The 67,042-nt window shown below is 41.1% G+C and overlaps 2 protein-coding genes, 1 long non-coding RNA gene and 12 other non-coding genes across 15 annotated transcripts; 13 read left to right on the top strand and 2 right to left on the bottom strand.

Moving 5' to 3' along the window:
* Positions 1–701: 701 nt before the first annotated feature.
* On the bottom strand, positions 702–15,672 carry LOC124256555 (zinc finger protein 704-like). The gene is made up of 8 exons (XM_046690539.1): positions 15,001–15,672; positions 13,658–13,818; positions 13,169–13,404; positions 9,631–9,728; positions 8,216–8,414; positions 7,511–7,663; positions 5,357–6,621; positions 702–2,381 (listed from the first exon to the last, which is right to left on the bottom strand). The coding sequence occupies exons 1-7, from the start codon at positions 15,504–15,506 to the stop codon at positions 6,391–6,393; spliced, it is 1,584 nt and encodes a 527-aa protein (XP_046546495.1). The 5' UTR covers positions 15,507–15,672; the 3' UTR covers positions 702–2,381; positions 5,357–6,390.
* LOC124256557 lies at positions 702–22,479 on the bottom strand. Its single transcript, XR_006892956.1, has 2 exons — positions 22,439–22,479; positions 702–1,755 (listed from the first exon to the last, which is right to left on the bottom strand). It is a non-coding gene; the product is annotated as an uncharacterized LOC124256557 (long non-coding RNA).
* LOC124256556 lies at positions 16,279–28,331 on the top strand. The gene is made up of 6 exons (XM_046690540.1): positions 16,279–16,410; positions 24,118–24,264; positions 26,167–26,222; positions 26,968–27,047; positions 27,482–27,570; positions 27,947–28,331. Exons 1-6 carry the CDS (start codon positions 16,287–16,289, stop codon positions 27,988–27,990), a joined length of 540 nt encoding a protein of 179 aa, XP_046546496.1. The 5' UTR covers positions 16,279–16,286; the 3' UTR covers positions 27,991–28,331.
* A 14,328-nt stretch (positions 28,332–42,659) lies between these two features.
* Trnar-ccu lies at positions 42,660–42,750 on the top strand. Its single transcript is given in 2 exon segments — positions 42,660–42,696; positions 42,715–42,750. It is a non-coding gene; the product is annotated as a tRNA-Arg (tRNA).
* Positions 42,751–57,163: 14,413 nt separating this feature from the next.
* Positions 57,164–57,254, top strand: Trnar-ccu. Its single transcript is given in 2 exon segments — positions 57,164–57,200; positions 57,219–57,254. It is a non-coding gene; the product is annotated as a tRNA-Arg (tRNA).
* Positions 57,255–57,471: 217 nt separating this feature from the next.
* Trnar-ccu lies at positions 57,472–57,562 on the top strand. The gene is given in 2 exon segments: positions 57,472–57,508; positions 57,527–57,562. It is a non-coding gene; the product is annotated as a tRNA-Arg (tRNA).
* A 215-nt stretch (positions 57,563–57,777) lies between these two features.
* Positions 57,778–57,868, top strand: Trnar-ccu. The gene is given in 2 exon segments: positions 57,778–57,814; positions 57,833–57,868. It is a non-coding gene; the product is annotated as a tRNA-Arg (tRNA).
* Positions 57,869–58,085: 217 nt separating this feature from the next.
* On the top strand, positions 58,086–58,176 carry Trnar-ccu. The gene is given in 2 exon segments: positions 58,086–58,122; positions 58,141–58,176. It is a non-coding gene; the product is annotated as a tRNA-Arg (tRNA).
* A 1,697-nt stretch (positions 58,177–59,873) lies between these two features.
* Trnar-ccu lies at positions 59,874–59,964 on the top strand. Its single transcript is given in 2 exon segments — positions 59,874–59,910; positions 59,929–59,964. It is a non-coding gene; the product is annotated as a tRNA-Arg (tRNA).
* Positions 59,965–61,129: 1,165 nt separating this feature from the next.
* Trnar-ccu lies at positions 61,130–61,220 on the top strand. Its single transcript is given in 2 exon segments — positions 61,130–61,166; positions 61,185–61,220. It is a non-coding gene; the product is annotated as a tRNA-Arg (tRNA).
* Positions 61,221–62,504: 1,284 nt separating this feature from the next.
* Positions 62,505–62,595, top strand: Trnar-ccu. The gene is given in 2 exon segments: positions 62,505–62,541; positions 62,560–62,595. It is a non-coding gene; the product is annotated as a tRNA-Arg (tRNA).
* Positions 62,596–63,932: 1,337 nt separating this feature from the next.
* Trnar-ccu lies at positions 63,933–64,023 on the top strand. The gene is given in 2 exon segments: positions 63,933–63,969; positions 63,988–64,023. It is a non-coding gene; the product is annotated as a tRNA-Arg (tRNA).
* A 223-nt stretch (positions 64,024–64,246) lies between these two features.
* On the top strand, positions 64,247–64,337 carry Trnar-ccu. Its single transcript is given in 2 exon segments — positions 64,247–64,283; positions 64,302–64,337. It is a non-coding gene; the product is annotated as a tRNA-Arg (tRNA).
* A 504-nt stretch (positions 64,338–64,841) lies between these two features.
* Positions 64,842–64,933, top strand: Trnar-ccu. Its single transcript is given in 2 exon segments — positions 64,842–64,878; positions 64,898–64,933. It is a non-coding gene; the product is annotated as a tRNA-Arg (tRNA).
* Positions 64,934–65,151: 218 nt separating this feature from the next.
* Trnar-ccu lies at positions 65,152–65,242 on the top strand. Its single transcript is given in 2 exon segments — positions 65,152–65,188; positions 65,207–65,242. It is a non-coding gene; the product is annotated as a tRNA-Arg (tRNA).
* The last annotated feature ends 1,800 nt before the right edge of the window (positions 65,243–67,042 follow it).

A 67,042-nucleotide genomic window follows, 5' to 3' on the forward strand; every position in this document is an offset into this window, starting at 1 on the left:
ATCAACATGCATTTGCGTTCATATCAAAACAAGCTTATCAAGTAGCTTCTCTCAATATATTGAACTTTACACATCAAAGTTTACTTCTGTACATTCTAATTATCATTGTCACATTAAAGGTTATTTTGGTTATTAAAGTTACCAATTCTAAAATATACTAATATCCCAAACGAGTACCAAAATCGCCTTTTCGAATACATCATGTTCAGCATCTCATGTGCCCCACTTTGTTGTGGGTCGAACCTATCCTTGAACTTACAAAGTAAGGAAAATACTTCAGTGATATCATCTGCAGACGATTGTCACGTGAGTGGAGTCGAACCACGACCTTCAACATCGCCCCTTAATTACCCAAGAAACATCTTTCACCGTAAACGTCGACATGGGTGAGTGAGTGAGTTTAGTTTTACGCCCGTTGTAGAAATAATACAGCAATATCACGGCGGGGGACACCAGAAATGGGCTTCACACATCGTCCCATTGTGGGGAATCGAACCCAGGTCTTACGCGTGACGAGGGAACGCCTTAGCAACTAGGCTACCCCACCGCCCCTTCTTTCGACATGGAACTAATGATGCTGAAATACTGTTCAAAGATTCCTTGAACAATACGTACAGTCTATAACTTAACCTCAGCGTTCACGTTTCGCATGACAACAAAGCGCGTCACTGCAGACCCCAAAACAATTAATAAACACAATATGGTTGAAAATATTTATTCCAAATCTGTTTCACACAGTTAGATGTAGAGGCTGGTAATGTTCTACTATGTACATACATCATACAGACACGAGAAGGACAGGTGTACTCACAACTGACCCAAACAAGGACGCGGACTCGCAATACAACGGAACACGTTAACGTACGAAGTGTACGTATCAAAACAACAAAACAAAACTACATCATCTTAAATGTTCAACATGAATTTACAATATGAGAAAAGTAGATAATAAATTCAAAACGGATCTTTCTTTCGAACCATTCGTGAGTTCATGCTAACATGAAATCAGAATATATCAGTAAACGGGCTAATAGGTAAATTTGGTGCATTTCCTCCGAAATAAAATTAACGCTTATTTGTTAAGGCCAACCTTTTTGATAACTTACTTATATCACAGATTTGCACTTCTTTCTTTAAAAATGTATAAAAACACTGTTTTTTAATATTAGGAATTTTTCCGCAAACAAAGCAGTTGATAATGCTGAAGTGAAGAACGAACGACTCACTGTAAATACATAAAACATGTAAATATTACAAAGTAAAGGTTGGATAAAATGCTCTGTGTCCGAAAGACTATTTATTCATTCGTTCGTTCGTTCGTTCGTTTATTTATTTATAAATTTATAAATTTTGATATAATTTTATCCCCCTTCAAATCATAGACTCCAGACCATCACAGCTCCGTGATGAAAGAAATAACAGAAAGGTTGGCCTCATTATACTGACTAAACTGCAGACATAGCTAAAAGACTCAAACAGACGAGTTATCTGACATATTGAGTGGGGTAGACGTACATAAGCACATTTTAACAGCACGAAATGGCCAGTTTCAAAGGCGGTCAGGTAATTAGAGGCCATCAAAACACTGTCAGTGTTAACTATTTATAGCCATCTGAGAATCAAAACACAATAACATGCAAGGACAGGGGCGTAGCGACTCTGAAGAAATGCCCGGGCTTACAAGTGATTTTTGCTAAAGATCACCATGAAAGTTGAGCAAGCCATCAATGCTATCTGAATATATAGCATTGTAACCTCTCGGGCTTACACGAAGATGTTGTTTGGTGTATCTGATTCTGATTATGCAGCAGAACAGTGAAGTCCTAACACGACACTGAAGGCAACGTTTCTAGGTGTGATGGCAGATGCAGCTCTGCACCATTTTGTAAACTAGAAAGTTTTTGTATTTTAAAAATAATTTCAGAAACACACACATAAAATAATAAGTATGACTCCCTGGATTAGCTTCTTATGTAGATGCCCTGAAATAGTCATCATGAAATATTATTATTATCAATATATTTCCCCTGAATTTCAACTAATTTTTCTTCATGAAAATACTCGTAAACACAGTCAGCTAATCAACTCTTTGACAAACAATTTTAGCTTAAGTATGTGTAAAAGTGATTACGATCACGTAGAATTATTTCCGAACAGCATATTTTACGTTCGAAACAAGTAATGTCCAAGTTCGGTCTTACTTAAAGCACAGCCAAATACCATCTGTTGCATGAAACCAACATGCCGCACAGTCCTGTGAAATATACGGTTAGCCCCTATAACGGTTATTGAGCCCCACGTGATCAAATGACGATTACTCATTGGTCAAAACATTCAACTATGTTCAAAAGCAAGATATGGAGAAAATTAATGCGTGCCACCTGAACGGAAGTACTCACGCAAACAATAGTAAAATATCTTTAACATGTCACAGCCATACAGACATGAGGCAAGAGACCCCCATGATAAGCACAAAAGTCTATATACAATATATACAACCTAAAGCCAATCTATAACTGCAATTAAATATATAGTGCTCTTGTGATTGGTGGACTTTGAATTGTTAACCTATTAAGCTAAATGCTAAAATTATGGGTTGTTATCACATGGAAATATCACGTCAGTAACACACGTGTCACAGCCAGGTTACAGAGGTTTATCTCATCAACGAGGAACAGTCAGTTGTAATGAGTTATCTCCCTTAGTCCGTACTAGAAATGTCAAAGTCATGGCGCACAGTCGTTCCCACTGAAATCAGGTATATGGTAAAATGTCTGACATTGCAACATTAATTCGTTCCTAACACAAATGTATTTCATTATTCCTTACCTGTCTCTAAATTATATTCTCTAAGACACATTTCTCAAGAAATGTGTTTAGGTTAACAGAAGCCCCAAAATGTATAATATTTTGTGAATTCTTGAAATTTTAGCATAAAATAGCAATAAGTTATTGTAAAAAACTCACGACTTGCTTCAAAACATATCATAAAGTTTCTAACAAATGTCATATAAACAAGCAGGATATTAAGAGCAGGGAACACTTTGAGCATTACATAATTATTAATAAGATACACACACATACATACTGCTAGTTAAGCAACAAACGACAAAAAATTACCTACATGGTTTGGATACTAGAAGAGGACAAAATACATTTACCAGTCCAGGAAAACAGACTGCCTAAATTTTAGTATAATTCTCATGAAGTGTACAGCATTTTCTTTGAGATTTGATTTAAGTTGTTAACTTATGCATGATTGACTGACTCAGCATCTTGTCCTTACACTTGTTTTATTTCTCCTAAATAACAATTTTTCAGTTTGAAACATAACTGATTTGATTATATCTTTCCCCATATTTTGCTACAGACCGTTTAGAAATACAAACATGTTTAATCAATCACATACAATATACATAATGATATTGATATTCAACATATTGGAAGACAAGAAATCAAATAACACAACATTCAATAATAACTTGTCTCATGCACAAGAACAGGGTACAACACAATCAAAATACTCGTCATACAATCTCATTAATATCGGGGTGCCACTGTACCCAGCAATCTTAGTGCTGAGGTGATCGTAAATCCAATACCTTACCACAGACTTAAGAATGTCATGGCTCTAAGATTGTTTTGTAAAGTGGCATCGCGATCTTATCATTCTAATCGAAAACCTTCACGATATCTGATTTTCATGAGACTAACATCACACAGCAATAAAATCCTACTTGAAGAAGCCGATATGGACCACGAGGAATTGATACCCACATATAAATATATATATCAGACATGGAATAATAGATGTTACAGCTCTTAGTACAAATATGTCTGAAATGATTCATGCATATTCATAAAATGAGACTCCCTGGGCTATAGCAGATTATAAAGGTCAAAGGTCACTGTAAGGTCACTTTCAGATATGTGATGTGATAGATGGTAGAAAATATTTTATGGGTATTGTTCTCAACCATGACAAGAGATGTATTTTTTTTGCACCTGTCAAACGTCACCTGAAGGTTTGGTTGCATATGGTATTGATGGTCAAACATATCTCAAGATCCCTACATTTACACTACCAACTACCACTAGCTAGATTAAATGCTATTTCGTGTTTGATATTGTCCATATGTACATACAAACTCATATTTACATATATACAGGAAGAGTCATACAGCTGATTTTGTGTTTATTTTCAACAAGGCAGCACATACTCTCTGAGAAAGTTGATTCATTTCGCAAGTAAACTTCTCTTCATATCACTGACATGTACATATGTTTCATATACATGTATTTTAGAATAATATCCTAATTTTATAATATTTAATCATAGAGTTACTGGTAGCTGTTTGTTTTCTTCATTTGGTTGCTGTACATCCCACTCTGTAACTGCTGGTTTTATGGACTTTCAATGTGCAAAGAAAACCTTAATTAATCAAAGTAAAACTATTCATATTAGTTATTGATGCCGTTTTGAACATTAATGCCAATCTGAAATTATTCACCAGCACAGTGTAACTTACCACTTAAGAGGTATACTTCCCATCAAAAGTTTTGACTCACTTAAAACTCTCACTACATGTTATGTATATATATGGTTACATCGAAGATTGATTTCTCCACTAACTTGGGGGAACCAACTGCAAACCTTATGCAGATGAATTGAATGAGGATCATGCATCAAATTGCTGAAAAGCATGTGCAAATATCATGCATGTGAACAGCTGCGTTTTGGTGTAAAGTTTTGTTAAGAATTCACCAATTTTCACTGAGTTTCATCATTTACTGAACTCATGACAATAATCTTTTCAATGTTACAAATTTGTTTTAAAATACATCAGTTCATGTGTAAACAGTACCTATAAACAGTATGGAATATTATACAAAATCTAGTTTAGAACAGTTGACTGAAGTAAGTGGCTATATTTACACTAGTGAGTCTAAACTTTGGATGAGAGGTATACTAGTGTTCTGGGTATCCAAGTTTAACTGAGGAGACAAATGGTGAGGTTGACTTTTCAGATTCATATGCTACTGTCCCTTACTTTCAAATATATCTTTGATAAAAAGTCATGTACAAAAATATCTTATCTACAAAGTGACACTATGCTTGAAAAGATGTATCAATCAGAACCACAACACCGATTTAACAGGCCTTGACCTGTACAGTATAGCACCTTCCAGCCAGGTAGAAACAATTAAGAATATTTACCAAGACATGTAAATCAATCACCTAGGAATACAAATGTGAAGTATCTGAATATTGATGTCTGAAGAGAGTCATGCATTCCGTTTCAGGATGTCATGTAGATACCTGATGCTTAAACCCAGGACATGGACAAAGTTCCACCTGAATGGAAGTATAATCATACAAATTTAGTTGAAGTAAAACAAGATCAGAATGATGTTTAAAAATACAGTCCTAAATCAAGATGGTTTCAATTTAATCATACATGTAAACATTTTAAGAATGTACAGAATAAAATGCTGAAAATTCAATTCAACAATCAACTGATGATCACCTATTTCTGCCCAAATATGGCTCCAGATATTGACATTGCAACTAGACGTCATGTCAAGGATTTATTTGTATGATTTGTCACAACAGGATTACTTACTCCCTCGTTCATCTAAATCAGATCCTAAATAAAATTTGTTTACTTAAAAATGTAAAATAAGAAATCTTGATAAAAAAACTAAAAAACCCTGTCAGTCTGGTACATGACAACTTGATGCTTACAATTTTATTACACATTTTACCAAATTTTCATTCTCAAAATATAATGTGGTTTAAACAGCTCCTCTCATATGCAAACTCAGTAGTTGTGTAAACCTGACACTCTGATTCAGAAGTTAACAGTTAACCTGAATCCATTCTTGACAACATTACAGCGAAAGAGAGTGAAATACTTTAGGACTCAAGAGAAGTCACCTTTGCGTTTGCTAAACAAACTTTCATATACACATTTTAGGATGTGGTGTAGTGAAAGGTTGATTGCACCTTCAACTAACAAGGATTAACAATATATACAAACTCTTGACAAGGTCACCAGTGCTTTTGCTACACAAACTTTTTGATAAACAGATTTAGGTGTGTGGGCGATATTGACAAGAGCATACCATCAGCTACCAAGGATATATACAGACTTTGGAAGGGAAAGCAGTTGTGCTTTTGTTAAGTAAAGTTTATGGTCTCTTAAGTAATATTGACAGGAAGAGTATATGATCAACTACCAAGGATATATACAGACTTCAGCAAGGATTGTGGCTTAGCAAGAGATCAGTTATCCAACAAACCTAACAATATTCAGGCATTCATCGCTTGTAAGAATCTCCAGTTCCGTGTATGGACGTGCCACCATGGACTGATGGATGATGAAAATCTTAGTCCAGGAAACGAGTGCATGCTTTCTTCCATTTACACTGAGTGCACCAAGAATCCCTGTTTTCCATTCCGTAGACTTTCCGACATTTCCGGACCTCACTTCGTGGCTTCCGATGCATTCCACCGGCTTTTGGAGGCGATGCGAACATGTGAGACTTGGGAGACTGAGCTTGGTGCTGCTGGAGACGTACCTGGACGCTTGGCCGGGAAAACCTCACTGGTGAGGATGCCTGCAAGGACACACAGTTCATCAGGATAATCGAAAACACACATTTGAAGTTTCAGATCTGTCACATCGATCCTTTTTAATGATAATGATTTTTTCACTGTGTATCAAATTCCTGTCCTGGAAGAGCCGCATGTTTTAGCAATATTTTAAGGCTGACATGTGTCAGTTTCAGAGCTAGACTAACACTTAGTCTCTGAATATACATGATGTTGATACAGTAGTTGACCATTAGTGAGTCATCATTAGCGAAATTCCCATAGACTTGCATGTTAATTAACTCTTGCAAAAATAATGTTCATAAATTTAGTTTCGGTTGAATTGCTTTCAATACTTATCTACAAGTTGGGAAATCATCTCAGCTACATACACATAATTTCCATTCAATTTTCCGATGATTATTAAGAAAACTGCAACTATTTAAACAACATGTTAGACGTACCATTCAGGTTTAAAAAGGCTGTCTATAGGATAGATTAAAAGTTGTACTTATATATCATGCTTAATCAGGTGTCATTCGATAACAAATCAACGGAAAGATGAAAGAAAATTAATTACACATAGTTGAAGATGATTTCCAAGATGTTTGCAAAATATCAAAATAAAATGACATACTCAATTTATGAAGATTATTCTTGCAACAGTTAATTACATGTAAGTCTATGGACATTTCGCTAATGATGACACACTTATGGCCAACTACTGTAGAAACAAATAATCCCATTTAAATTGAAAAGAGTCCCAGTGAGATGGGAGATTCAGAAATCTAGACTGCTTCATTTAGTATTGCAGAAAGGGCAGGCAGAAGGGAAATAATGCAGTTCAGGGACTGTGAGACAGACTATTTTAGAGCCACTCTCCAAGCAGGGTTGATAGTATGCACATTCTCTTACCACATTGCCAGGTGACGAAGACTGTATTTGCCATGATAACGACCTCTTGATCTGACCTTCTGGGATGACAATTGGGAGTGATGGCCCCTGACTGGTTATATCGACACCAGATGGCACCGACGAGGCCAGGATGTGAGAGGGGGTCTTATGTTCCTGTGTAAGAAACAATGAAGGTGACAGAGACTGACAGCTTCTGATGGATCATCCAGACATTCGGTGATGAGGTCAGCCTGATCCATTGCTTGTTCATTATTTAGTGAAAACATTGTGTTCATATTTTCTTATATTAATGATTGCTAACACTGCATTCAATATAATAATGTAAACCTAAGCATGCATGTAATTTAATTAGTAACTGCTTTCAGCAGTATAGGCAGATGAATCATCTAACATGCAGTAGCACGGTGAGCAGAGTTGTCTCCCTTTGGTAGATGATCACTGGTTTGAATTCTAGTTCACCACCTTTCTAGATTTGTGTACACTGAGCCCATGCATTTAGCTTGAGGGTTTCACCAGGAGGTTTACATCTGTACCTGTCACATGTCAGTGTTTCCTCTTATGATCAAGTAGGCAAGATATGAAATAACAGAAATACTGTTCCATGGAGCATTTAAACCGGACTCACTCCTGGTATTAGTATCCAAGAAGATTTTCTTGCTCTGATGAGGGTCTTAGTTTTCTTTGATAATATGATCAGGATCTTACCTTTCTCTGATAATCGTGGTCAAATATCCCAACATTGGCAACAGGTATAACATGTGTGGAAGAATCCACGTTGCTGATAGGGGGGGGTGAGGATGTATGCATCTCTGCAAACTGTCGCGTGACATTGTCCATCTCAACTTGGACCTCATTGTAATAGAAGTCTTCCTCTTGGTCCGACAACTCTTCATCGCTGTCGCGGCTGAAAGACATCAACAACATGACATGACAACGTCTGTAAACGCCATTTCTTAATCAAATATTATTCCTTAACCTCACTTATCCTATTGACTCACAACTTAAACAGAATAGAAAAGAAAAAGTGGTTCACAGTGCTGTTTATACCTAACCTACCTATTGAAAAATGACATGGCAGCAAGGACTCCTGAAGACCAGTTCTAACCCGGATCTTCAGTGTGCATAACAGGAAATCCCGTTTTGGATGATAACATAGTTTGTTGGTTAGTATGGGTCCAGGACAAATGAAGCTGAACTATTCTTGCAGTCAGGATATTGTTCAGGAAATCGAGCTCTCAACAGGTTTACATGAATACATACAGCCATCTTCACTATTTCATCATCTTAGCGAGCGGGTATGGCTTGACGCTAGTTTTAGCAATATTCCAGCAATATCACGGTGGGGGACGCAGGAAATAGGCTTGACACATTGTGCCCATGTGGGGATTTGAACCCGTGCCTTCGGCATGACGAGCTGACGCTTTAACCACTAGGCTACCCTGCCGCCCTGTCATCACCTTATAAAACCTTGATATTTCATGTACTGTCTGTTGAACCCCCAAGTCATTAGAGTCAATGTAAAAGCCTACATAATAATGAAAACTGTTTCTTAAGTTCAAAATGTTCACAATTTCAGTAAATATTTCATTGTCATTAACATCATAATGTGCAGCAAGATGACAATAGTATCAGAAACAATACCCACAGTCTAGGCGAATTTCAACTTTCAATCATAATTTTAGTCAACTCATACAACAAACATTAGATACTTGGGACATATTCAGCTAATATGAGAGGAGAAGAAAAATATCCATTATAAGGCCAGAGCAATTTTATTTCTTGTTTTACGGATCTGCCGGTCGTATTTTTCAAGAATAAGAAACAAAAATAATTAATTTTCCCCGCTCAAAAAATAAAATCCTAATGTTTTTATTGGCCAAAAATGTAAACTTACAAGAAAATGATTTTTTGGATTGTTTTTTGCCCCATATACACTTCATAAATTCCCAAAAGTAAAGTACTTTTAATACTTAGAAGGAATATTTCATTGACTGGTGATTTTATTTTATTTTTTTTCCCTCCTGCCTTTAGGTTTTCTGAGGACAAAAATCCGTAAAACAAGAAATATAATTGGTCTGGCCTAAGAGACTCACATAAAAATGGTAGGCTAGCTGACTTACTTGAAATGTGTCTTCCGTACATGTTTTGTGATATCTTTCAGTGTGTTGCACATTTCACCACATCGGCGCCATGTACACTGGAACACGGTCCGCAAGCCCTGGAAAAACAAACACTGTCAATCAGAGGAGGGTCACAAACTTCACAAAGAGAATGATTTCATTTTCAACTAAATGGACCCACAAGTCGCCCAGGGAAAATGTGTATCTCTCCTGCCAAAAACACAAAGACTTCACACCTATTTCTTCAAATCATTCAGTTGAAGTGCTAAAACAGAAACTAAAGATTAAAATGATATTATGCTCCAAAGTTAGTTTAAAGAAGCCATAGCTTCTTCAACAAAATACCAGCAAACTATTTGACAAATCTGTTGGAGAATTGCAATTTCTTGCTTCAACAACTAATTTCAGGAAATGATACAAATGGATATACTATCAAATGATATACACCATTTAAAAAAAATATACCGATAAAAATCTTGCATTGAATTTATGGTTTATGCTCCTGTCAACCCTAAACATAGTGTCAGAATCCGAAAATTCATCAAGAAAGTACATTAAAGCTATTCGTAATCATATTAAATACTAAATAAGGATTTTTGACAAACTATTTTATTATTCACCACTGCAACAAAATTTGAAACTTAGGAGTCAAACTTGAAATTTGGTAAGTCATACGAATAACTTTCAAGTTTCAATGTCAGTTAATTATACATGGTATATATTCCATATATTCCATTCATGTGTATATTTACACATAGTGAAAGTGATAACTGATAGATATGCTGGGACAAACAACATAGTTACAAAATTATGAACTTTACGTTAACCTCTCAGCTCTGCACCACGTGACTTTGCCCCTGGTTAATGCATGTAGATGTCTATCAGTTAACGTGTCAGTCATCACATTTACCTATTATTGTATCTGTCCACAACACTGCAGCTTGACATAATGTACCACCATCACATTATGCTCATCTAGTGTTATAAGGAGTCACAGCATGTCCTTCAGACCCTAAACAAATATACCCAATACTGCCCATGCAAGTCTGTTAGGGACCGTTCATAACTTATGGCTAGGGGAGTGATGATGATTTTTATGGAGAAGCATGTACAATGTGAATTTTCTTTCTCCCTCCCCAATTTATGTACAAAGTAAGTGACCCCCCTGCATGTCATGTACAAAGTCATGACCCCCCTCCCCCTTTCCATATTTTTAAAGCATAATTTTAAAATATTTTTATGTACAAAATTGCTACCCCCCCTAGAAACGTGTACAATATTGATGACCCCTTACCTCCTCAGAAAAAAATGGGTGACCCCCCAAAAAAATAATCATATCACACACACACACACACACACACTCTCTCTCTCTAAATAGCCATAAATTATGAAGGTCCCTCATGTCTGGCAAGTTTAGATATCTGCAACTCCTAAAAATGAAGGAAGTCCCTTGGCTTCATTTCATAATACTTCATTAAGATAATTTATATAATTCTGTAAAATAAATGTTCATTTCAAAGTCGAAGAGTCAGTATTTTTGAAACTGTCGAAGTATTCTATTTTTCACCACTCTGAAGCATAATTATTTCCTTCAATATATTTGGGACAAAATATTATTTTTGATTAAAATTCAGAACCCTCCTTCCCTCCAACCATCTAAAAGTCAGTCCCTAACCAGTTTACATATATTAGTAATATCAATAGTGTTTACACTATTAATCTAGCTCACTTGAGTGCACAGACTTAAAACCAGATAATTATAGTACTAGGTAAAAATGAACGTTGTAACTTTGTCAAATGGCCAACATCCTAAGACTACTATAGTATCACACAAAAACATTTCAAATTAGCATTTGTCTCGCTTGAATAACCTACAAACATTTATAGGGCATACTGCCCTAGTTTTACATCTTCTCTGGTTCTGGATTGCCAAAACTGGCTAAACTGACCTACTTTCCGGTGACCTACTTTTGGAATGAAGAAAGACTGTGTGCATGTTTGGAAATTATGGTATGTTCCCTTGACCTCTCATGGGATCATGGTGTCTCACTGTAGAATATGGTCTCATGTCATTTCATATGGTGGCAACCTGTGATCATTTCATAAAGCAGTTCTTCATCAAATACATTATAACTTTTGCTCTAAATTCATGTGTATGTATGTATGTATGTATGTATGTATGTATTATGTATGTATGTATGTATGTATGTATGTATGTATGTATGTATGTATGTATGTATGTATGTATGTATGTATGTATGTATGTATGTATGTATGTGTGTGTGTGTGTGTATGTATGTATGTATGTATGTAATACACAGTCAAATTGTAATATTTTAATCGGATACGATTTTTATTGCACAATTTAATGTCATTATTTCATGTTTTCTTAGAGAAAAATCACAACTAAGATCGGTGATTATTTTCCACATTATCAAGAACACTATCGTCACACACCGAACCTACTTGTAAACATCGATTTACAATTTTCCTTAATATTTATTATGTAACAAAGTAATAAAATTCCCTTGGCATTTTAAAATGTAAAGCTATATTCATTGTTTACGGAAATGGGTCTTTCTAACTATTTTGACTATTTATATTAATAGTCATAAAGTATTTTTAACTCCAACATCGCCCAAGGCAGAGAAATTCTTCGACCTGCGCAGCTACGGGTACTATTTATAGCGCTTAAATCATAGATCACGTGATAGCCGAAACGTCACGACCACGTGACATAAACAAATCATGCTCCTTGCACGTGCCGGTTTTGCCCAGCTGTCAAAACAACCTCAATCTGTGCATGTACAGCTGCAACTTATTTTATCTTCATATTTGATATATATACATGCTCATATTGTCCAAAAGCAATACATTGAGTCTAGCTCTGTTGTGTGAAACAGGATATCTAACAGCCCGAGCTACGCGCATTCATTCAGCTGTGCAGAGCGATCGATACAGGCAACCGACATGACAACGCAACTTGGGCGGTGTGTGCTGTGGCTAAAAATAGCACGCCGGCAAGGCAATCAGCTGTTTGCTATCCAGGTCAGGCTAAACTGTCGGCATCTCAGCAGTCGGCAACTCGGAAATGCTGACATAAAACAAACAAAATGTCCCAACGTATAACCTCAGTTAATCCACGCTTTATTACAATTCACAACATGTCTACTTGGGGTACATTTGCTCCCCAAACCGCCAAACTGTGCCTCAGCAGCGACCGACTTGCCAACGGATCTATTTTGGGACCTGACGATCTAAATACATTTTTTCAAGGTGTTGATGACGCGTCTCAAAACATGTACACATGCATCGAAGCTTTATTTGGAACACAAAAAAGGTGCTTGGATCAAGGCAAAATCACATGATGAAACATTGTGCAACCGCACAAGAAGGATGCACTGGGATTCGTGGTAGACAATTATACAACACAAACCGTATTCATATGTAATTTCCTTCGAACCCAACATACAGAGTAAACAAAACTCAACCCTACAGATTTTTTCTCTCTGGTTTCTACAATCAGTTAAACCGTTACCTTGTGTTCTTGTGTTTCGTCATCGTAAAACTTTTTAATGTTTTCTTCGAGATCAAGAACGTCATCTTGTGGGGTCGGGCTCCGGATCTGGATGGCTGCAGGTGCGCTCTCACTCAGGTGTGAGGGGAGGGGTGGTGACCGGTCACTTCTCTCAGAGTGACCGCTTTCAAACCCACTGCTGGCCGCACTGCTTGACAAATGATAGTCATGGAAAGATCCCGGACTTCTGAGAAATTCTGAAAGTTTAACACCTAAAAATATGATAATTTGGTACCATCAAAGAATTAACACCCCATATGCATATTTATGAAATTATTTTATTAAGATAAGAAGGATCTGATAATACTGTTACACTGAATTGGAGATTACGTACAGGCTCATATCGCTGAGGACATTAAACGGTATTAATACCTTCACATATGGTATACACTCTTTATTCGGCAGGACGTCGCGATGTCTTTATTGAATACAGTTTATTTATATACTGACCTTTGTCCTTGAACGACTGCGGGAAGGAGGGCGAGGCTGGACTACTGGACAGACTGGTGAGAGCGAAAGCTGCCACATGTTCACGTTCATCTACCATGTCGACATCATCGTTGTCATCGTCGCTTCCATACAATGCCGAGTCTAGGTGACGTCTCTCTCGCCTAGGGTGTGCAAGGAAGCTTAGTTAAAACATTTACGTTTGTTTCTGTAATTGTTGTTTTTATTCACAATCAGCAATATTCCATCCCTATGACGGCGGCCTGCGGGTAATACAGTCTCCACCAGACAATCCGGTGACTGATAATATACCCCTCCTCACCAATCAAGTGTATGTTGTCACTATTACAACCAGCAGAGGTTGAACTTTCAATCACAACGGGAACTATATTCTTTACGAATATACCGTATTACAGGTGTTCTTCAGATATATATAATCGTATCTCTAGAAATTTCATCTGTGTTGTTTGTTTAGTGTTATATGTGATATATTGTGCTACAGGTTGTATCCAGTGCTATATGTCACATCTAGTGCTATAGTTGCATCCCGTGCTCTGTGTGATATGTGATTGCATTCAATACACAGTTTTACTGTTGCTTAATAATATTTGATATTTATGGGGAACACTCATTAATGACCGATAAAATTCGTTTCAGTTGTTGAAAAACTGAACCATATGATAATGATGAAAACAGAGATATGGACCCCTAGAAATGACGTAAGGCTATCCATCATCAGCCAAAAACGAACTCGATCTACAAAATGTACTCCGAAAGATAATTCCAGTCAATGTCCCCATTTGTTTCTAAATATGGCTCTGACATGTTGCTGACGTGACTTGGCTTATCACTGTCGAAGGCATAATGGAGACTAGGGGGGAAAACAATAACTGACACTAAAAACCAACCTGAAAGTTCTTACCATATGTTATTTCAAAATGTACGATTTACTGTTAACAAAATAACAAGCAAAAATAAACATAACACATTTGTTTAAAACAAACACTTACCTCATAATGACAGCCATTCTTTTACATTTCTTTGTCAATATGTATGTTTGTAAATTCGGACTAAGAATGGTCCAGTTTGGCTTATTCAGCAATTTTCTAAGTTCGTTGTGCATAATTATGTGAAGTTTCTGCAGTCAACACAATTCGGAGTGCTGTACAAATTACACAGCGCATTGGGGACATTGACAATACAAGTCTAATTGCCAGTTAAGCTCACAGTACCCAGCGCATTGCAATGCGAGAAGAAATCAGCGTGACGATTTCATAACAAGACCGACTGCCGGTGCAAGCGATCAGCTGTTTTACACAAGTAGGTCGCTAGATATAGAAACTTACCGTGACTTTGCCGGCACGTCGATAACATGTGAAACTGGTCTCTTCTTTGGCTCGGAAAGTTGAATATCTGCAAGTTTGGAGTAGTCTGTGTCCAAATCAGCTAGTCTGGCCGATTTCCGACTTTCTAAGAGTCTCACTTCGTCAACTCTCTTCACCATCTCTCGCCTCTCCCCGTCCATTTGTGTGACTGTTATCAAAACATTATCTTCGTCCTGGGTAATAACAATCGCTGACACTTCTCTGCCATTCAGGGTCACGAACACTTTCTGTCCATTTCTCAAGTTAATGTCTGTCATTTGACGGAATCCCTGCCCGACGATGCCTTCTGAAGTAATCTCCTTGGAATCTCCACTGTCAAATTTGACCTTATACATAGCACTTGTTATAAAACCTTCCTCGGAAGTCTGGGATTCAATAATACCGGGGTAGTATCGGCCATCTTGTTGGAGCGCTGCGATTCTCGTTCCTGTAATGGATCGCTTCGCCAGCTTTCTGTTCCCAAACATATCTGGAATGGTTCATCAACGACACATATGATAAAGTTGAGCACTAATTTCCAGATCCCGTGCGTCGATGTACCCCAATTTTTCTTCAATGTCACCGCTTTCCGATGTAAACATATGCCGGCAAACTGCGCCGGTTTGTTTTGGTGTTAGAGGAGGCGGAGCTTAGTGAAAATATCAACAAAACCCATATGATCGTAGTTCAGCTCTCTGATTGGACGAATGGGGCACACCTCCATCATCTGATTGGTCAGAATGTAGTAGCTGTCAATCATGCTCAAGGTTATATAGTCCGTCACGAGGGCAAAGGTTGTTTATGTATTTTTATCACCTTCTTTGTGTTTCCTAGGTGATTAGGATATGGTTATAAGATACTAAAATTACCCGAGAGCTTATTTGTTGATCAAAATATCCCCTCACGAGACGGCAGTAGTATGTATTTTCGCCTACTGGGAGTCTGGTGGCGCAATTTGCAACGTGTACACAAACTGGGTCAAAATCATGTTTTCGGTGATGCTAACTTCGAATAGTCGCCCAGCAGTTGAAAGAAAATAACTTATAAAACACGCGTATCTGTGATATATATCATTCCGGTTGTAAGTAGATACGATTGCGTAATCATTTATATCAATTCAAGAATCAATGGTTAGTCGCATTTTCATAAGCTCAGCGAATACAGTAGATCCAAATAGAGGTAACCGCTGGAGGCAAAATACAAGACGGAAGAGCCAATATAGGGAAAGGTCACGATATAAACATTATTACCCACAGTGCAATTTTAACATGGCAGCGCCCACAGCATTTCAACTTCGAGGATGTTTAAGGTGCTTCACAGACATTATTATGTTATATTTCCTTGCAAACATCGTGGCATATGTAGCATGTCATTTTGCGGATGGAATTGAAGGTAATATATCGATTATGCAATCATGTCAGTTCTTAACATAGCATAATTACATCGTTATGGCGCACGTCTACACGTATGCCCTCAGTATATTTCAGTGCTGTTTGTTATTTTGCATGAAATCAATCACTCATTATTCCCCATTGCATAAACTAAAGCCATGCCCCATTTCACTTATTCATTCTCTGATCGTTGTTTGGCATGGGCTAGCCTGTCGGCTTACTTTGGTAAATAATTTTGACATTTTTTTTCGTGTTTTGAATATGTTCTCATTTCACTCATCAGAATCCCACGGGTATTCGGCTTAGCGAATGGCATTCATTCCGTTCTGGAACCGAGCATGATCATCGATCAGTGGTTAGCCAAATGTGACACATGGAACTGTTCTTCTCGGCATGTCTGAATGTAAATCATGACTAGACGATCATTACGTTTATGTATTCAATTATATTCATAACATAGCGAGGTCCCAGGTGTGGACAGTCTGATAATAATCCAACACCGTGGAATGAAGGCCTCTATATTATCATGTACAATATACACGGAGTCTGAAGTCACACATTTGACTTGAGGCGGAAGGTGGCCAGGGGATGACAGCTGGCAATAGCTGCAGGGTATGGTCCCGTGTTTGAACATTCTTTGAGAATAACTTTCGACCTACGAGGAATTACGGTTATCCGTTGCAAGTGAAGTAATTTGGCAAGTTCAAAGTCTTGTGAAAAGGCAGATAGTGCGTAATTCCGATTAGTCAGTGGGTTATTAATTCTCTACCTGTTGTATTGTTGAGAATGTTGAAAAAATCGTCCCATTAAGTTGTTATGTGAAACCATGGGCGTTGAATGACGTCAGTTTTATGTTTGCGACAATGCGTTTACGTGACGTTATGTTTTCGCGGGACCCGTGAAGTTTGAATATTGTTTAGTGCGGCGTTAAACAACAGACTGACGAACATGTTTTTAAGGGTGAAGTGTCCTTTTCCCATATAGACCCGTTAGAATTGATTTTCAGCAACCCATACTTGTCGTTAGAGGTGACTAACGGGATCGGGTGGTCAGGCTCTCTGACGTAGATCATCGTATCCCAAATGCGTAGATCGATGCTCATGCTGTTGATCACTGTATTGTCTGGTCTAGACTCGATTATTTACAGACCGCCGCCATATAGCTGAAATAATGCTGAGCTCGGCGTTAAACAACAACCAACCAACCGACCTTTGTCCATGGGTACGTGAGGTATAGAGCACTGTGACTCCAGTGTTTTGCACATTTGATTCAATTAAACCACTCGGCAGGATTGAATAATATCAGGGATAAAAATGCATCTTCTCCAAGCACCAGACAAATCATTTATGTGTGCCTTTGTGAAAATAATCGTGCCCATACCTTTTGATGATCCAACTATACTTAAAATATCACAACAATATTGTCATTAGAGCTGTGACGATATATCGTAGTATCGATAATCGTGATACTTTTTCTGACGATAAATATATCGATACTTTTCTCGTATCGTGATATGTATCGTTGACCTTAAAATTGTTAAGTTTCACTAGAATTTGATGGTAATGTCAACATTTACACTGTTACTTGCTATCAAAATATACTTTTTGAAAGAAAAGAACTAACGATAGCATATCGTGATATGCATCGAATCGAATCGTATCGTTCCAAGATATCGCGATACCTATCGTATCGCGAAATTTCTGTAACGTCACACCTCTAATTGTCATTTCAATTAATTGTTTAGTAGACATTTTGTTAATGTGTAAACGTGAATGCTGCATTTCCTGAACACTATGACTGCAAGGATAGTTCAGCTTTTTTCGTCTTGGGTCATTCGTAGGCCTATGATAAAGTATAGAGTTCCGACAGGTCGTAATGCTATGAACGCTTTGTGTATCGGGACCATAACCCATAACCCATAAACTAACCCACTAACTATATTATTAACCGAAACGGGATTCCTATTATGCGCACAAACTTGGTTGACACATTCTGTTGATCACTGGATTGTCTCGCCCAGACTCGCTTATTTCCGTACCGCCATAGCTTGAATATTGCTGAGTGCGGTGTTAAACAACAATCAAACTTTTAAATGAACATGGGTGTTGACCCTTTCAAGGTTATGCCACAAAATGTTCCACCCTTTAGGGTCATGGACTTTCTTTGTTATATTGTGTAACGCTATTTAATTTGTCAGTCGTTGTTAACTTGAACATACGAAAACTACATACATGTACAATCTATCACTCCTTTGATACATGTATGTGAGGCTGGAGTACATGGACACGTCATCGACTGTTAACAACTATGTTCTAATGCAATCACAAAACATGTCGACTACCCCTGTTTCATCAAATAAAACAAATGAAAACTGTAACAAGTTTATACCTCGTCAATAAAAGTTTGTTAGCCACCACATGCCTATTTATGGTCTATACGTGTACATGTAGTTGTTTTAGGACTTCGGAGATAAATTGACTGTTCACGTAACACATAAACGTAGTTACGAGAATGTAACCACTAATGGACATGCTTAACTGCTTGCCCACCGGTATTGCAGGGTGGGATTGTCCATGTCGAAATGTTGGCGTTCAGTGCAGCCTAATGATTGTCGGGTGGGTGTCATGGCGTTTCAACGTAGAGGATTTCATCAGTGCCGTGGTTAAAGCGTTCGCTCGTCGCGCTGAAGACGCCTATTCCGCACATGGGTACAATGTGTGAAACCCATTTCTGGTGAGGTGAAATTGGGTTTTACGTCGTGCTTGAGAATATTTCGCTCATATGACGACGTGCATGCGTGTGTATGTGTATGTGCGGCTGCTTGTACTACCCCAGACTTTAGCTGGTTTTATAGTGCTAGCCCACTGAGATACCATGCCGCAGTGAAGCATGAATACCCCACTCAGACACATTATACTGACTCCGAGCCGACCAGTCCTTGTTGTACCCATTAATGGCGAGCGCCAGGCAGGGACCAACACGTACCACATTTTAACGTCTTTTGGTATGACGCGGTCGGGATTGAACCCGCGACCTTCCGCTCTCCGGGCGGACGCTCTAACCACTACACCACCGAGGCGGTCCCCATTTCTGGTGTCCCCTGCCGTGATATTGCTGGAATATTGCTAAAAGCGGCGTAAAGCTAAACTCACTCACTTAGCCATTCGTGTTAGTCACTGATTTACAAGGACAATGCGGGGTCCTGTGGTCAGACTCGCTGGCTTGGTTGACACTTGTCATCGTATCCCAACTGCGTTGATCGATGCTCATGATGTCAATCACTGGGTTGTATGGTCCAGACTCGATTATTTTCAAATCGCCGTCATATCGCTGGAATATTGCTGAGTGCGGTGTTAAACAACAAACAAACAAAACATGGGTGCCGTAATATTCAGTTACTGACAAAACTAATTATCACCGGCAAACTGATTATTGTCGTTGAGTATTAAACGAACCTCTCACCAGTGTGTGCGAATATTTTTATTTTTATTTTGATACTATCCCTTACGCGGTTCATTAGCAGTGTTATTTTGGTATCCACTCACTCATGCGAACCCCAACGTCAAGTCACTCGTGGAGAGTTTTACCTTCTAAATATATCAGCACGTCATGGGTATATTGCACAACGCGTTTTGTCTGTGGTGTAAAGCCAACGTCAACTATGGTAGTTTATGTCAGTGACCTTATGAGAAGGTGTAACGTCACTTTTATAACGTTTATAATGTTTATTCTTCTGTAACTAACATGGACAAAAACTCCGTGTGGTTTTTGTTTTTATTTCGACACATCCCCCCGCAAGGTCCGTCAGAATTCACTGAAATTCAGTTTCAAAGCTGTAAACACGAAACTATAGATCTACCACAGACTTCAAACTGTGCTATTATCAGTGTAATAATTGTAGGTTTCAGTCATGATTGTTTGATAATTCATTTTAGTAGTATTCATTATATTTCTTGTTTGTTGTCTTACGCCGCACTCAGCAATATTCCAGCTATATGGCGGCGGTCTGTAAATAATCGAATCCGGACCAGACCATCCAGTGGTCAACAGCATGAGCATCGGTCTACGCAATTGGGATATGATGACATGTGTCAACCAAGTCAGCGAGTCTGACCACCCTATCCCGTTAGTCGCCTCTTATGACAAGCATGAGTTGCTGAAGATCAATTCTGACCCGGATCTTCACGGGTCTTTGTTGTTGAATCATTTCAGCAGTACTCATTCTGTTTCCATGGTCCTTCTATTAATCGATTCACGTCCAGATTATTGACATCATGGGGAAACCTCCTCTAAAAAGTTATCCATTTGTTTAAAACGATATATGAGCTGAAACGTTGAATAATGAATAAGCAGAGTGAGACGACGTGGGTATTTCTGGTAGAGGCGTTGTTCGTTTTCAATCATAAAACAGCGATTAAACATCCACATGTCGGACATGACAAAGAAGAGTATTGTCCTGTGTAGGTAATGGCGGTGTTTTGTTGGGTTTCTTTGAGACTTCAAAAAGATGTTCGCTTGCTGCACGCGGAAACGGGAGGACAGGCACGTGCTGTTCTTCCGTGTGGAGACGTGAAATGATTTTAAGCTATTGAGCTCAAGTGTACGCTGTACACCAAGTCAACGAGGTCAAAATGTTTGATTTTATCAAAGTATATATACTTCTCAAAGAAACAGAAGAACACCTGGATCTGTCACGAGAGATTAACTATAGTATAAAAGGAAAGAATCTGGAGTTCCTTAACATCTCTCGAGTAGCATATGGTGGGTGCAGAGGTGTGCTGATTTCTTTTCGCAAATGACCCGTCTAAAAGCAAATGGTTTATTGCAGTACACGATGTAGACTAACACGAAGTCTTTGAAAATATATAAGTTAGATAGAAACAAGTATTATTATGTTTGAACCGAAAAGGAACTCCAGTGATAATGGCGTTTCAGAATCTGTGGAAAATCTAGACTTGTTTAATGTAGGTCAGTAGCTTACAGCTTGGGACGGGCGGAATAAGAGAATAAGGAATTGTGAGACAGACTAGTCTAAGAACATGCAGTAACACACGCAGTTTGGATAGACGCAGGGTTGGCATGATATATAGGTCGCCAGTTGGAGCAACACTCCAGTATGGCGTGACACTCGCCTTGAAAAGGGTCTATCGGTCTGTCCTTCCTAATCGTTTCCCGACTCTCTCATGTAAACGTCTATGCATATACGTGAGTGAGGGAGTTTAGTTTAACACCCCTCTGATTTGGTTTCCAATTGTATCACGGTGTCAGCATGATGTAGAAGGAAAATCCGGAGTAATGCAGGGCTCAGATGTATACTATGGTTAAACCCACGAGCGCGATCGGGTCGAGCTGGGATTCGACCCACGGAAGTGAGAGCTGCGCAGTAGCCTGTGGCTCCTACCATTGGACCACCGCTATACAGCCTGAATTTTGTTGTGTGTAGCAAGCAAACTAAACATTGCATCGCTGTGGTGTTTGTCCCACACCCGACACGACGTAATGTTTGTCCCACACCCGACACGACGTAATGTAAACACAAATATTGTTTTCCCTTGACATTTGTAATGCATATACCACCTAAACAGCCAGTTTCCATTAGAAATGATCTGCCATGAATCGGACACATGCTTGAGAATTAATTAAAACCAGACAAAACTGAAAGGCACGAACCTGATGTCAACCTATTTCAACAAACAGTTGTCATCTAAATTGTAACCTATGACGCAGCCGGAAAACCGCCAACAGAGACCGGTGAATCCCGAATGGCTGAGCCAGTGGGTCAGTCTGAACTTACAAGGCCCAAAGAGTTGCCTCCCTTATATCTGCCATCGTGAAGCATACTCTATGTCTTCTCAGTTAGGTAGTCAACAAATCTTAAACCGCGTGTTTTTCTAGCAATATATACAGTGACCATGACTTGTTCCCAGGGGCGTAGCTACCATAATAAAAATAAGCCCGGGCTTACACAGGATTGGAGCTAAAAAGGTTAGTGAAACCCTCAATACTATCTAAATATAAAGCTTTGCAACCTATCGGGCTTACACGAAAAAATTGGCTTGCTACGCGCCTGGTTCCCCCACATTCTCGTCTCGTTCTCATGTTGGGGTCATTTTACCCCACAAGGGGGCTATTCAGTTCAATAACAGTGAGTTTAGTTTTACAAGGCCTTTAGCAATTTTCCAGCAATATCACGGCGGGGTCACCAGAAATGGGCTTCACACATTGTGGTCATGTGGGGATACCAACCCAAGTCTTCAGCGACGAGCGAACTCTTAAACCACTAGGCTACCCCATCGCCCTTAATTCTATGACGTGTTACCCGATATACAGAGCATATAGTCGAAACATATTTTACGTGTCGCGGCCCTTCTTAAGAAATTTATTATTTTAACTTTTGATGTGTACTGTTGCCATTGGAAACGTTTGGGCGAGATACAGAGCCTTCAGGTTGTGATATGTACATATCATTCCCCATTGAAGGAAGAGATTTCCACTCAGGGAGATTCTCCAGTAAAATTGCTCGTTATGTTATTGTATTCAAACCCTGCACTTCGCAAAATTCTCATGTGTATATTAATGCTCGAAATAAAACTATTGCAGTTTACTAATTGGGAAGTGTATTTATTATTTTATCAGCAAGATTCGGGAATATCGGTTGACAAACGTGTGTGTTTCGTTTCAGTACGTGAATGTAAGCATTCATTGGGCAATATCCTTATACACAAACGTCTATGTATTTTTTAGCTTTTGTGCATGAATGTACGTATTCATTGGGTATGTCGTTGTGCACAAACGTGTATCTGTCTTGTTTATCTATGTATGCATATATGTGCTTTTAAAAAATTCGTAACACGATTCGGAGAGTCAATAAAGACTTGGCTGTCATCAACCCACGAGCCGCCTGTTATCAACACTATTCGACATAACTGCGCGTAATGAATCATGAATTTCTACTTCTACTTAAAGGTTGCTTGAGCATAAATACACGCAAAATGTTTTACACAAACTGTGTTTGCACCTTCATCGTCATGGGGCGGAGACAGCTTAAAGCATAGTTGACTAAAAAAAAAAAAAAAAACCCAGACAAATTATCATTAAAGACGACGGTGATAGGTCCGAACTCCCGATGAACGATTCTGAGAGGCTGAATAAATTTAACTTTTTTGAGTGGCATTTGGAAGTTGTTGTGATGAAACTACGAGGAGCGTTCTATGGACATACAACTTCTTTAATATTGATATGAGCGACGTTTTGGTGTAGCTACTAACACCGTTATCTAGCAAGTGAAGTGAAGTGTTTAGTAGCTATACTGCTACCGATAAGTCGCTCATATCAATGATATCCATGCCGGTTAAAATTGATCTTCGTTACCCATGCTTGTCGTAAGAGGCGACTAACGGGATCGGGTGGCCAGGCTCACTGACTTGAGTGACATGTATCATCGTATCCCAATAGTGAAGGTCGATGCTCATGATGCTGATCACTGGATTGTCTGATCCAGACTCGATTATTTACAGACCGCCGCCATATAGCTGGAATATTGCTGACTGCGGCGTAAAACTAAACTCACTCACTCACTCTTCTGCAGAGCGAATTACGGTCTTATGTTTTCCTTGGATTTGTGTATTTGCTTGTTTACATGTCATTTCGTATATCCACCATGATACGTACCAAAATGTACAATGCTAACTGTGTTTTGTCTGTGCAGGGTATTTACTGTGTCGCCGATGTGGGAACGAGATAGCCAAGGCAGCTGACCTCCTGGCTATCCCCAGTGACCTGGCTCACAGACAAAGGAACGATACTATTTCAGGACACTCTGGAGTTCTCATACAGCTATTTCGAAACCCACAGGGTAGGATTTGCTTATCAGGGTTTACAGCTAAATACACGACTGTATCTGTGTGGACTTGAAATGTTCATGACCCGTGAAGATCTGGGTTAGAATTGGTCTTCAGCAACCCATGCTTGTCGGAAGAGGCGACTTACGGGATGATCAGGCTCGCTGACTTGTTTGGCACATGTCATCGTATCCCAACGTAGGGCGGTGGGATAGCCTAGTGGTTAAAGCGTTCGCTCGTCATGCTGAAGGCCCGGGTTCGTTTCCCAACATGGATACAATGTGTGAAGCCCATTTCTGGTGTCCCCGTGATATTCCTGGAAAATTGCTAAAAGCTGCGTAAAAATAAACCCACTCACTCACCCAACTGCTTATATCGATGTTTATGATGTCGATCACTGGATTGTCAGTCAGACTCGAGGTTTTACAGGATCGCCGTATAGTTGGAATATTTGTGAGTACGGCGTTAAACAAACAATTATTTAATGTTTAACACTGCAGTGTACGACTGTAGGAGTCTGGTGCTTAGGCTGGCATCACACAGGCAAATTGATTGACCCATTTAAAGCCGTTTTCAGGATATCACCAGAAATGGCTTCACACATTGAACCCATTGGGGAATCGAACCCGACTTCAGCGTGGCGAGTGAACGCTTTAACCACTAGGCTTATGCAGTTTGTTCACTATAGCTAAATACATATTCATGTGTACTTTCTAAGGTACAAGTATACAGATTTAGTGGGCGAATGACGTTTATCGGCATACACCAGCAATGTTCCATTTACATGTATATGCTATGAACTTAATTGAACCTGGCCAGACAAGCCAGTGATGGAGAGAATAGGCAATATCCAGCATGGCCAAGCCATCGGGTCACGGTGACAGTCAGGTTATCTAGCCCAATCACCCGATCCTCTCAAGCGGATTCACACAGGATGCATGGGCTACAGGAGGCACATATCATTATCTCAGGAACCAGGAACATTACATTTGTAACCTTTAGAGTTATAAAGATGATCCCACAAGGCGGATCAATCCTATAAAATTCAAGGTATGCTAAGGCTTATATAATTAGTCTCTTAAATTATAAAATATCGACAGACACAGACAACTACATTTAATTAAATAGGAGCATCTGTGGTATGATAGATCCATTTGAAAAGATATAATTTTGTGTCAGTCAGTAAGTGAGTGAGTGACTATGGTTTTTAGGCCGCTTTTAGCAATATTCCAGCAACATCACGGCGGGGACACAAGAAATGGGCTTCACACATTGTACCCATGTGGGGAATCGAACCCGGGTCTTTGGCGTGACGAGCGAACGCTTTAACCACTAGGCTACCCCACCGCCCCATATTTTGATTAAGACAAGCAACTACATATAAATTGAAAAGGACTTTCGTTTCTGAAATATGTATCTTTTTGATAGAAAAAGCATATACATTTAAATTCAAAACGAGCCATTGTAAAATGGAAGCTTCGTGTCTAAAGCATACAACTTTGATAGAAACGTTCAACTGCATTTCGATTGTAAATGGAAGCTACTTTTCTTAAAATATATAACTTTGATAGAAACCGGCATCTGTATGTAATCTGAAAATGAGACCTTCGTTGAGTGCTTCATCTCTGACAATATAATAATTTTATCATTTTGATACTAACAAGCAGCTATTTTCAAAATGAAAAAGGGACGGGAATACTTTGGAAAATCTAGTCTTACTTTATTATGCCGAGGGGAAAGCAACATGGTTCAGTGATTGTGAGACAGGCTATAATCTCTGTCTCCGTTCACTCAGTGTTTCCATTCCTTGTCCTAGAAATCCCTGCACCAGCAGCAGCAGCAGAAAACCCGCTCCATCTCATTTGACATTTTATGTTCTTGTTGCTATCTCTCATACTTGATGTGTTTTTCTTCAGGTAAATTTTTCGAAATAATAACCTCTGCAGCTGCTGAACTGCAAACATATGACAAGGTAAGAGTGCGTGCGTGCGTGCGTGCGTGCGTGCGTGCGTGCGTGTGTGCATGTGTGCATGTACTACTGGCGCCTGTCTCAGTGACGTCCGTCCATAGGGTGGCTTGGATGTATGTGTGGACGCTCGGCAGGGGAACGCGATGTGTCAATCTTCGTATCACTCTTGAGATGATTCCACATGTCTCTCTTGACAGTTTAGTTGAATGAGTCTGTTTCGGTGATGTTATTAACCTGCACCTGTTCAAATGAAGGGCTTCTCGTTCCCCGGTGATGTAAGGTCTGCCTCCGTGGTGTAGTTATAGAGGGAACGCGAAAGACTCTGTGAGTGAGTGACCAGCAATATCACGCAGCTTATAGCTATATCCCAGCAATATCACGGCGAGGAGAGACTGGAAATGGGCTTTACGCATTGTACCCCTGTGGGGAATCGAACCGGGTCTTCAGCGCGACGGAAGAACGCTTTAACCACGAGGCTACCAAACTGCCCCTGAACGGCTCTGTGGTTCGATCCCTGGGTACTTGTTCTTAGGTATTAATGCGATAAGACAGCTGGATGCCCTTGTCTTGGTGTCACAGTGGCCAATACTGTAAAATCGGCATTAAATTTATTTTTTCAGTCCGGCCTACTACATATATTTATTCTATGGGATCATGCAGACACTAGTACAGTTTGATTTGTTTCTTGAATGGCACGATAAAATAGTTCGATCGAATATTTTAGTCCTAGCGTCTTGTGTGTTTGCAGGCTTACGTGGAAGACAGCTGGTTTCCCGGTTACACGTGGACGATCTCGCTGTGTCCCCGGTGTGGCTACCACATAGGGTGGTACGTTTTGTATGTTGGATCGATAATTATACATACAGGGTTACCTTCACATGTACATACAGCTTACCTTTACATATACATACAGGAGTACCTTCACATGTACATACAGCTTACCTTCACATGTACATACAGGAATACCTTCACATGTACATACAGGAATACCTTCACATGCACATCCAGGAATACCTTCACATGTACATACAGGAATACCTTCACATGCACATACAGGAATACCTTCACATGTACATACAGCTTACCTTCACATGTACATACAGGAATACCTTCACATGTACATACAGCTTACCTTCACGTATTCATACAGGGATAGCTTTACGTGTACATACAATAGGTTTTCAGGGTGTCATGAGGACAAGAATTTGTCCTATGATTTAGTCTTGCTTTACATGCTGCATTACCTTTCTATTTGTCCACAGGACTTTCGACGTATACCCCAGATCCAGTGACGACAGTAAGCAGAGGACGTTTGTTGGAATGATTCTCGATCACATTTTACACGAAAATGGTAAGTTCGATTATGAACATGGTTTCTTTTTAACAAGACTAGTATAGAGGCTGATTATAACCCCTGTCCCTGTTTGTTATGAAGAAGTATTATGCTATCACAAATTTATTCATCCGTCTATTAGTACTGCTGTGTCTGAAGAAAATGTTTGAGACAACAAACGAAGATGTAGTCAAAAGTTATCGCCCTTGAATCTATAGCCTTTCACTGCACACAGGTAAGCTGCCCCAATCGTCACTATTGTAAGCAAAGAAAATCTCCACGTATCTGATGCCTACCATCATTGGTTATAAATGTCCGTTTGAGATATGCATATATTTTTTAAATTTAGAAATTCAAATGCATATAGATTGAATGAATTGGTAATATTTTTCAGAAGCAGATTCCATCATTGCAGTTCCTAAAGCATACACGAGCTGATCGGAGGGAACTAAGTTCAAGATTACCACTGATATTTTCAGTACAAGGTGCCTAGCAGAACTTAATTACCATCAATTTGTAAACATACATTTGGGTTGCCTGCACTTGAGTTCACCAGTTGATGTAATGAAGGCCAGTGATCCCAAGTATGAGGCGTGTGTTCAGATTGCAAGGTGCCCAGAGTGTCCGAGAGTTGTTAAAGAGACTAGGTCAATACTTTCATACCTGATGCTTTTATCATGTTTTGTCAATTTGTTGAAATCCATTTGTTGTTATTCCTCTGTAAAAATGTTGATATCACGTGTATATGTTTTTCTGTGTAAAACTGTCTACATAACGTCTTTCATATATGTGTGGCATTAGCCCAGCAGTTGTAGTGGTCGCTGGCTATAGGGAAGATCCTGTTTGCCTCTAGGTAGTGTGTGAAGTCCATTACTGATAGATCTGTACTAAAGTGGGTGCATCACTCAGTCATCGTATAACGGCATATACTTACAGTTACTCCTTAACAGAATCTCCGTAAGATCTTGATGAGGAGTAAAGTAATGTTAACTTCTCATACTCGGAACCTCTGGCTCAGATCGTATTTAAAGGTCTGTGATTTAATTCCCTGGCCAGGCCAAAACGGTAACCTGTGGTACTTGTTGTGCCCTACCTGGCACTGGGATAAACCATGAACTGCCATGGGATATCCTGTTTAGACGGCCATGGTATCTCCGTGGGTCGGCGCTGTTACCCGGTTGGTTGGTTGTTTAAAGCTGTACTCAGTAATATTCCAGCTATATGGCGGCGGTCTGTAAATAATCGAGTCCAAACTAGTCAATCCGGGCGGTGGGGTAGCCTAGTGGTTAAAGAGTTCGGTCGTCACGCCGAAAACCGGGTTCGATTCCCCACATGGGTACAATGTGTGAAGCCCATTTCTGGTTTCCCCGCCGTGATATTGCTGGAATATTGCTAGAAGCGGCGTAAAACCAAAACTCACTCACCAGACAATCTAGTGATCAACAGCATGAGCATCGATCTACGCAATTGGGATACGATGAGGTGCGACAACCAAGTCAGCGAGCCTGACCACCCGATCCCGTTAGTCGCCTCTCACGACAAGCATGGGTTGCTGAAGACCAATTCTAACCGGTATCATCACGGGTCCTGTTACCGTGACTAATACAAACAGGCAAACATATTGTCATACACCTTACAGAAAAGTGCAATATACTTTGAACGGGAGGTGATTGCACCTGACTTCACATCTTGCTTTGGAGGCCCAGGGCAGGTGCCCGACATTCACTAGCACAATGCAGGTAGTATTTTTTCTCAGTGCATTGTTTGTATAATCGGCGACATGGGTGCCGCAGTATCTCGCAGTCAGCCGTGCAAGAATCGTGGGTTCGAATCTCGTATTTGCACATTCGTTGTACATTCCGTGATCGTATGTTTCTTCAAAGTCGAAGATTTCAATGACATGCGGACTTTGTGATTTCCTTCCACATTTTACGAACACGCTGTCATGAAATTGAAATACTGTAAATAACGGCTTAATAAGTTCATCTCTTATTTTCCCGAGAAGTTAGACACTTCACAGAGGATTACTTAAACAAAAAGAATCTATCCGTCCCCGTTATCCTTATTCATGTATGTGCTTTGATATGAATCTGTGTTAACTGGTATCAGAGCTAAAAGACAAGCACTGGTATTTGTTTTAGTAAACATGATAATGTTTTGATAATGTTTATGTACGTGATAAAATTATCAAAGTAGGTACCCTGGTTTTTGTTTACATTTCTGACATATCTCATCATGGTACATTAATCGCGATATATTGTTTGTCAATATCAATTTTGATGTGTTATTCGTGTATTATGCACTTATCTACGTTGTCACTCCGTCATTCCGGAAATCGTCCTTATTTTGTTTGTTTGTTTCTTGTTTAACACAGCACGTAGTAATATACAAGTCATATGACTGCCGTCTGTAAATGAACGAGTTTGGACCAAACAATCCCTTGATTGACGTCATTTGCATCAGTAGATCGATGCGCATGATGCCAGTCACTGCATTGTCTGGTCCAAACTCGATTATTTATACACCGTGGTCATGTAGTACGGCGTTAAACAGCAAACAAACATGTGTATCGATCAACACAATGGATATACATGACAGGGGCGGTGGGGTAGCCAAGTGGTTAAAGCGTTGGCTCGTCACGCCGAAGACCCGGGTTCGAATCCCCACATGGGTACAATGTGTGAAGCCCATTTCTGGTGTCCCCCGCCGTGATGTTGCTGGAATATTGCTAAAAGCGGCGTAAAACCAAAACTCAGCCAGTCAGTCAGATATCCATGGCATGCATCAACCAAGTCTGCCATTCAGACCATCCGATCATGTTAGTCGCCCCTTATACCACAAACATGAGATCATCTCTAATCCGGATCTTAACTAATAAGGGGATTTGTGTACGGAAAAATGTTCGTTTGTATATGTAATAAAAGAGTATGGTAATCTGCCTGTATTTAGGGTTTTCCGGACTGACGACGTTCCACTGTATCAACGTTAATAGCTATGTCTGTGTCATTCATGTATTAACTGAAATGTTGTGAGTTATTTGGATTCATTTAATGTGATAATGGTCTCCGTTTGGTTATGCTCCTCTTAGTGAGGATACACATTGCTCCTTGTATACAGTTCCGTGATCTGCCCTTCCGTCCGTTTGTGAACAAGTCACTTGTTCCTGAGAATACCATCAAATCACAGAACGCTTTGTCACTCTGAGAGACCAGGAACGTATTTGTAATGTAACGTTTATCATACTTCACCAAACCTTTCTATTACTGTATGGATCGGTGGCCCAGTGGTTAAAGCGTCACGCCAAAGACCCGGATTTAATTCCCCTCAAAGGTACAATGTGTGAAGCCCATTTCTAGTGTTCCCCGCCGTGATATTGCTGAAATATTGCTAAAAGCGGCGTAAAACCATACGCATTCACACTACAATCAGTGTAAAACGATATTTCTGTTAATCATTTTATCGCAATATGATTTCTACTGTACAATACATATCGATGTAAATAAAAGTGTTTTGGAACAATACGTTTTAATTATTTCAACTTCTTGGTAAAATCCAATCCATCATACGAAATGTAAAGCGCAAAGTCCTTCACAATGCCGACATGGCATAGTCAATTTCAACGTGGCTCATCCCTTCATTACACTGGGACGGTGGGGTAGCCTAGTCGTTAAAGCGTTCGCTCGTCACGCTGAAGACACGGGTTCGATTCCCCACATGGGTACTATGTGTGAAGCCTATTTCTTGTGTCCCCCGCTGTGATGTTGCTGGAATATTGCTAAACGCTGCGTAAAACCTCATTTACTCACTCACTCACTTCATTACACTGCCGACCTGGAACTACATATATACTCTTAAAAAAGAAGGTGAAACTGAACTTTCAATTTGGATAGGAAGTATAAGCGTTAACAAACTTTTCAAAGACAGACATCTTATGAACGCACCAACATTTCTCTTTATCACCACCCCTAAATACAACGCATGGGATGCACGTGCAACCGCAGTAGCCCCATCCACGTGCATGGGGTGTCATTCTTGATTTTGACGGTTTTCAAGGTCGATAAATCACTGTAGACCACTAATTTTGACAATCATTTTGCATCACGCAGTTGTTATAATTAGTGTTTGTTTCTAGCCGTTTTATGTTTGTTTGAAAATGAAAATAGTACTAACCAATCATCTTTCAAGAACGATTACTGTACAAACAACTATGGCCATAAGGAAGTGCAAGTGGTGATGCACTCTTCAAAACATTCATAATTATCGTATCGACATTGACTGATACCGATATACATGTATCACTCATTCTTTTCAATCGTAAATTAAAACTGGAGTTCCCAAACTTTTTTAAAGAGTTTATTAAGTGGCATGTGTTGTCCAGACAACAATGTGGATATAAAAAGATTTATAGGTCTTTTTAGGAAAGATAGATATATTTGATATTCGCTTCATGGAAGATAAACTGAGGGGCAAAAGAAACGTCCCCAAAGTAAAATTGTAAAAAACAGTTCTTCTGTTTTCGTTATGACGGAAATTTATTTAGGAACACATCTCCCGAACGCATCCCACGTCTCACAGAAAGGAAATCCACGTGGAGTTTTTTGTAAGCATGAAAATTGCTTTTATTCACGTTTTTTGCATGCTTCTGTGGAAACATACCCGTATGAAAGTACAGTATAAAAATTATGCTCGACTGTTCGAATTCATCACTTCAATACGTTGGACACAAAGAACATGCCTCGACTCACGGCAGAACAGAGAGAACGAGCTATTGGGATGTTGCAGCTGGGTGCTTCTCACAGTCACGTTGCAAGAATCATGGGTTGCAGCAAGAAAACCATCACCAGACTGATGACACGCTTCAGAACAACAGGTCGGACTGCAGACAGGCCTAGGACAGGGAGACCACCCGTAACCACCCCTCAGGAAGACCGCCATTTACGGGTGCTTCACTTGCGCAACAGATTCCTGACTGTGACGTCATCAGCAACAACCAGCCTTACCCATCCAGTCAGTAGAAGGACCATATCCAGACGACTCCGCCGATTCGGTATCAGGAGCCTACAGACCATTCCGGGCGTGACGTTAACGCGTGAACATCGACGTCGTCGATTGGCTTGGGCACGTAGAGTTCGGCAGTGGCAGCCGCGGAACTGGCGCCGGGTACTCTTCAGTGACGAGAGCCGCTTCCAGTTGAACAAAGCTGATGGTCGGGTACGAGTCTACAGACGTCGGAACGAACGCACAGCACGTTGTTGCGTTCAGGAAGTTGAGACGTTTGGCGGCGGTAGTGTGATGGTGTGGGGAATTTGTGGCGAGAGGAAGACTGACTTGTTGGTGATAGAGAGGAAACCTGAATGCCCGTCGATACATTGATGTTGTTTTACGACCTGTCGTGTTACCCTTCCTCCAGCAGAATCGAGGCGTGTTGTTTCAGCAGGATAACGCTACTCCCCACACTGCTGTTGTTACCCGGAACTTCCTGAACAACAACAACGTAAACGTCATTCCTTGGCCAGCAAGATCCCCCGATTTATCACCTATTGAGCACCTAAAAAATGGGATCATCTCGGCCGTCAGGTTAAGCAACGTCAACATCCCCCACAGACAAGAAACGCTTTGGCTCAAGCTCTACAGGAAGAATGGCGTCGCATCCCACATCACGTGATCAGACGTCTTGTGCACTCTGCACGACGTCGTGTGGCAGCATGTATCGCTGCAAGAGGTGGACACACTCGCTACTGAGGAGTTGGACACTCAAAGACACTCTGTCAGTACTGACGTGCATGTGTTGTCATGATCGAAAACCGGACATTTGAACCTCCTGTGAAAACGTCACAAAAACTCTACTTACAGCAAATTGTTTCAATTGTTCTGTAATGACATAAAATGTTCTCATAACATTTCAAATTGTCATAATCATAATCAAATGCCCCTGTTTATATAAAATATTCTCATCATTGTCATAATCATAATCAAATGCTGTATCATTGTTGGATCATTGAGATGAAACAGAAAATACAACTAAAGAAAATACACAGATACAGTGTGCGAATAGCCACTGGCCCGCGAGCCCGTGGCTAGTAAATATCCAGTCGGGCAAGTAAATCTCCACAGTCACTGACCCGACTGGCTAGTGAATTTTCTTGGGGTCATTTTGTAAATATATCACTCTCTCCGATTTTTAATTCGTGCAAGATTATGGTCTGATAAAAATGTTCATCATATAGCAGCTTAATGATGACTTATTTGAGCATAAACAAAATATTTCAGAAATTCAGACATGTCTTTTCTTATGTGTTTTTGATGGTATTTTACCTTTTTGAAATATTTTACTTAGTTTCTACTTTCAAATTTCGGCCGAAAGAAATTATTTCGTGGGCTGGTAACTTTCAGGTATAGCTAGCCAGACCGCAAGCAAAATTGGGAAACTATTTCGCACACTGCACAAATGTATTTAATTCAACGCGAACTGTAATTGTTCTACTGATCCAGCTTATTTTACTCACATAATACTTGTAATATGATAAACAGTAGTTTGGGACAATGTTTCTGAAAACATGCATACTTGAAAATATGTTACGGATCCAAGTGTTAAAAACCAGGCTGAAAATTGTTATGAAATTGTTTTAACTCAACGTTTTTGACATGCTGCGTCTGTCACGTCAGGAACGGCTACGTGGATAGTGAGAATTGACACCCACCTTTGCCTTTTTCTTTAACATATCGTAACACTAACCCTCAAACAGTTTGAGTGTTACACTGTTTAAAAGCACTAATCATCAATTGGTTAGGGTGAGTGAAGGAGTGAGTTTAGTTTTACGCCGCTTTTAGCAATATTCCAGCAATATCACGGCGGGGGACACCAGAAATGGGCTTCACACATCGTACCCATGTGGGGAATCGAACCCGGGTCTTCGGCGTGACGAGCGAACGCCTTAACCACTGGGCTACCCTAGTTTGTACTTTATCAACAACACATGTGCACAGAGTGAGATTTTCAATCATGCATTACGTGCATTGCTTTTCATGCATCAGTGAGACCCGTGAAGGTCCGGGTTAGAATTAACCTTCAGTAACCCATGCTTGTCTACCCGTGAAGGTCCGGGTTAGAATTAACCTTCAGTAACCCATGCTTGTCTCCCCGTGAAGGTCCGGGTTAGAATTAACCTTCAGTAACCCATGCTTGTCGTAAGAGGCGACTAACGGGATCGGCTGGTCAGGCTCGCTGACTTGGTTGACACATGTCATCGGTTCCCAGTTACGCAGATCGATGCTCATGCTGTTGATCACTGGATTGTCTGGTCCAGACTCGATTAATTACAGACCGCCGCCATATAACTGGAATATTGCTGAGTGCGGCGTAAAACTCACTCACTCACTCATGCATCACTGTAAACAAATCGTAAAACGAAACCTTAAACATTTTGCCTGTTGTTATGACACCTTACCTGAGATAGACACAAGTACAATACAACAATGTTATAGGATCATTTTATATGCGCTTCCATCAGAGTGGAAAAGGATCATTTTATCTGATGTTCGCAAAAAACTTCCCTCAAGGGACATAATCTGCACAATTGCTGAACAGGATGTTTCTGTTGAAGTATTTACAGATAAATATTGTTATGAAATTTTCAGGAAGAACATTTCAAGTAACCAGTAGCTATCAGCTGGTGGGATAACATTGGCTTAGATATTGTAAAGATAATTGGCTGAATGGATGGCAAACATAAATCAACAGATCCTGTACAGTTAGATTTCAAAATTGCTTATAATATTGTCTTTTATGAAAAACCCTTCAAAATTGGACTGTCAAACACTGATGTTTGTCCAGTGTGTCAAAGTGAAACAGAATACATTTTACATCTGGTCATCTGTTGCAAAGAGTTACTTTCCTTGCCAACAATAGTAATTGTAATTGTATCGACCGACGTGTACCAGGATACAGTGTTCACCTATGGACAGCTGTCACTCTGGTTATTGTTTGGATTCCTACCACAAAAGACATTATCATGTAAACCATTCATAGATATTGTATTGTCAATACATGGTCTGTCTGTATTTAACGGGAGAGTTATTGAATGACAAGCCAAGACACAATCTCATTTGACGTGAGGGTATTATTTCAAATCTATGATGAAGCGCCATTTTAGATCTTTGTTGTTTAAATATTCGAAAATATTTCAATCACCCATCCTCATTCATAAATACGTCATGGCCAACTCATACATGGCATGAGACGGAAATGAGATTGTTCTCAAACATCCGTTAGATTACGCCGCTTTTTATAGTTAAATATATAGAGAAGAAGTAAAACTATTTTCACTGTATATTCATACATGCACATTGATATAAAACTGTTCAATACTATTGAACATGTTTCCTGCCTTTAGAATTGAACTGTTATTCATTGCCACCAAAATTCGTTTATCTTTCACTGTCTGCACGTGTAATAATCAGAAAATAAAACTAAATGCTTGCTTTTGAACAGTAACCCTCAAGCAGTTTGGGTGTTACACTGTTTGAAAACATTTGTCATCACATGGGTCGAAAACGTCTGTATTTCATCAAGTCCACGTGGCCCAATGGATAAGGCACCGGCCTCCTACACTAAGACATTGGTGATAGCCGGGGATTGCGGGTTCGAGTCCCGTCGTGGGTAATGCTTTCTTTTTGCAATTGTTTTCTTCTTTGTTTTTACGTTTTTCAACAATACACATAGTGAGAATTGACACCCACCTTTGCTTTTTTCTATAGCTGAAATGAATTGGTAAGTGCATTGCCTTTCAGACATCGATCAGTGTAAACAAATCATAACACTAACCCTCAACCAGTTTGGGTGTTACACTGTTTGAAAACATTTGTCATCAAATGAATAGAAAACGGCAGTATTTCAGCAAGCCCACGTGGCCCAATGGATAAGGCACCGGCCTCCTACACTAATACATTGGTGATAGCCGGGGATTGCGGGTTCGAGTCCCGTCGTGGGTAATGCGTATTTTTTGCAAGTGTTTTCTTCTTTGTTTTTACGTTTTCCAACAATACACATAGTGAGAATTGACACCCATCTTTGCTTTTTTCTATAGCTGAAATGAATTGGTAAGTGCATTGCCTTTCAGGCATCAGTGTAAACAAATCTTATAAACCTATGGCCAATGTTGTCTATTGTTCTTGCAGTTGCTTCGCATTATGGAATAACCTCGGTAGAGGTTTTACGATTGCAGGAGGTTTTACAATGATCATTGTAAAACCTCATACGAGGTTTTGAAATGACCATTATTTATGCCTGATACAACTTTGTCTTGCTATGACTGATTGTAAAATATCTCATTATTGAAAACTTCCAATATTTAGTGGCGATAACTGGTTTCGAACCCGCAACCCATCGCTCTCTAGCTTGGCGGTTTTATCCACTACGCTACTAAAGATCGCTGCGAGGAATGAGATTGTTTGTCAGTATGAACCATGTGTTTCTCACAAGACAGGTACTGCGGGCAGCGCACGTGCAGGGCACGGGTAGCGCGTGCAGAGCACGAGCATTGCGCCTGCGGGGCAAGGTGTTGGCTGCCAGTCGCGTCCCAGTTGACACCGGCTGTTCCATCATTTGCGGGCTGTTCCATCAATGTTGTTCTACTCAGTACATGCACAAATTGAAAATAATACATATGTAATTTTTGTTGTCTTAGACGGTTTATAAGTTTGATAAAAGACTCCTCCTCGGTTTTGGTTGAGAATGTAAAACCTCAGTGTCAGGATTTCCTTCCCCTGAGGTTTTACATTCTCAACAAAAACCGAGGAGGAGTCTTTTATCCTACACATAACACTAACCCTCAAGCAGTTTGGGTGTTACACTGTTTGAAAGCATTTGTCATCAAATGAATAGAAAACGGCTGTAATTTGCCAAGCCCACGTGGCCCAATGGATAAGGCACCGGCCTCCTACACTAAGACATTGGTGATAGCCGGGGATTGCGGGTTCGAGTCCCGTCGTGGGTAATGCTTTCTTTTTGCAATTGTTTTCTTCTTTGTTTTTACGTTTTTCAACAATACACATAGTGAGAATTGACACCCACCTTTGCTTTTTTTCTATAGCTGAAATGAATTGGTAAGTGCATTGCCTTTCAGGCATCAGTGTAAACAAATCATAACACTAACCCTCAAGCAGTTTGGGTGTTACACTGTTTGAAAGCATTTGTCATCAAATGAATAGAAAACGGCTGTATTTCACCAACCCCACGTGGCCTAATGGATAAGGCACCGGTGGTGTTGTCTCCCTTGATCTGATTGAGAGTGGACGTGTTTACCTGAGGTCTCATGACTGATGGTAAATGCACTTGTGCAGAGTACGAAATCTGTGCTTATATTCTGCACACGAGTTGTAGATGCTATCCTTGCAGAAGACTTGTTTACAAGCTCCTTGTGTTTTGAGGTGTTTAGAGACTCTGTGTGTGCATTTTGTGCATTGCACGAGATAAAATGGCGACAGAAGTCCCGTGTACGAGTCACAGTGGGAAAGTTGATGTTGGAACTGAAACTGACGTGGAAGATGTGTATTCAAAACTATCATCGTCGATGTTTGAGATACATCTAAGATTCGAGTTGAGGATGTTATCAGAGGAGCACTGGAGATGGTGGGACATGTAACCGGAGTCGTTTGAGAGGTGGGGATTGTTTTGAATTATGGTTGAAAGACACTGTTAGTGTTGATGCAAACCTCATTGTGGATGAAAGGTTGGAGCTTGATGGTGTCATTTATCAGTGCATTTTTCTCTACAACCCGACTGTGATGGTCTTGTTCATGCATTTGCCAGTGTATACCACAGATACTAATATCAGAGAAAAACTTGAACAGAAGAAAATTGAACTTTTGTCACCAATCAGAGGGCGAAAGTACAAGGGTATTGATATTGTACATGGGACAAGGTTTGTGAAAGTCAGATTTCCACCCGATTTAAAATCACTCCCATACTCAATAAGTTTTGAAACTGTGAATGGAGCAAAATACATTAGGGTATTGCATAATAACCAGATCGGAGTGTGCTATAAATGCGCCTCCCCTGACCATGCTATAAATGCGCCTCCCCTGACCATGCTATAAATGCGCCTCCCCTGACCATGCTATAAATGCGCCTCCCCTGACCATGCTATAAATGCGCCTCCCCTGACCATGCTATAAATGCGCCTCCCCTGATCATGCTATAAATGCGCCTCCTGACCATGCTATAAATGCGCCTCCCTGACCATGCTATAAATGCGCCTCCCCTGACCATGCTATAAATGCGCCTCCTGACCATGCTATAAATGCGCCTCCCCTGACCATTAATGCATGCTATTAATGCGCCTCCCTGACCATGCTATAAATGCGCCTCCCCTGACCATGCTATAAATGCGCCTCCCCTGACCATGCTACATATGCGCCTCCCCTGACCATGCTACAAATGCGCCTCCCCTGACCATGCTATAAATGCGCCTCCCCTGACCATGCTATAAATGCGCCTCCCCTGACCATGCTATAAATGCGCCTCCCCTGATCATGCTATAAATGCGCCTCCCCTGACCATGCTATAAATGCCAAATGCATGGCCACGTAGCTGGAGTTTCCAAGACAGAATAAATCTCATCATAACATCCACGAAGATCAAACATTGGAGACAAGTGAGACATCAAAAAGGTGCACGATTTGTCGACTGCTCCCTGACAAATGAGACTGTGTGAAATCAGAACCATGGATGATCCCGAATTGGATGATCCCGAGCTTAGTGACGAGGACAGCACTGATGGTGACAGTCGAGTGTCTGTGCACACACCCGCAAAGTTCGCACAGCTCTGAGTGAGAGAAACAATGATGATGATGATGATATGTGTGGCCTACAGGGCAATGACAATAAGATGAATGAAAAGAGTCAACTTCAAGGACTATAAAACCACCGCCAATAAGTGATGTTTACCAAAAGGTCACTGGTAAAAGGAAGAAAAGAACTATGAGTGAATTCCAAATACAAACAGGAGAAAAGGGCGCCTTGGGACTGACTGATTCAGATTGTCAAAATGGAACATATGTCACCATTCATAAATCCTATCTTAATCATGATAACTTCATAATGGAATGTCAATGGGCTTAAGAATATTGGAAAATTAGAAAGTATTTTCACGACCCTTCAAACTTAGAGTTATTTATACATAGAACATGTGAAGCAGCGATTATGAGATCCAAGGTTCAGTGGACACTGGTCTCTAGAATCCGATAAAAATACTCCTTTCTTTCTTAACCTGGAAACAAAAGTAAGCAAGAAGCAAACTGTATCAAAGAACTGGGTTTAGTAAGTGATTGTGTATCAGATGAAGATAGAAAAAGACTGGATGAGGGAATCCCTGCTGAAGAAATTACCGTAGCGTTAAAAGGAATGAAAGGTCATAAATCACCGGGTAATGATGGGCTTACTGTTGAGTTCTATGTTACATTTTGGGATGTACTGAAACCAATGTTTGGCAACATAGTAAATTGTATATTTGAAGAGAAACATGTCGAGAACAATGAAAAAAGGTTTTATAAGTCTTTCCTTTAACAAGAAGGGGAACAAAAGAGATTACAGGCATATCTCACTTTTGGATGTTGATTCAAATCTCATTTCACGCACACTGTCCTTAAAATTAAAAAAAATGTTGTGTCTAGTTTTATTTCACCCGAACAAACTTGTTCCATCCCGGGAAGAGGTATATCTGATAATATCCACTCAATCAGAGATGTTATTGATTTTGCAGAAAATGAAGATAATGCTTATAATATCACTATTGACCAGGAGAAAACATTTGATAGAGTTTCACATTATTTTCTGTTTAAAACACTAGAAGGGTTTAACTTTGGTAATTACTTTGTGTCCTGGATGAAGATTTTATACACTGACTTGAAAAGTAGTGTTAAAGTTAATGGTCATCTTACACCATATCTCTCATTACGTCAGTCTGTTAGACAGGGAGATCCACTTAGCAGTTTATTGTACATTTGTATTCCATCATCAGTGAAGCCCTTAAATTGCGTATTAAGAATAATGCATATATTCATGACATACACAATTCTGACGACTGCAAAACACGCATATACCAACATGCAGACGAAACCACTGTTACAGTGGCGGTGGGGTAGCCTAGTGGTTAAAGCGTTCGCTCGTCACGCCGAAGACCCGGGTTCGATTCCCCACATGGGTACAATTTGTGAAGCCCATTTCTGGTGTTCCCCGCCGTGATATTGCTGGAATATTGCTAAAAGCAGTATGAAACCATATTTTTACTCACTCAACCACCACTGTTACAGTGTCTGACGCACAATCTGTTTTCAACACTTTTCATACAGAGAACGAATTTTGCTCAGCTACCGGATCTAAAGTTAATCTTTCAAAATCAGATGTTTTGTGTGTAGGAACTAACCGCTTGAATCATGTTTCTTTCAGCAATCCGGTTGTTGTTAAAACCACCCGTGAAGATCCGGGTTAGAATGAACCTTCAGTAACCCATGCTTGTAAGAGGCGACTAACGGGATCGGCTGGTCAGGCTCGCTGACTTTGTTGACACATGTCATCGGTTCCCAATTGCGCAAATCGGTGCTCATTCTGTTGATCACTGGATTGTCTGGTCCAGACTCGATTATTTACAGACCACCGCCATATAGCTGGAATATTGCTGAGTGCGGCGTAAAACTAAACTCACTCACTCACCCTAGTTAAAACTGATTGTGTTTGAATACTTCGGATTTTCTTTGGCTCAGATGTAAAAACATGTGTGACAACATTAATTGGAAAAGTAAAATTGCCAAAATGAAATCATTGTTTGGTTTGTGGTCTCAAAGAAATTTAACATTACAAGTGAAATCCATTGTTTTAAATACTGTAGTGATCTGTGCCTCCGCACTCGTACATCGGGTAACATTGGCTTGGACATTGAATGACACTATTGGTATTTTCAAAGACTTGTTCTTTGATCTTTTAAAAAAAACACTGGTTACACTTTACAGCAACTTACAAGTTTGCTCCTCTTTGGATTTCAATCAAAAGAAGTTAAATTAAGCGAAGCATGCATAAACCTTTTGCTTTCCATTTATAGAATCTCAGTATTTAAGAGCAGTACTATTATGACACTTAAACAGAGTCGAATAGACCTAAAGAAGGTGTTCAAAAGTTACGTTCGTCATCACTTAAAATTGCTATGGTCGAAATACCAGTGTGACAAACAATCCTATCAATTTATTGAACGTTATGTTCTACCTCCTGTTTGTATACATGTTGATGGTGACACTTTAATCTTTAAACATCCATTTGATTCATTCCATGTAACTTTGTGATCATATCTCTTAACATATTTTATTGTACATATTAATAACATGAAAAAACATTATATCAAAGTAAAAAACCAACTGAAAAACCCGGCTTCCTACAGAAAGACACTGGTGATAGCTGGGAATTGTGCGTTCGAGTCCCGTCGTGGGTAGGGTCGTCTTTTGCTTAAGTATTTGTTTTTACGATTTTAAACAATACACATAGTGAGAACTGACAGACACCTTTCCCTTTTTCTATACCTGAAAAGAACTGGTAAGTGCATTGCCTTTCAGGCATCAGTGTAAACAAATCATATACCCGTGAAGGTCCGGGTTAGAAAATGATCTTCAGTAACCCATGCTTGTCGTCAGAGGGATCGGTTGGTCAGGCTCGCTGACTTGGTTGACACATGTCATCAGTTCCCAATTGCAGAGACCGATGCTCATGCTGTTGATCACTGGACTATCTGGTCCAGACTCAACTATTTACACACCACCGCCATATAGCTGGAGTATTGCTGAGTGCGGGTAAAACTAAATTCGCTCACTCACTCACTAAACAATGCATTCTTTATGTTATTGTTTTCTTCTTTGTATTTACGTTTTTCAGCGATGCACATAGTGAGAATTGACACCCACCTTTGCCTTTTTCTATAACTGAAATGAATTGGTTAGTGCATTGCCTTTGAGACATTGATCAGTGTAAACAAATCATAACACTAACCCTCAAGCAGTTTGGGTGTTACACTGTTTGAAAACATTTGTCATCACATGGATCGAAAACGGTTGTATTTCAGCAAGCCCACGTGGCCTAATGGATAAGGCACCGGCCTCCTACACTAAGACATTGGTGATAGCCGGGGATTGCGGGTTCGAGTCCCGTCGTGGGTAATGCATTCTTTTTGCAATTGTTTTCTTCTTTGTTTTTACGTTTTTCAACAATACACATAGTGAGAATTGACACCCACCTTTGCCTTTTTCTATAACTGAAAAGAATTGGTAAGTGCATTGCCTTTCAGGCATCGATCAGTGTAAACAAATCATAACACTAACCCTCAAGCAGTTTGGGTGTTACATTGTTACCCTGAAAACGGCTGTATTTCACCAAGCCCACGTGGCCCAATGGATAAGGCAGTTTGGGTGTTACACTGTTACACTGAAAACGGCTGTATGGCACGAAGCCCACGTGGCCCAATGGATAAAGCACCGGCCTCCTACACTAGGACATTGGTGATAGCCGGGGATTGCGGGTTCGAGTCCCGTCGTGTGTAATGCATTCTTTTTGCAATTGTTTTCTTCTTTGTTTTTACGTTTTTCAACAATACACATAGTGAGAATTGACACCCACCTTTGCCTTTTTCTAAAACTGAAATGAATTGGTAAGTGCATTGCCTTTCAGGCATCGATCAGTGTAAACAAATCATAACACTAACCCTCAAGCAGTTTGGGTGTTACACTGTTACACTGAAAACGGCTGTATTTCACCAAGCCCACAATGGATAAGGCAGTTTGGGTGTTACCTGTTACATGGAAACGGCTGTAAAGCACCGGCACCGGCCTCCTACACTAAGACATTGGTGATAGCCGGGGATTGCGGGTTCGAGTCCCGTCGTGGGTAATGCATTCTTTTGCAATTGTTTTCTTCTTTGTTTTACGTTTTTCAACAATACACATAGTGAGAATTGACACCCACCTTTGCCTTTTTCTATAACTGAAAAGAATTGGTAAGTGCATTGCCTTTCAGGCATCGATCAGAAAAAGAATTGGTAAGTGCATTGCCTTTCAGGCATCGATCAGTGTAAACAAATCATAACACTAACCCTCAAGCAGTTTGGGTGTTACATTGTTACCCTGAAAACGGCTGTATTTCACCAAGCCCACGTGGCCCAATGGATAAGGCAGTTTGGGTGTTACACTGTTACACTGAAAACGGCTGTATGGCACGAAGCCCACGTGGCCCAATGGATAAAGCACCGGCCTCCTACACTAAGACATTGGTGATAGCCGGGGATTGCGGGTTCGAGTCCCGTCGTGGGTAATGCATTCTTTTTGCAATTGTTTTCTTCTTTGTTTTTACGTTTTTCAACAATACACATAGTGAGAATTGACACCCACCTTTGCCTTTTTCTAAAACTGAAATGAATTGGTAAGTGCATTGCCTTTCAGGCATCGATCAGTGTAAACAAATCATAACACTAACCCTCAAGCAGTTTGGGTGTTACACTGTTACCCTGAAAACGGCTGTATTTCACCAAGCCCACGTGGCCCAATGGATAAGGCACCGGCCTCCTACACTAAGACATTGGTGATAGCCGGGGATTGCGGGTTCGAGTCCCGTCGTGGGTAATGCATTCTTTGCAATTGTTTTCTTCTTTGTTTTTACGTTTTTCAACAATACACATAGTGAGAATTGACACCCACCTTTGCCTTTTTCTATAACTGAAAAGAATTGGTAAGTGCATTGCCTTTCAGGCATCGATCAGTGTAAACAAATCATAACACTAACCCTCAAGCAGTTTGGGTGTTACATTGTTACCCTGAAAACGGCTGTATTTCACCAAGCCCACGTGGCCCAATGGATAAGGCAGTTTGGGTGTTACACTGTTACACTGAAAACGGCTGTATGGCACGAAGCCCACGTGGCCCAATGGATAAAGCACCGGCCTCCTACACTAAGACATTGGTGATAGCCGGGGATTGCGGGTTCGAGTCCCGTCGTGGGTAATGCATTCTTTTTGCAATTGTTTTCTTCTTTGTTTTTACGTTTTTCAACAATACACATAGTGAGAATTGACACCCGCCTTTGCCTTTTTCTATAACTGAAAATGAATTGGTAAGTGCATTGCCTTTCAGGCATCGATCAGTGTAAACAAATCATAACACTAACAAGCAGTTTGGGTGTTACACTGTTTGAAAACCATTGTCATCACATGGATCGAAAACGGCAGTATTTCACCAGAGTGGAGCGGCTAAGCAGATAAAATGTGCATTTAATGATAAAAGCATGAAACTTTGCACACTCATAGAGTGATGCATAGTGAACATTTTGGAATATGGAGGCATTCAAAATCATTTCATTTTGCGCATGCGCAGTAGAGAAATATTATTTTGCCTTCCCGGCTACTGTTCCAGCTTTGGGACTGCCATCAATATCCTACAAGGACACCTTTTTTAAAACATACTGACCCAAAATACTGGTTAAACATCTTTAAAACATAGTCAATATTATGAACACTGACTCTCGCATCAGTGCATGTAAATGAGGACTGTTTGCACTTGCATCGGTTGTTTCACCCCTTTGTCCCGACAAGATAACAACTCCTGACAAGATTCTTATGCTCGGTGTAGTGTCGTCCAGTAGGGAACATACTGTCCACTTTCTTTCTGTATCCAGCCCCACTCAGTTGGAGATGCGAGTTCAGGCTGTGGAAGAATGACTGACCCCATATATGACCTGCCTGTTGAGCGGCCTTTTTGACATGCTGTACAACAGCTGCATGTGTTGATGGGATGGCATAAATTGAGTTTTTCTTCGCAAATAATTTCAAATAAAAATGATTGAAGATAAAAAGAAAAATATTCCCAAAGCATCCTTCCATGGTGATAGGGAAGGAGCAATTGCCATATAGTGCTCTTTCTTCGTGTCGGTTGGAAGCTGAGGGAGGTTCTAAGCCTACATCTCTGTATGCTCGAAGTATCTCCGACCAGAAAGATTTTGGGATACTTCTGCTGTGACATCTCTAATGAGTTAGGATGAAGAGTCGTCTTAACTTCTGACGTCTGGTGCTCGTTCTACGTAGATAGCTATAGATGCATAGGACTCTGACCAGACGCGGTGATAAGTCTTCCTTATCTTCATTGCCAAGTATTAAAGATAATGGTGGGATGTGAAAATGTTGGTCTGGCTGACTAAAATCCAAACGGAGACCAAGATGCACTGATGCATTGGGACCTTTATCAAATCTGGTGAGGCTGAGGTCTATAGAATAAATCTCTGACATTCTGAGTGAGTTTGGAGCCTTCACCATGGTGATGACTGAGCTGATGGGTGTTAAGATTGAGCCCAGCCTTGAGATTCTTTGGGGTTCTAAGGTTGTATATCTGCTGGAATCCCATTACTTCTGGCAAATTGATGAAGACTCTTCCACTTACCATCATACAGGCTTCTTGTAGAACTGCGTAGAGACAGGGAGCTCTGGTGGAATAGTTGCGCCTGGTTAAGTTCTTGTTGATATGCTCCCAGCGTACAAATCGAAGACACCCGGGTTTTGACGCGTCTGCTCCATGTGATGATAAGTAAGCAGTTTTGAACAATCTGGAAGCTTTAGAACCGGATTGCCTGCTAGCTGGATGAGTTGGCTGACCTGGTCATCAGTGACTGATTGGACAGTTGAGGGGTCCAGTGGTTAATGGCTCGGATAACCGCCTAACCTCGGTGATTGATGTGGAGTAGCTGCTCTTCTGGAAACAACAGCCCTGAGGTTACATCTGTGTCGAGGTGTGCTCCCCAAACCTGTTGAGACGCATCTACATACAGATTCAGGTTGAAGCTTGGCTCGCTCAGAAGGTCCTTGCGCAGACCTTTGATTCCATCATTCACCGTAGTTGTGGTCTGAAGTCCTGCTGGTCCAGGAGTGAGGTTAGAAACCTCTGGATGGGTCGTAGTTGCAGTCTTCCCCTCTTCGTGAGTGATTGGGCTGACGTTGGGCAGCAATCGTAGGCTGAAATTCAACTGACGTTTGAGTATAACGGCTTGTGTGAACCACGGGCCATCAAAATGCCAAACTGTAGAACCCTCCACTGGTATGTGTGATGGTTGAACAGGAATCGTAGATACTTCCTGGACCATGGGTGGCCTGGCACATGCAGATATGCATCCCTTAAATCTATGCTTGCCAGAAAATTGTTCTGCTTCAGTTGTAGAAGGTGAAGAATTATGAACTTCTCTGTCTTCAATAAGTAATCATTTTTGAACTTCTTCATATTGGTCTGGATTTTTTCTGATAAATTGTTCTTGGGAACCACAAAAATTAGGGGAGCAGAACTCCGGGTCGAGTGCCTCTTGAGTTATATCTTTTATTGCTTCTCTGAATAGAAGTGATTCTATCGCATCTGTGCACGTGAGCTTGGGTTTTAGGGTTCTGCGTAATGCATCTGCGGAAGATAGAGTGGAGTGGTCATATTTACCGGAATGGTATATCTATTCCTTAAGTATTTTTAATAGGTCTTCCAGAAGGTCCCAGTTTGGCCAATACTTCCTTGTCTACATAGTAAGGTGAGTCTCGCTGATGCAGATCTGGTCGGAGATAGACTACTGGTACTTCTGCTGGTTGACTATGGACAAAAGCATACGATGGGTCTGATAACAGTAACAAGCTGAGCAAGCTGGGAAGACCCTGCATTCTGGTAGCTTTGGTTCTTGATGACTTGCAAAGCTGCTCCATTTGGTGGGTAAGGTGAAGGAGGACGATCCTTCAATGGGGAAGCTATGGCTAACCCGTCTGCAATCCAAGTTAGCAGTTGACTTATGTTGGCCCTTCGTTATGTGAGTCTAACCCTGATGGCACTAATATGAGAGAGTGAAGAGTCGCAGGCTTGGTCACGTGCATCCGCTGCACATGCGCAGCTTGGAATGTGTTGGGCAGAGATGTGTCTTTTTCTAGTGAAGGGAAAACAAGCACTTGACTTTCCACTATTATTCAGAAATGAGATGAGATAAGCAATTAGTATGAGTCAGGATAGGTAAAATCTGTACGTTTGCCCTAAATTGATTGATATTTACCCTGAAACAATAAAACCAATAAAGTATGATTTGTTCCAGAAAAAATGACTTCTCCCTTGCAAAAGACAATCTGAAGTATTTCCCTTGCTTGCCATTGGGCCATGACGTTGGGGAATAATTACAAAGATTTTGATTGTTAAACGTTTTTATTTTGCTGCATTTCTTTTGCCACTTATTATTAATTTGTTCATTTTCAGTCAGTTATAATCAGATAAAACCCAAGCATCCGCACATTTTCTCAAAGAGTTCAATAGTCCAAAGAGCTATAGGCTAGCCGCCATGTTGGGAAGAGGGAGTGTTCATTGTTTCAAAATGTTTTGTATTATTCTAAAATATTGTATTTCTTGTCTTTTCATGAGCCTGTAAATCACTATTTATGAAATTTATTGGTGTGTAATGAATGGCAATACAAAGGACTGAGGGGGAAACGCTGAAAATAGTATGTCAAAGTTTTACGTTTTTCAACTACGCATGTGCACAATTGACACCCACCTTGAGGTGCCTCCATTTCTAAAATTTAAGACATGTTCTTTGGTATAGTGCATTTGTGCTTTTCAGGCATCAACAGATAAACAAATTCTTATGAAACCCTCAAGAAGTTTGATCTTAGCTGCTGAAAACGGCTGTACTACCAAGCCCACGTGGCCCAATGGATAAGGCACCGGCCTCCTACACTAAGACATTGGTGATAGCCGGGGATTGCGGGTTCGAGTCCCGTCGTGGGTAATGCATTCTTTTTGCAATTGTTTTCTTCTTTGTTTTTACGTTTTTCAACAATACACATAGTGAGAATTGACACCCACCTTTGCCTTTTTCTATAACTGAAAAGAATTGGTAAGTGCATTGCCTTTCAGGCATCGATCAGTGTAAACAAATCATAACACTAACCCTCAAGCAGTTTGGGTGTTACACTGTTACCCTGAAAACGGCTGTATTTCACCAAGCCCACGTGGCCCAATGGATAAGGCACCGGCCTCCTACACTAAGACATTGGTGATAGCCGGGGATTGCGGGTTCGAGTCCCGTCGTGGGTAATGCATTCTTTTTGCAATTGTTTTCTTCTTTGTTTTACGTTTTCAACAATACACATAGTGAGAATTGACACCCACCTTTGCCTTTTTCTATAACTGAAAAGAATTGGTAAGTGCATTGCCTTTCAGGCATCGATCAGTGTAAACAAATCATAACACTAACCCTCCAGAAGTTTGGGTGTTACACTGTTACCCTGAAAACGGCTGTATTTCACCAAGCCCACGTGGCCCAATGGATAAGGCACCGGCCTCCTACACTAAGACATTGGTGATAGCCGGGGATTGCGGGTTCGAGTCCCGTCGTGGGTAATGCATTCTTTTTGCAATTGTTTTCTTCTTTGTTTTTACGTTTTTCAACAATACACATAGTGAGAATTGACACCCACCTTTGCCTTTTTCTATAACTGAAAAGAATTGGTAAGTGCATTGCCTTTCAGGCATCGATCAGTGTAAACAAATCATAACACTAACCCTCAAGCAGTTTGGGTGTTACACTGTTACCCTGAAAACGGCTGTATGTCACCAAGCCCACGTGGCCCAATGGATAAGGCACCGGCCTCCTACACTAAGACATTGGTGATAGCCGGGGATTGCGGGTTCGAGTCCCGTCGTGGGTAATGCATTCTTTTGCAATTGTTTTCTTCTTTGTTTCTACGTTTTTCAACAAAACACATAGTGAGAATTGACACCCACCTTTGCCTTTTTCTATAACTGAAAAGAATTGGTAAGTGCATTGCCTTTCAGGCATCGATCAGTGTAAACAAATCATAACACTAACCCTCCAGAAGTTTGGGTGTTACACTGTTACCCTGAAAACGGCTGTATTTCACCAAGCCCACGTGGCCCAATGGATAAGGCACCGGCCTCCTACACTAAGACATTGGTGATAGCCGGGGATTGCGGGTTCGAGTCCCGTCGTGGGTAATGCATTCTTTTGCAATTGTTTTCTTCTTTGTTTTACGTTTTCAACAATACACATAGTGAGAATTGACACCCACCTTTGCCTTTTTCTATAACTGAAAAGAATTGGTAAGTGCATTGCCTTTCAGGCATCGATCAGTGTAAACAAATCATAACACTAACCCCTCAGAAGTTTGGGTGTTACACTGTTACCCTGAAAACGGCTGTATTTCACCAAGCCCACGTGGCCCAATGGATAAGGCACCGGCCTCCTACACTAAGACATTGGTGATAGCCGGGGATTGCGGGTTCGAGTCCCGTCGTGGGTAATGCATTCTTTTGCAATTGTTTTCTTCTTTGTTTTACGTTTTTCAACAATACACATAGTGAGAATTGACACCCACCTTTGCCTTTTTCTATAACTGAAAAGAATTGGTAAGTGCATTGCCTTTCAGGCATCGATCAGTGTAAACAAATCATAACACTAACCCTCCAGAAGTTTGGGTGTTACACTGTTACCCTGAAAACGGCTGTATTTCACCAAGCCCACGTGGCCCAATGGATAAGGCACCGGCCTCCTACACTAAGACATTGGTGATAGCCGGGGATTGCGGGTTCGAGTCCCGTCGTGGGTAATGCATTCTTTTGCAATTGTTTTCTTCTTTGTTTTACGTTTTTCAACAATACACATAGTGAGAATTGACACCCACCTTTGCCTTTTTCTATAACTGAAAAGAATTGGTAAGTGCATTGCCTTTCAGGCATCGATCAGTGTAAACAAATCATAACACTAACCCTCCAGAAGTTTGGGTGTTACACTGTTACCCTGAAAACGGCTGTATTTCACCAAGCCCACGTGGCCCAATGGATAAGGCACCGGCCTCCTACACTAAGACATTGGTGATAGCCGGGGATTGCGGGTTCGAGTCCCGTCGTGGGTAATGCATTCTTTTTGCAATTGTTTTCTTCTTTGTTTTACGTTTTCAACAATACACATAGTGAGAATTGACACCCACCTTTGCCTTTTTCTATAACTGAAAAGAATTGGTAAGTGCATTGCCTTTCAGGCATCGATCAGTGTAAACAAATCATAACACTAACCCTCCAGAAGTTTGGGTGTTACACTGTTACCCTGAAAACGGCTGTATTTCACCAAGCCCACGTGGCCCAATGGATAAGGCACCGGCCTCCTACACTAAGACATTGGTGATAGCCGGGGATTGCGGGTTCGAGTCCCGTCGTGGGTAATGCATTCTTTTGCAATTGTTTTCTTCTTTGTTTTACGTTTTTCAACAATACACATAGTGAGAATTGACACCCACCTTTGCCTTTTTCTATAACTGAAAAGAATTGGTAAGTGCATTGCCTTTCAGGCATCGATCAGTGTAAACAAATCATAACACTAACCCCTCAGAAGTTTGGGTGTTACACTGTTACCCTGAAAACGGCTGTATTTCACCAAGCCCACGTGGCCCAATGGATAAGGCACCGGCCTCCTACACTAAGACATTGGTGATAGCCGGGGATTGCGGGTTCGAGTCCCGTCGTGGGTAATGCATTCTTTTGCAATTGTTTTCTTCTTTGTTTTACGTTTTCAACAATACACATAGTGAGAATTGACACCCACCTTTGCCTTTTTCTATAACTGAAAAGAATTGGTAAGTGCATTGCCTTTCAGGCATCGATCAGTGTAAACAAATCATAACACTAACCCTCCAGAAGTTTGGGTGTTACACTGTTACCCTGAAAACGGCTGTATTTCACCAAGCCCACGTGGCCCAATGGATAAGGCACCGGCCTCCTACACTAAGACATTGGTGATAGCCGGGGATTGCGGGTTCGAGTCCCGTCGTGGGTAATGCATTCTTTTGCAATTGTTTTCTTCTTTGTTTTACGTTTTCAACAATACACATAGTGAGAATTGACACCCACCTTTGCCTTTTTCTATAACTGAAAAGAATTGGTAAGTGCATTGCCTTTCAGGCATCGATCAGTGTAAACAAATCATAACACTAACCCTCAAGAAGTTTGGGTGTTACACTGTTACCCTGAAAACGGCTGTATTTCACCAAGCCCACGTGGCCCAATGGATAAGGCACCGGCCTCCTACACTAAGACATTGGTGATAGCCGGGGATTGCGGGTTCGAGTCCCGTCGTGGGTAATGCATTCTTTTTGCAATTGTTTTCTTCTTTGTTTTACGTTTTCAACAATACACATAGTGAGAATTGACACCCACCTTTGCCTTTTTCTATAACTGAAAAGAATTGGTAAGTGCATTGCCTTTCAGGCATCGATCAGTGTAAACAAATCATAACACTAACCCTCCAGAAGTTTGGGTGTTACACTGTTACCCTGAAAACGGCTGTATTTCACCAAGCCCACGTGGCCCAATGGATAAGGCACCGGCCTCCTACACTAAGACATTGGTGATAGCCGGGGATTGCGGGTTCGAGTCCCGTCGTGGGTAATGCATTCTTTTTGCAATTGTTTTCTTCTTTGTTTTTACGTTTTTCAACAATACACATAGTGAGAATTGACACCCACCTTTGCCTTTTTCTATAACTGAAAAGAATTGGTAAGTGCATTGCCTTTCAGGCATCGATCAGTGTAAACAAATCATAACACTAACCCTCAAGCAGTTTGGGTGTTACACTGTTACCCTGAAAACGGCTGTATTTCACCAAGCCCACGTGGCCCAATGGATAAGGCACCGGCCTCCTACACTAAGACATTGGTGATAGCCGGGGATTGCGGGTTCGAGTCCCGTCGTGGGTAATGCATTCTTTTTGCAATTGTTTTCTTCTTTGTTTTACGTTTTTCAACAATACACATAGTGAGAATTGACACCCACCTTTGCCTTTTTCTATAACTGAAAAGAATTGGTAAGTGCATTGCCTTTCAGGCATCGATCAGTGTAAACAAATCATAACACTAACCCTCCAGAAGTTTGGGTGTTACACTGTTACCCTGAAAACGGCTGTATTTCACCAAGCCCACGTGGCCCAATGGATAAGGCACCGGCCTCCTACACTAAGACATTGGTGATAGCCGGGGATTGCGGGTTCGAGTCCCGTCGTGGGTAATGCATTCTTTTGCAATTGTTTTCTTCTTTGTTTTACGTTTTTCAACAATACACATAGTGAGAATTGACACCCACCTTTGCCTTTTCTATAACTGAAAAGAATTGGTAAGTGCATTGCCTTTCAGGCATCGATCAGTGTAAACAAATCATAACACTAACCCTCCAGAAGTTTGGGTGTTACACTGTTACCCTGAAAACGGCTGTATTTCACCAAGCCCACGTGGCCCAATGGATAAGGCACCGGCCTCCTACACTAAGACATTGGTGATAGCCGGGGATTGCGGGTTCGAGTCCCGTCGTGGGTAATGCATTCTTTTGCAATTGTTTTCTTCTTTGTTTTTACGTTTTCAACAATACACATAGTGAGAATTGACACCCACCTTTGCCTTTTCTATAACTGAAAAGAATTGGTAAGTGCATTGCCTTTCAGGCATCGATCAGTGTAAACAAATCATAACACTAACCCTCCAGAAGTTTGGGTGTTACACTGTTACCCTGAAAACGGCTGTATTTCACCAAGCCCACGTGGCCCAATGGATAAGGCACCGGCCTCCTACACTAAGACATTGGTGATAGCCGGGGATTGCGGGTTCGAGTCCCGTCGTGGGTAATGCATTCTTTTTGCAATTGTTTTCTTCTTTGTTTTTACGTTTTTCAACAATACACATAGTGAGAATTGACACCCACCTTTGCCTTTTTCTATAACTGAAAAGAATTGGTAAGTGCATTGCCTTTCAGGCATCGATCAGTGTAAACAAATCATAACACTAACCCTCAAGCAGTTTGGGTGTTACACTGTTACCCTGAAAACGGCTGTATTTCACCAAGCCCACGTGGCCCAATGGATAAGGCACCGGCCTCCTACACTAAGACATTGGTGATAGCCGGGGATTGCGGGTTCGAGTCCCGTCGTGGGTAATGCATTCTTTTTGCAATTGTTTTCTTCTTTGTTTTTACGTTTTTCAACAATACACATAGTGAGAATTGACACCCACCTTTGCCTTTTTCTATAACTGAAAAGAATTGGTAAGTGCATTGCCTTTCAGGCATCGATCAGTGTAAACAAATCATAACACTAACCCTCCAGAAGTTTGGGTGTTACACTGTTACCCTGAAAACGGCTGTATTTCACCAAGCCCACGTGGCCCAATGGATAAGGCACCGGCCTCCTACACTAAGACATTGGTGATAGCCGGGGATTGCGGGTTCGAGTCCCGTCGTGGGTAATGCATTCTTTTTGCAATTGTTTTCTTCTTTGTTTTACGTTTTTCAACAATACACATAGTGAGAATTGACACCCACCTTTGCCTTTTTCTATAACTGAAAAGAATTGGTAAGTGCATTGCCTTTCAGGCATCGATCAGTGTAAACAAATCATAACACTAACCCTCCAGAAGTTTGGGTGTTACACTGTTACCCTGAAAACGGCTGTATTTCACCAAGCCCACGTGGCCCAATGGATAAGGCACCGGCCTCCTACACTAAGACATTGGTGATAGCCGGGGATTGCGGGTTCGAGTCCCGTCGTGGGTAATGCATTCTTTTGCAATTGTTTTCTTCTTTGTTTTACGTTTTTCAACAATACACATAGTGAGAATTGACACCCACCTTTGCCTTTTCTATAACTGAAAAGAATTGGTAAGTGCATTGCCTTTCAGGCATCGATCAGTGTAAACAAATCATAACACTAACCCTCCAGAAGTTTGGGTGTTACACTGTTACCCTGAAAACGGCTGTATTTCACCAAGCCCACGTGGCCCAATGGATAAGGCACCGGCCTCCTACACTAAGACATTGGTGATAGCCGGGGATTGCGGGTTCGAGTCCCGTCGTGGGTAATGCATTCTTTTGCAATTGTTTTCTTCTTTGTTTTACGTTTTCAACAATACACATAGTGAGAATTGACACCCACCTTTGCCTTTTTCTATAACTGAAAAGAATTGGTAAGTGCATTGCCTTTCAGGCATCGATCAGTGTAAACAAATCATAACACTAACCCTCCAGAAGTTTGGGTGTTACACTGTTACCCTGAAAACGGCTGTATTTCACCAAGCCCACGTGGCCCAATGGATAAGGCACCGGCCTCCTACACTAAGACATTGGTGATAGCCGGGGATTGCGGGTTCGAGTCCCGTCGTGGGTAATGCATTCTTTTGCAATTGTTTTCTTCTTTGTTTTACGTTTTTCAACAATACACATAGTGAGAATTGACACCCACCTTTGCCTTTTTCTATAACTGAAAAGAATTGGTAAGTGCATTGCCTTTCAGGCATCGATCAGTGTAAACAAATCATAACACTAACCCTCCAGAAGTTTGGGTGTTACACTGTTACCCTGAAAACGGCTGTATTTCACCAAGCCCACGTGGCCCAATGGATAAGGCACCGGCCTCCTACACTAAGACATTGGTGATAGCCGGGGATTGCGGGTTCGAGTCCCGTCGTGGGTAATGCATTCTTTTTGCAATTGTTTTCTTCTTTGTTTTACGTTTTTCAACAATACACATAGTGAGAATTGACACCCACCTTTGCCTTTTTCTATAACTGAAAAGAATTGGTAAGTGCATTGCCTTTCAGGCATCGATCAGTGTAAACAAATCATAACACTAACCCTCCAGAAGTTTGGGTGTTACACTGTTACCCTGAAAACGGCTGTATTTCACCAAGCCCACGTGGCCCAATGGATAAGGCACCGGCCTCCTACACTAAGACATTGGTGATAGCCGGGGATTGCGGGTTCGAGTCCCGTCGTGGGTAATGCATTCTTTTGCAATTGTTTTCTTCTTTGTTTTTACGTTTTTCAACAATACACATAGTGAGAATTGACACCCACCTTTGCCTTTTTCTATAACTGAAAAGAATTGGTAAGTGCATTGCCTTTCAGGCATCGATCAGTGTAAACAAATCATAACACTAACCCTCCAGAAGTTTGGGTGTTACACTGTTACCCTGAAAACGGCTGTATTTCACCAAGCCCACGTGGCCCAATGGATAAGGCACCGGCCTCCTACACTAAGACATTGGTGATAGCCGGGGATTGCGGGTTCGAGTCCCGTCGTGGGTAATGCATTCTTTTTGCAATTGTTTTCTTCTTTGTTTTTACGTTTTTCAACAATACACATAGTGAGAATTGACACCCACCTTTGCCTTTTTCTATAACTGAAAAGAATTGGTAAGTGCATTGCCTTTCAGGCATCGATCAGTGTAAACAAATCATAACACTAACCCTCCAGAAGTTTGGGTGTTACACTGTTACCCTGAAAACGGCTGTATTTCACCAAGCCCACGTGGCCCAATGGATAAGGCACCGGCCTCCTACACTAAGACATTGGTGATAGCCGGGGATTGCGGGTTCGAGTCCCGTCGTGGGTAATGCATTCTTTTGCAATTGTTTTCTTCTTTTTGTTTTACGTTTTCAACAATACACATAGTGAGAATTGACACCCACCTTTGCCTTTTTCTATAACTGAAAAGAATTGGTAAGTGCATTGCCTTTCAGGCATCGATCAGTGTAAACAAATCATAACACTAACCCTCCAGAAGTTTGGGTGTTACACTGTTACCTGAAAACGGCTGTATTTCACCAAGCCCACGTGGCCCAATGGATAAGGCACCGGCCTCCTACACTAAGACATTGGTGATAGCCGGGGATTGCGGGTTCGAGTCCCGTCGTGGGTAATGCATTCTTTTTGCAATTGTTTTCTTCTTTGTTTTTACGTTTTTCAACAATACACATAGTGAGAATTGACACCCACCTTTGCCTTTTTCTATAACTGAAAAGAATTGGTAAGTGCATTGCCTTTCAGGCATCGATCAGTGTAAACAAATCATAACACTAACCCTCCAGAAGTTTGGGTGTTACACTGTTACCCTGAAAACGGCTGTATTTCACCAAGCCCACGTGGCCCAATGGATAAGGCACCGGCCTCCTACACTAAGACATTGGTGATAGCCGGGGATTGCGGGTTCGAGTCCCGTCGTGGGTAATGCATTCTTTTTGCAATTGTTTTCTTCTTTGTTTTTACGTTTTTCAACAATACACATAGTGAGAATTGACACCCACCTTTGCCTTTTCTATAACTGAAAAGAATTGGTAAGTGCATTGCCTTTCAGGCATCGATCAGTGTAAACAAATCATAACACTAACCCTCCAGAAGTTTGGGTGTTACACTGTTACCCTGAAAACGGCTGTATTTCACCAAGCCCACGTGGCCCAATGGATAAGGCACCGGCCTCCTACACTAAGACATTGGTGATAGCCGGGGATTGCGGGTTCGAGTCCCGTCGTGGGTAATGCATTCTTTTTGCAATTGTTTTCTTCTTTGTTTTACGTTTTCAACAATACACATAGTGAGAATTGACACCCACCTTTGCCTTTTTCTATAACTGAAAAGAATTGGTAAGTGCATTGCCTTTCAGGCATCGATCAGTGTAAACAAATCATAACACTAACCCTCCAGAAGTTTGGGTGTTACACTGTTACCCTGAAAACGGCTGTATTTCACCAAGCCCACGTGGCCCAATGGATAAGGCACCGGCCTCCTACACTAAGACATTGGTGATAGCCGGGGATTGCGGGTTCGAGTCCCGTCGTGGGTAATGCATTCTTTTTGCAATTGTTTTCTTCTTTGTTTTTACGTTTTTCAACAATACACATAGTGAGAATTGACACCCACCTTTGCCTTTTTCTATAACTGAAAAGAATTGGTAAGTGCATTGCCTTTCAGGCATCGATCAGTGTAAACAAATCATAACACTAACCCTCCAGAAGTTTGGGTGTTACACTGTTACCCTGAAAACGGCTGTATTTCACCAAGCCCACGTGGCCCAATGGATAAGGCACCGGCCTCCTACACTAAGACATTGGTGATAGCCGGGGATTGCGGGTTCGAGTCCCGTCGTGGGTAATGCATTCTTTTTGCAATTGTTTTCTTCTTTGTTTTACGTTTTTCAACAATACACATAGTGAGAATTGACACCCACCTTTGCCTTTTTCTATAACTGAAAAGAATTGGTAAGTGCATTGCCTTTCAGGCATCGATCAGTGTAAACAAATCATAACACTAACCCTCAGAAGTTTGGGTGTTACACTGTTACCCTGAAAACGGCTGTATTTCACCAAGCCCACGTGGCCCAATGGATAAGGCACCGGCCTCCTACACTAAGACATTGGTGATAGCCGGGGATTGCGGGTTCGAGTCCCGTCGTGGGTAATGCATTCTTTTGCAATTGTTTTTCTTCTTTGTTTTACGTTTTTTCAACAATACACATAGTGAGAATTGACACCCACCTTTGCCTTTTTCTATAACTGAAAAGAATTGGTAAGTGCATTGCCTTTCAGGCATCGATCAGTGTAAACAAATCATAACACTAACCCTCAAGCAGTTTGGGTGTTACACTGTTACCCTGAAAACGGCTGTATTTCACCAAGCCCACGTGGCCCAATGGATAAGGCACCGGCCTCCTACACTAAGACATTGGTGATAGCCGGGGATTGCGGGTTCGAGTCCCGTCGTGGGTAATGCATTCTTTTTGCAATTGTTTTCTTCTTTGTTTTTACGTTTTTCAACAATACACATAGTGAGAATTGACACCCACCTTTGCCTTTTTCTATAACTGAAAGAATTGGTAAGTGCATTGCCTTTCAGGCATCGATCAGTGTAAACAAATCATAACACTAACCCTCCAGAAGTTTGGGTGTTACACTGTTACCCTGAAAACGGCTGTATTTCACCAAGCCCACGTGGCCCAATGGATAAGGCACCGGCCTCCTACACTAAGACATTGAGTGAGAATTGACACCCACCTTTGCCTTTTCTATAACTGAAATGAATTGGTAAGTGCATTGCCTTTCAGGCATCGATCAGTGTAAAACAAATCATAACACTAACCCTCAAGCAGTTTGGGTGTTACACTGTTACCCTGAAAAACGGCTGTATTTCACCAAGCCCACGTGGCCCAATGGATAAGAGCACCGGCCTCCTACACTAAGACATTGGTGATAGCCGGGGATTGCGGTTCGAGTCCCGTCGTGGGTAATGCATTCTTTTTTGCAATTGTTTTCTTCTTTGTTTTACGTTTCTCAACAATATTTTACATAGTGAGAATTGACACCCATTTTGCCTTTTTCTATAACTGAAAGAATTGGTAGGAGTGCATTGCCTTTCAGGCATCGATCAGTGTAAAACAAATCATAACACTAACCCTCCAAGTTTAGGTGTTACACTGTTATTTTGTCCCTGAAAAACGGCTGTATTTCACCAAGCCCACGTGGTAATGGATAAGGCACCGGCCTCCTACACTAAGACATTGCTGATAGCCGGGGATTGCAGGTTCGAGTCCCGTCGTGGGTAATGCATTCTTTTGCAATTGTTTTCTTCTTTGTTTTTACGTTTTCAACAATACACATAGTGAGAATTGACACCCACCTTTGCCTTTTTCTATAGCTGAAAAGAATTGGTAAGTGCATTGCCTTTCAGACATCGATCAGTGTAAACAAATCATAACACTAACCCTCAAGAAGTTTGGGTGTTACACTGTTACCCTGAAAACGGCTGTATGTTCACCAAGCCCCGTGGCCCAATGGATAAAGGCACCGGCCTCCTACACTAAGACATTGGTGATAGCCGGGGATTGCGGGTTCGAGTCCCGTCGTGGGTAATGCATTCTTTTGCAATTGTTTTCTTCTTTGTTTTTACGTTTTTCAACAATACACATAGTGAGAATTGACACCCACCTTTGCCTTTTTTCTATAGCTGAAAAGAATTGGTAAGTGCATTGCCTTTCAGGCATCGATCCCAGTGTAAACAAATCCCGCCAACACTAACCCTCCAGCAGTTTGGGTGTTACACTGTTACCCTGAAAACGGCTGTATTTCACCAAGCCCACGTGGCCCAATGGATAAGGCACCGGCCTCCTACACTAAGACATTGGTGATAGCCGGGGATTTCGGGTTCGAGTCCGTCGTGGGTAATGCATTCTTTTGCAATTGTTTTCTTCTTTGTTTTTTTACGTTTTTCAACAATACACATAGTGAGAATTGACACCCACCTTTGCCTTTTCTATAACTGAAAGAATTGGTTAGTGCATTGCTTTCGGGCATCGATCAGGCATCGATCAGTGTAAACAAATCATAACACTAACCCTCAAGCAGTTTGGGTGTTACACTGTTTGGAAACATTTGTTACCACATGGATGAAAACGGCTGTATGTCACCAAGCCCACGTGGCCCAATGGATAAGGCACCGGCCTCCTACACTAAGACATTGGTGATAGCCGGGGATTGCGGGTTCGAGTCCCGTCGTGGGTAATGCATTCTTTTTGCAATTGTTTTCTTCTTTGTTTTTACGTTTTCAGCAATACACATAGTGAGGAATTGACACCCACCTTTGCCTTTTTCTATAACTGAAAAGAATTGGTAAGGTGCATTGCCTTTCAGGCATCGATCAGTGTAAACAAATCATAACACTAACCCTCAAGCAGTTTGGGTGTTACACTGTTACCCTGAAAACGGCTGTATTTCACCAAGCCCACGTGGCCCAATGGATAAGGCACCGGCCTCCTACACTAAGACATTGGTGATAGCCGGGGATTTCGGTTCGAGTCCCGTCGTGGGTAATGCATTCTTTTTGCAATTGTTTTCTTCTTTGTTTTTACGTTTCTCAACAATACACATAGTGAGAATTGACACCCACATTTTGCCTTTTTCTATAACTGAAGAAAGAATTGGTAAGTGCATTGCCTTTCAGGCATCGATCAGTGTAAACAAATCATAACGCACTAACCCTCCAGAAGTTTTGGGTGTTACTCTGTTACCCTGAAAACGGCTGTATGTCACCAAGCCCACGTGGCCCAATGGATAAAGGCACCGGCCTCCTACACTAAGACATTGGTGATAGCCGGGGATTGCGGGTTCGAGTCCCGTCGTGGGTAATGCATTCTTTTGCAATTGTTTTCTTCTTTGTTTTACGTTTTTCAACAATACACATAGTGAGAATTGACACCCACCTTTGCCTTTTTCTATAACTGAAAAGAATTGGTAAGTGCATTGCCTTTCAGGCATCGATCGAGTGTAAACAAATCATAACACTAACCACTCAAGCAGTTTGGGTGTTACATTTGTCATCACATGGATCGAAAACTGTAGTATTTCACTAAGCCCACGTGTGGCCCAATGGATGCTGCACCGGCCTTCCTACACTAAGACATTGGTGATAGCCGGGGATTGCGGGTTCGAGTCCCGGTCGTGGGTAATGCATTCCTTTTGCAATTGTTTTCTTCTTTTTGTTTTCAACGTTTTTCAACAATACAATACAGTGAGAATTGACAGTCTCCACCTTTGCCTTTTCTATAACTGAAATGAAGTGGTCAGCATTGCCTTTCAGACATCTATTAGTGTAAACAAATCATAACACTAACCCTCAAGCAGTTTGGGTGTTACACTGTTACCCTGAAAAACGGCTGTATTTCACCAAGCCCACGTGGCCCAATGGATAAGGCACCGGCCTCCTACACTAAGACATTGGTGATAGCCGGGGATTGCGGGTTCGAGTCCCGTCGTGGGTAATGCATTCTTTTGCAATTGTTTTTCTTCTTTGTTTTTACGTTTTTCAACAATACACATAGTGAGAATTGACACCCACCTTTGCCTTTTTCTATAACTGAAATGAATTGGTAAGTGCATTGCCTTTCAGGCATCGATCAGTGAAAACAAATCATAACACTAACCCTCAAGCAGTTTGGGTGTTGCACTGGAAACGGCTGTATTTTTGCCCTGAAAACGGCCTCCTACACTCATTGGTGATAGCCGGGAACGGTATGTCACCAAGCCCACGTGGCCCAATGGATAAGGCACCGGCCTCCTACACTAAGACATTGTTTTTGATCAGCAATAGAGTTGCGGGTTCGAGTCCCGTCGTGGGTAATGCATTCTTTTGCCGCAAATTGTTTTCTTCTTTGTTTGCAAAACGTTTTCAACAATACACATAGTGAGAATTGACACCCACCTTGCAATTGTTTTCTTCCTTTTTCTATAACTGAAATTGAATTGGTAAGTGCATTGCCTTTCAGACATCGATCAGTGTAAACAAATCATAACACTAACCCTCCAGAAGTTTGGGTGTTACACTGTTACACTGAAAACGGCTGTATTTCACCAAGCCCCACGTAGCCCAATGGATAAGGCACCGGCCTCCTACACTAAGACATTGGTGATAGCCGGGGATTGCGGGTTCGAGTCCGTCGTGGGTAATGCATTCTTTTGCAATTGTTTTCTTCTTTGTTTTTACGTTTTCAACAATACACATAGTGAGAATTGACACCCACCTTTGCCTTTTTCTATAACTGAAAAGAATTGGTAAGTGCATTGCCTTTCAGGCATCGATCAGTGTAAACAAATCATAACACTAACCCTCCAGAAGTTTAGGTGTTACACTGTTACCCTGAAAACGGCTGTATTTCACCAAGCCCACGTGGCCCAATGGATAGGCACCGGCCTCCTACACTAAGACATTGGTGATAGCCGGGGATTGCGGGTTTCGAGTCCCGTCGTGGGTAATGCATTCTTTTTGCAATTGTTTTCTTCTTTTTTTACGTTTTTCAACAATACACATAGTGAGAATTGACACCACCTTTGCCTTTTCTATAACTGAAATGAATTGGTAAGTGCATTGCCTTTCAGACATCGATCAGTGTAAACAAATCATAACACTAACCCTCAAGCAAAGTTGGGTGGGTGATAGCCGATTGCGGGCTCGAGTCCCGTCGTAAACAAATCATAACACTAACTCAAGCAGTTTCTGGGTGTTACACTGTTACACTGTCAAAACGAAAACGGTTGTATTTCACCAAGCCCACGTGGCCCAATGGATAAGGCACCGGCCTCCTACACTAAGACATTGGTGATAGCCGGGGATTGCGGGTTCGAGTCCCGTCGTGGGTAATGCATTCTTTTGCAATTGTTTTCTTCTTTGTTTTACGTTTTCAACAATACACATAGAGTGAGAATTGACACCACCTTGCCTTTTTTCTATAACTGAAATGAATTGGTAAGTGCATTTGCCTTTCGAGGACATTGATCAATGTAAACAAATCAGCAACACTAACCCTCCAAGAAGCAGTTTGGAAACATGTTACACTGTTACCCTGAAAACGGCTGTATTTCACCTCCTCAAGCCCACGTGGCCCAATGGAGGTAAGGCACCGGCCTCCCTACACTAAGACATTGGTGATAGCCGGGGATTGCAGGGTTCGAGTCCCGTCGTGGGTAATGCATTCTTTTGCAATTGTTTTCTTTGTTTTTACGTTTTTTCAACAATACACATAGTGAGAATTGACACCCACCTTTGCCTTTTTTCTATAACTGAAATGAATTGGTATCTGCATTGCCTTTCAGGCATCGATCAGTGTAAACAAATCATAACACTAACCCTCAAGAAGTTTGGGTGTTACATTTGTCATTACATCGAAAACGGCTGTATTTCACCAAGCCCACGTGGCCCAATGGATAATGCACCGGCCTCCTACACTAAGACATTGGTGATAGCCGAAGGGATTGCGGGTTCGAGTCCCGTCGTGAAGTAATGCATTCTTTTTGCAATTGTTTTCTTCTTTGTTTTACGTTTTTCAACAATACACATAGCAGGAATTGACACTCCACCTTTGCCTTTTTCTATAGCTGAAATGAAATTGGTATAGGCATCTATCAGTGTAAACAAATCATAACACAAACCCCTAAGCAGTTTGGGTCTTACACCGTTTGGAAACATTTGTCATCACATGGATCGAAAACGGTAGTATTTCACCAAGCCCACGTGGCCCAATGGATAAGGCACCGGCCTCCTACACTAAGACATTGGTGATAGCCGGGGATTGGCGGGTTCGAGTCCCGTCGTGGGTAATTTATCTTTTTTGCAATTGTTTTCTTCCTTGTTTCAACGTTTTTCAACAATACACATAGTGAGAATTGACACCCACCTTTGCCTTTTTCTATAACTGAAATGAAGTGGTCAGTGCATTGCCTTTCAGACATTGATCAGTGTAAACAAATCATAACACTAACCCTCAAGCAGTTTGGGTGTTACACTGTTACACTGGAAACGGCTGTATTTCACCAAGCCCACGTGGCCCAATGGATAAGGCACCGGCCTCCTACACTAAGACATTGGTGATAGCCGGGGATTGCGGGTTCGAGTCCCGTCGTGTAAACAAATCATAACACTAATCCTCAAGCAGTTTGGGTGTTACACTGTTACACTGAAAACGGCTGTATTTCACCAAGCCCACGTGGCCCAATGGATAAGGCACCGGCCTCCTACACTAAGACATTGGTGATAGCCGGGGATTGCGGGTTCGAGTCCCGTCGTGGGTAATGCATTCTTTTTGCAATTGTTTTCTTCTTTGTTTTTACGTTTTTCAACAATACACATAGTGAGAATTGACACCCACCTTTGCCTTTTTCTATAACTGAAATGAATTGGTAAGGCATCTATCAGTGTAAACAAATCATAACACAAACCCTCAAGCAGTTTGGGTCTTACACTGTTTGGAAACATTTGTCATCACATGGATCGAAAACGGTAGTATTTCACCAAGCCCACGTGGCCCAATGGATAAGGCACCGGCCTCCTACACTAAGACATTGGTGATAGCCGGGGATTGCGGGTTCGAGTCCCGTCGTGGGTAATGCATTCTTTTTGCAATTGTTTTCTTCTTTGTTTTTACGTTTTTCAACAATACACATAGTGAGAATTGACACCCACCTTTGCCTTTTTCTATAACTGAAATGAATTGGTAAGTGCATTGCCTTTCAGACATCGATCAGTGTAAACAAATCATAACACTAACCCTCCAGAAGTTTGGGTGTTACACTGTTACACTGAAAACGGCTGTATTTCACCAAGCCCACGTGGCCCAATGGATAAGGCACCGGCCTCCTACACTAAGACATTGGTGATAGCCGGGGATTGCGGGTTCGAGTCCGTCGTGGGTAATGGATTCTTTTGCAATTGTTTTCTTTCTTTGTACGTTTTCAACAAATACACATAGTGAGAATTGACATCACCCTTTGCCTTTTAATAACTGAAACAGCGGAGTGCATTCAATTACTGCATCAGTGTAAACAAATCAGTTTGGGTGTTAACACTGTTGGCCCACTGATAAGCACTGAAAACGGCTGTATTTCACCAAGCCCACGTGGCCCAATGGATAAGGCACCGGCCTCCTACACCTAAGACATTGGTGATAGCCGGGGATTGCGGGTTCGAGTCCCGTCGTGGGTAATGCATTCTTTTGCAATTGTTTTCTCTTTTGTTTTACGTTTTTCAACAATACACATAGTGAGAATTGACACCCACCTTTGCCTTTTCTATAACTGAAATGAATTGGTAAGTGCATTGCCTTTCAGGACATTGATCAGTGTAAACAAATCCCCATAACACTAACCCTCAAGCAGTTTGGGTGTTACACTGTTACACTGGAAACGGCTGTATTTCACCAAGCCCACGTGGCCCAATGGATAAGGCACCGGCCTCCTACACTAAGACATTGGTGATAGCCGGGGATTGCGGGTTCGAGTCCCGTCGTGGGTAAAGCATTCTTTTTGCAATTGTTTTCTTCTTTGTTTTTACGTTTTTCAACAATACACATAGTGAGAATTGACACCCACCTTTGCCTTTTCTATAACTGAAATGAATTGGTAAGTGCATTGCCTTTCAGACATCGATCAGTGTAAACAAATCATAACACTAACCCTCAAGAAGTTTGGGTGTTACACTGTTACACTGGAAACGGCTGTATTTCACCAAGCCCACGTGGCCCAATGGATAAGGCACCGGCCTCCTACACTAAGACATTGGTGATAGCCGGGGATTGCGGGTTCGAGGGTCCCGTCGTGGGTAATGCATTCTTTTGCAATTGTTTTCTTCTTTTGTTTTACGTTTTTCAACAATACACATAGTGAGAATTGACACCCACCTTTGCCTTTTTCTGCATAACTGAAATGAATTGGTAAAGTGGCATTGCTTTCAGGTAAATCGATCAGTGTAACAAATCATAACACTAACCCTCAAGCAGTTTGGAAACATTTGTTTGGAACACGCTCACATGGATCGCAAAACGGTAGTATTTCACCAAGCCCACGTGGCCCAATGGATAAGGCACCGGCCTCCTACACTAAGACATTGGTGATAGCCGGGGATTGCGGGTTCGAGTCCCGTCGTAAGGTAATGCATTCTTTTGCAATTGTTTTTCTTCCGTTTTTACGTTTTTCAACAATACACATAGTGAGAATTGACACGCCACCTTTGCCTTTTCTATAACTGAAAAGAATTTGGTAAGTGCATTGCCTTTCAGGCATCGATCAGTGAAAACAAATCATAACACTAACCCTCCAGAGTTTAGGTGTTACTGTTACCCTGAAACGGCTGTATGTCACCAAGCCCACGTGGCCCAATGGATAAGGCACCGGCCTCCTACACTAAGACATTGGTGATAGCCGGGGATTGCGGGTTCGGAGTCCCGTCGTGGGTAATGCAATCTTTTGCTAATTGTTTTCTTCTTTGTTTTTACGTTTTTCAACAATACTACATATTAGTGAGAATTGACACCCACTCCTTTGCCTTTTTCTATAACTGAAAATGAATTGGTAAATTTGCACCTTTGCCTTTCAGAAACATGCAAGGCATCAATTAGTGTAAACAAATCGCATAACACTTCTAACCCTCCAGAAGTTTGGGTGTTGCACACTGTTACATTTCTCATCCCATTTATCGAAAACGGCTGTATTTCACAAGCCCACGATGGCCCAATGGATAAGGCACCGTATCCTACCTACTTCAAGACATTGGTGATAGCCGGGGATTGCGGGTTCGAGTCCCGTCGTGGGTAATGCATTCTTTTGCAATTGTTTTCTTCTTTGTTTTACGTTTTTCAACAATACACATAGTGAGAATTGACACCCACCAAGTGATTGCCATTAGTGTAAACAAATTTTCTATTGGTGAGAGGCATTTAGAAGTTGATGAAAATAAGACGAGAATGGATGGTAGGCGACACGAAGTTTTGACTACTTGCCCCTTTCATGAGTACAAAACATACATACCGATGAAGCCAGCGAAGTGTAAAACAATGATCATAACAGTTATAAAACTAACCAAACAATGAGGATAAGGAGATGTGAATACACACGAAGTGATAATTAGATTTACAGGAAGCCAGAGATGTACATCTATATACAATCAATCAATGACAACAGATTAATTAGAAGTTATAAAAACAATGATGATTAGGATATGTGTACACAACAGAGTGATATACAGCCACTAAATGACAACAGAGACGGCTTTGTGGTGTTCCAGGCACTAGGGAGGTATACACTTTGATTCTCATTA

This window comes from Haliotis rubra, unplaced genomic scaffold, assembly GCF_003918875.1.
Source record: "Haliotis rubra isolate DU_JTF1 unplaced genomic scaffold, ASM391887v1 Scf63, whole genome shotgun sequence".
Classification (NCBI taxonomy): Eukaryota; Metazoa; Mollusca; class Gastropoda; order Lepetellida; family Haliotidae; genus Haliotis; species Haliotis rubra.

Coding starts and splice junctions, on each gene's coding strand:
- LOC124256556 (XM_046690540.1), top strand. CDS start 16,287: ATGGCAGCGCCCACAGCATTTCAACTTCGAGGATGTTTAAGGTGCTTC. Junction 24,265..26,166: donor GCTATTTCGAAACCCACAGG/GTAGGATTTGCT, acceptor GTTTTTCTTCAG/GTAAATTTTTCGAAATAATA. Junction 26,223..26,967: donor AACTGCAAACATATGACAAG/GTAAGAGTGCGT, acceptor GTGTGTTTGCAG/GCTTACGTGGAAGACAGCTG.
- LOC124256555 (XM_046690539.1), bottom strand. CDS start 15,506: ATGTTTGGGAACAGAAAGCTGGCGAAGCGATCCATTACAGGAACGAGA. Junction 13,819..15,000: donor GACGTGCCGGCAAAGTCACG/GTAAGTTTCTAT, acceptor TGCACACCCTAG/GCGAGAGAGACGTCACCTAG. Junction 6,622..7,510: donor CTTCGTCACCTGGCAATGTG/GTAAGAGAATGT, acceptor GTGTCCTTGCAG/GCATCCTCACCAGTGAGGTT.